General features: G+C 38.4%; 3 protein-coding genes and 2 long non-coding RNA genes across 5 annotated transcripts in view; 3 read left to right on the top strand and 2 right to left on the bottom strand.

The window, feature by feature from the left end:
• LOC124270683 overlaps positions 1-2118 on the top strand; it is a 2340-nt gene extending 222 nt beyond the window's left edge. Inside the window, exons 1-4 of the mRNA XM_046705710.1 lie at positions 1-12; positions 174-321; positions 971-1094; positions 2095-2118. The exon at positions 1-12 is cut by the window's left edge and continues 222 nt beyond it. Coding sequence (XP_046561666.1) covers positions 1-12; positions 174-321; positions 971-1094; positions 2095-2118 — 308 coding nt within the window. The remainder of the gene's footprint in view (positions 13-173; positions 322-970; positions 1095-2094) is intronic.
• Positions 2119-18042: 15924 nt separating this feature from the next.
• On the bottom strand, positions 18043-48630 carry LOC124270686. The gene is made up of 4 exons (XM_046705715.1): positions 48539-48630; positions 18765-18837; positions 18488-18598; positions 18043-18230 (listed from the first exon to the last, which is right to left on the bottom strand). The coding sequence occupies exons 1-4, from the start codon at positions 48611-48613 to the stop codon at positions 18058-18060; spliced, it is 432 nt and encodes a 143-aa protein (XP_046561671.1). The 5' UTR covers positions 48614-48630; the 3' UTR covers positions 18043-18057.
• On the top strand, positions 45735-46486 carry LOC124270687. The gene is made up of 3 exons (XR_006896861.1): positions 45735-45772; positions 46017-46151; positions 46398-46486. It is a non-coding gene; the product is annotated as an uncharacterized LOC124270687 (long non-coding RNA).
• Positions 48631-59223: 10593 nt separating the features above from the next.
• LOC124270680 lies at positions 59224-64425 on the top strand. Its single transcript, XR_006896860.1, has 3 exons — positions 59224-59341; positions 63907-64009; positions 64327-64425. It is a non-coding gene; the product is annotated as an uncharacterized LOC124270680 (long non-coding RNA).
• Positions 64426-67133: 2708 nt separating this feature from the next.
• LOC124270682 (DNA ligase 1-like) lies at positions 67134-68881 on the bottom strand. The gene is made up of 3 exons (XM_046705709.1): positions 68791-68881; positions 67357-67994; positions 67134-67310 (listed from the first exon to the last, which is right to left on the bottom strand). Exons 1-3 carry the CDS (start codon positions 68879-68881, stop codon positions 67134-67136), a joined length of 906 nt encoding a protein of 301 aa, XP_046561665.1.
• Positions 68882-72089: the final 3208 nt, after the last annotated feature.

Genomic DNA, 72089 nt, shown 5'->3' with positions numbered 1-72089 from the left:
CAACAACTACTGGTATGTATGGAACACCTATTAATTATTTTTCATCACAATATCATCCAATTAAAATGTCTATAATATTGATGTCTGTAACATATAGATTATACAGAACCTATTTGACTTTAAAAATCACTGTCTATGTATTATGAAATTGATCAATAGAATTTGTTTTTCAGGCGGCGGTCCTCCACCAACACCACTCAGTCCTGTTACTGCCAATGTCATTGACGTCATTGGGAGAGACAATGAAATCCTAACAGGGATTATTCAGACCATGGACTCCACAATGCTGCAAATCTTGAATATGCAACCAGCTCAACAAGGGTATGTGACATAGGAAATTAAATGTGTCAATACAGAAATGTACAAGTAATATATTCTGATTAAGAAAAGCCAAAATTAAATGAATCAATTTGGATTAAGGATATCAAAAAGTATACACAAATGTATAATGTATTGAAGTAACAGTGAACACTGTAACAAATATTAATATTCATTATTATAATTTCAATATTGATTCGGGATGGGATTGGGTGGTTAACGTGTACATCTACGGATCAAGAGGTATGTGGATCAAATCCTGATTATAGTTGTATCGTACATAATGCCACATCTCTAATGCTAAAATTAAAAGAATTCATAGATCCTTTTTCACTTTGTTTGATAGTTTCAAAATTATTCTGATATTCAAAAGCATGTAAAACAATAATTAGACCCCCCAAAATCCCAAAATTTATTTTTGATAAAAGTGTCCAAAATAAATTCCAATATTTTAATTTATAACAGTGTCTTAAAGAATGTCCAATATTATAATCTATTTCATTGTTCCCTGTCCCATTTGTCAAATAATTTACAATTCAATCAAAATAATTATATTCAGGAGTTTGTGAGACTGAAAAGAGAAGAAAAACATATTTCACTTCATTATTTTATTAATTCTGCATTTCAATTTCACAAACTTTATCCATTGCAGATTTTGTGAACAAGTTTGTGAACCAGCACAGGTCTTTCACATTCCAAGTTCATCACCTCAGCTCTATCAACAGGTCCCACCACAACCCTCAGCTGCCTCATGCTCTGATGAGAGAAAAACTGCAGTAAGAGGTGGAATGTCTTCAGTTAATTAAGCGCTACCTCAAGCAGAAACTTAAATGGAAGGGTGATTAACAATTGGCTTTGATTAAACTTTGAAACTGAACCGATTGTATGTTTTCATTTTAAATGAACTTATTGGTTGCTCAATTTATAAGCAAGATTTAAGAATGTCATGCAGTCTGTGAATTTAGGATTTAGGATCAGCGTATTCATGCCTACAAATTCCTTCAAATGATCTTGTAATTTCATCTCAGTGAAAATTTACAAGGATTCGCTATTATTATATTTAAAATGTAGTCATTTGGTAATTTCTGGAGAAAAAGGGGGACCATATCCACAAAACAGCCCATTTTGCGTATCGTCATGATATATTGCAGTAATGAAACTTTTTGTATATATTTGATTAATAAGAGGAAAAATACTAATTAAAAAGATATTTTTGAAATACTCACAAGGAAAGTTTGTAATTGCGAACTGTTCCCGGTATCGAACTCCCATGATACCCTGTGCAGGCAGAACTAGTTGTCCATGTTGTGGGGGAGAGTTGACCCTGTGGTTGCCATCAAGGTTTGGAAGAGGAATATTCCTGGTTTCGCAAATATTATGCAATACAGCACATGCAGTGATGACCTAAATGGAAACCCAGCTTTATAAAGTTATATATCATATGAATTTCTTGCTCATAAAATTTTCAGATCTTAAATTCACAATTAATGATGTTATCGTTCTTATTACAAATCACATTTACAACATTTTGTGGCATAACACATTTTCACATAAAAACACACATATATATATATATATATATATATATACCTTTCAGATAATACATAACATGTTCTTGATTGAAAAAAACCCTGTATTGACACAAACAGATCCATGGTCATTACTTATATATCTTTTAAAAATGATACATTGAATAAAAGCCAATAAAAGAAAAATATGTAATTACTTTGCTTGCTCTCTCATATCTCCATGAAGGACACTGAACCTTCTTTTCAGCTGACCAAATCCTCTCTCCACTGAACTTCTTGTTACAACAGCAGCTCAACAAGATTTCTTGTCATTTTCAATTTGTAGCAAAACCAACTGCTGCTGTAACTTTGCCAATTTAGTCTGTTCCTGAATGAGAACTCTATTTTCCTTTACCCTTTCCAGTTCTTCTTTCAAAATCAAATCTTCAGTCCTAGCTTTTGATTTTGTTGGGTTAACAATACCAGTATCAATAAATGAAAAATCTAAAAAGGAGGTATCCATCGTTGAATAAATCTGTGTGGCTTCTGGTTTCTCTCCCGGAGCCTCTGTGTCAGAAGTCATAGGAACTGGAAACAGAAAACAATTGTTGTTTGTTATTAGTATATTAGTATGCAAGTACATGTAGATAGATATGTAATGAAATTAGTTGTTCATTAGGCATGTCACATATGAATATAAATAATGGGTATTGTAAAAAATGTTGCAAACCAGCACTAGATGTACTGGAGAATATATTTTATGTATCAAGGCATACTTATGTTCATGTAAACATCTGCTGGGAAATAATGGGTAATGTAAAAATGACTTATGCCATGCACGTTACCAGTTGCAGTCAAATCTGCCCTAGTTGTAGTTCATATATAATATGAACCATTTTATGTTTGTATCTGCGCATACTTATGTACATGTAAGCATCTGCTGGGAAATAATGGGTAATGTAGAAATTATAGACATATCTATGTTGTTACACAGCATTTCTAATTACAGTTGATACATTTTTAAGCAAATGGATTATTATAATAATATTCAGGTAAAAAACAGTTGTCTGCTTGTCTTATAACAAGGGCAAATAAATGAAAAGTGAAATTTGTCTTCAATATAGCCCAGCTATCTGTGTTATTGTAAATACGGTACATTTTGTAGTTCACCTCCTTCTTGTTTGTTGTGCAAGTGTGTTGTCACTTACTGTCTGAGTCAATGCCTCCGGATATGCCACAGAGACTGGGCCTGCCCTCCAGGTTCTGCAGCACAAGCTGCTCAGGGGTTGTAGGAGAGTCTGGGCGGGGTTCACCTCCAGTTGGGGGCCACATGGCATTGCTCCTCTTAGCTTTGGCTGTAATCATTGTCAGATTAGGTTTAATATTATTGTAACGCCAAACAGGGGGAGGGTATGCTATTCGATGCTCAGAGTCACTAAAATATGTACCCTTGTGCATGCGAAAGTACAAGTGTAGAATTTACATAGTCTCATTGATAACTTGGTAGCCCGAGTTTGTTTACAAAACATGTCTAAATTCCGCCCCCTAATTTGCATTACACTAACGAGTTCGCTTGTTACTCCAAGAAAATATATTGCTGATAAGTGATAAATGTGGGGAATACGTGTTAAGATAATTAACTAGTGATATGTAAACTATTGTGTTTAGTGTAATTCGCTTCAAATTAAGACTTCTGTGCTTCGCGTCTAGCTCATAGAAAACGTCAGCAATATTGACATTACAATGTACTTGTTCCTGATTGGTCAGTTCCTGGGGAGGACTGCCCTTTAACCTCTGACCCGATATTCCTTGCATATATAATTAGCTAACTGACGTTAACTAATGGCTAGAATTGGCATTGGTTTCTGAACCCGCGAAACTTATTCTTTCCATAACTCCGAAACTTTTGGAACAACAACTAGAAACTTTGTGTAAAACTGACAAGATGCATTTCAACAACAATAATAATTTATATATAACTTAAAAAGACACCTAGAAAAATACTCTAAATCGGTGCTTCCCAATCGTGACGACCTATAGTACCAACTGACTGCTAATCCTAATTAGAAATTCCCCAAATTCATTATTAATAATTCTTAAAAGTTCTGGTTAACATTTACAAATTACTTATATAAAATATACTGAGTCCTGGTGAATGTTCTGCCATCCTCACCTCTTTACTTTGTTTTGATTCCTGCATATAAATGTATAGCTGCTTGAAGCTTTTAAGAAATGCGTCTGTCACATTGTTTAGTATCAATATCAACAGTTTATCCAAGGTTTTAAAGGATTCAATTGATGGATCACTTTTTGTGGGTGATATTAATATTTCTTGTCGTGGTAAAAATATGCATACTATTGAACGACAACTGCAGTTGTGTTTAAACAAAATAAATAAATGGTGTCTTGAAAACGGCTTAGATTTTCTAAATCCAAAACTAATTGTATACATTTCTTGGGTTTAATTTTTGACTCGCACTTAACGTTTCTGCCACATATTAAAATCCCTTAAAACTAAATGCCTGAAGGCACTTGACTTGTTGAAAGTTGTTTCAAACTCAAAGTGGGGTGGGGATCAAGCTACCCTCCTCCACCTATATCGACCATTGGTCCGCTCGAAACTTGATTATGGCGCCATCGTATATGGTGGAGCCTGCAAAAGCAATCTAAAACTACTTGATTCTGTCCACCACCAAGGTCTAAGACTTTGTCCTGGATCTTTTAGAACTTCTCCTGTTGACAGTCTCTTCGTCGAAGCAGACGAGCCTGCTCTTGCCCAACGCCGTATAAAATTATCTTTACAATATCTTACAAAACTATATTCTAACGAATCGAATCCTGCATTTCACTGTATCTTTAATCCTCTTTATGAGGATTTGTACAACCAGAATTCTTATCTTGTTCCGCCACTGGGGCTCATAATGAAGCCTCGTCTTCTTTCATCTCCTCTTTGGCAGTTGGTTAGGCCACAAGTTGACCCCAATCTGACAAAGTTTAAAATCAGAGACTAATGAATACAATATAAACAAGAGTATAATCAATTAAACACTAAATATAATACATATAAATCCTTATTTACAGATGGGTCCAAGGACGGTGGCGCTGTGGCATGTGCCCCTGTCACTGGATCCAGAACAATATCTTCTAGAATACCGGATAACAGCTCTATATTTACAGGAGAAGCAAACGCCATCTTAACAGCTCTTAAATATATTAAAAGACACCCTAAACATAAACAATATATAATCTTCTCTGACTCTCTTTCTTGCCTTCAGGCTATTAAAAATCTTTCTTGCAAACATCCACTTTTAATTGAAATAATCGAATTATATAATGATCTTGCTACTGGCCAATGCGACATCGTCTTCTGTTGGTTACCCAGCCACGTTGGCATTTCTGGGAACACAATGGCCGATCTTGCTGCCAAGGCAGCACTACACAAATCTGTGACACCACTTCTTATCCCATACTCTGATTGCAAAGCTAGCATTAGAACCTACATCCGTGATCTGATGCAGAAGAAGTGGAACACCCAAGTAGGGATAAATAAATTACATGAAATAAAACCTTATATTGGTTACACCTACTTGGGTTGTCAATCCAGATTTGAAGAAGTCATTATGCGACGATGTCGCATTGGCCACACTAGATATACTCACGAATATTTACTGAAAGGCGAAGATCCTCCGTTTTGCATCCCTTGTGATGAAAGAATCACAGTCAAGCATGTCCTGCTTGACTGTGTTGAATATTCCATCACAAGGGATAAGTATTTCAATGTCAAAGCATTGAAGGATCTTTTTTATAATGTTAATTATCATTTAATAGTTGAACTTTTAAAAGAATTAGATTTGTTGACTGATCTGTTAATAGCTAAATATTTTATTGTTTGTAGTTCAGATTAGTAACTGAGATTGTTAGTGGCTGTACCGTCAAAGGGGGTTGAAATAGCGTAAAATTATTGTCCTCCTGAGAGGGTACGGAAGTCCCAAAACTTTCAAAGTAAAATGTAAATTTACCATATTTTAAACGTAGTATCTTTGTTCTTTTAACTGCCGGCTAAATTTTCCTACAATCGCCAGCGGCTGAAGGGATGGTGTCAATCCAACTAGGGTCCATGCAGGTAGCAAAAGTAATGTAAGTCCCCATGGTTCCTAGTATGGTGATCTACCTTCAGTTGTTGGCAATCTATAGCCCGTGTTTTAGACTGTATTGTCCTCTTTTTGAAATGTTTTAGCTTTCCTCGCTAGTTTTATTCATTATGTGATTCTCTAGTATTGTTACTGTCCATCGTGGACAGGTTTTAATCTTCAAAACGTTTTCTCTTTATTTTGTATAAATTGTTTTCGTCACGATATTGCTGAGATATTGCCGATGTGACGTTAAATATTAACTCACTCACTCCAAGAAATGCAGGCAGATTTACGGTAGCGTCTCCCTTTTATCCTTAATTACAATGACGTCACAATCGAAATGCACCCGCTGCAGTGACCATGCGAGAGATTCGTAAACAAAGATGGCGGCACCCATAAAACAACCTGTCATGCTGTTTGACGATTCTAACAACTATAGGGCTTACGCACATATTGTATTCTGACAGTAAGGTAATAAATGTATTCTCTATATACTTGAAAAATAGTTTAAAGATGTACAATCGCTTCCTAATGGCATCATCTAACCTAGTACTCTACCGGAAGTATGATGGACATTCGATTCGACAGTTACGTTCAGAATGACGTAATGACCAGTACGTTTTAGAATAAGCTAATGATACCCCATTGCGCTTCAACTTTCCCCCTTATTTACACTTGTGAACATTATTTACATCTGGTATATATATATATTTACACAACAATGTACAGTGAAGAATCTATTCTTCGGCTGGCGTCCACCACTCTACTACGGATATGCTAATGTGGCGGACGCCAAGGCCACCAGGGATCTCCTCCTTCCGCTCCTCTTGGCGATCTCTTCTGAGCCCTGGTGGCCAGTTAAAAAGATTATTTGGATCCTTCCTTCTTCTTTCGTCTCTCTCCCGCTCTTTCTCTTCCTTTCTGTCTTCCTTTTTCTCCTCTCTGCTCACCTTTTCACCCTCTTCTTCCACTTTGTTTCCTTCTCTTCCTCTTTCTTTGTCTTCCTTTATCTCCTCTCTGCTCACCTTCTCCCCCTCTTCTTTTCTTTGTTTCCTTCTCTTGCTCTTCTTCATTTTCCTTTTTCTGTCTTTTGAAGTTTCCCGATGAAGAGGAGGAGGAGCTCCTGGTTCGCTTTTCCTCGTCCTCACTCTCGGAAGAAGAAACAAATTCCCTAGACGAGAACTTCTTCGTCGACCGGGGCCTCCCAACAGTAAGATTGCTGTGTACTTCTCTCTTGTGGAGGTTCAGCTCCGAGATCCGGTCAGCCGAGAAGTTGCACTCATTACACCTTGCTTTATCATTGCCATTGGTTATTGAAACGTGGTTAACCAGTCCGCTAATAGTAGCGAAAACTTTGTCACATCTGGTACATTTGATAGTTCTCCCAAGGGCAAACATCTGGAAATGAACAGAACGCAATATAGTTCCAAAAAGTCCTGGTGCATTATTAACATATACTTGTGGTTCCCCTCCCCAATCAGTTCAGTTGGTACTTGGTAACTAGTAATAGAATATAGTCTTCAAGATATTTTGGGCGCTTACGAGTACGCTTAGAACCATAACCACAAACCTCTTCTGCCGGAGAGTGGTCCTCTATTAAAGGTAAGTCCTCTGCAAAAACTGCGCTGATGATTTCCACGGGAAAATTTGGTGCTGGTATGGTATTAACCTTATGTGTTTCCTCACGGGAAATAGCTGGCTTCATACGGTCAACATGTATTATTTGAGGTTTACCTCTCAATCGACATGATAATTGACTTCATTGAGTTTTGCTGTTATTTGAAAGGGTCCTTTCCAAAAACATTGCAGTTTTGGGCATACGCCTAGTTTCCTATGGGGGGAAGTAACCCCAAACTTGACTTCCTACTTTATATGCTGAAGATTTTGTATGTTTGTCGTAATACTTCTGTCTTAATTGATTTTGTTCCAGGTGCTTAAATGCCGACGTGACGTAAAAAATCTCAACCCTAGCCTTGACAAATACATCTTCTAGATGTTCCGTTACATCATTTACCCATTGATGCGGTGAACTGATATCCTGATTTGGAAGTCCTACAAACATATGAACTGGAAGATTGATTTCTCTCCCTAGCATCAATAGATTTGGGGTGAAATTTGTACTTTCGTGAATTGTGGAGCGGTAAGCCATAGTTAGATAAGGTAAATAGAAGTCCCAGTCTCTCTAATTTTCGTTTACAAAAGCACTCAACATACCAGATTAGGGGTATTGCTTGAAATTTGTTTGTGTCTTTACAATAAACCATATTTCAAAATCGAATAAAGATCTGCTGTACCGTCTTCACAAAATGTAACCCAGCCAGAATTAGATAATTTTGTACTATTGATTGTTTTTTTAAGAGGAATGTTCAAGAAAGACAAATTATTGCTCTGGCAATGTTTCACGAATGACGCACATTGAAAAACCGTAGCCGTGTGTAACCATTATTATGTTTACCAGTGGCAATGGTTTGCTGCCTGAACTTGGAATGTCTTCTTGGATTGGCGCTTCAGGTCTACGACTTCTGACATAAATCTTAAGACTGGTGTGGGGTAGGTTTAACTAGAAGGTGTTTGACTTAAGTCAGGAGACAGCATGGCTGCCGTAACGCAGATTTGTCGTTCATTTCACTAAAGAAGGCAAAGTCTCGTTGAATACAACGATGAAGAATTAATTCTGTGATACTGTCTAGAAGGGAATGGTATTAGATCTGTCACCAGTCTAATAGCACCAGACATCATCAGCAACAAAGCAACTACTGCTCACATTCCTCATTGACAACAGTCTACAAGACACCTTCTTTAAGAAAATGTCATCAACATCATCTTCATGAGGACTTATCATAATCATCAAAACAACCATCATCACTGAGGCTGCTATACTCCAGCTGAGGGCTGCTCCTGCTCCTGCCCTGGTGAGTCTGAGATCTGCAGGTCAATATCATGACTTCTAGCCTGGTCCTCTTTTGGCACTGGCCAGGGCACTCTGGCTCTTCTTATCCGTGATTAGTGGTCTCCTCAGTCCACCACTATTCCACTGGTGAATGGCAGGCAATGGATCAAATCTTAAATTAAGATATGATCATTATAGGACTGTCATGTAAAATACTAACTTCAATACAGCTTAGAAAAATTTAATGCTGAGAAGAAATTATGTTGATTTTTTTCTAGCTATCAAAACTGAGGTGTCAAAAGTGATAAAATGACAATTTTTTATCCAAATAGCTTTTGTATTTTGTGTAAATATCAATTGACTCACTCTTCAATGGCAGCAGAATGCATCCTGATCATCATCTGATTGGTGAGAGTGTCTTCAGAAAGACGATACCTGGAATCTGTTTAGAAAGTCTTCATCATGCTGAAGCCGCTCACATTCAGATGAACATCCAGGTGTGGACAAGATCAAGTCCAGAAATCCAGGATGTTGCCAAACCCTGAGTGAAAATATCTATTCAGCTTCTCAAGCGGACATGGTCTGCAAATTCAAATTTCTGAAAATATAATTGATTACAATAAGTGAAGATTTTAATAATAAATAACTGAAATGTATACAAATGAAATACTTCAGTGAATCTTTCTTACCTAGCATAAACTTCACGCTTCAGAGAAGCCCATTCCAAAAGCAGTTCAGTCAGGTGAACCCCAGATGCCACAATTACGTCATTGTAGTGCTTTACTAGCACAGAGATGCTGTCTTCTCCAAAGTCTGTCTTTCTTCCATGATTCCAGAAACTTTCTTGAACCCCTAGTTTCTTCATATCTGAAGAAAAAATAACACAACACCATGTTGAATTTATCATGTTTATTTAGTAAAAATGTCCAAGAACAATTAAAAATAACCATTAAACGATAACATCTTGGCAGTTGCATTTATTTATACAGAAAGCATGAAGTGTTAACATCTTAGCAGTTGTGAATATGTATATAACAGGAAGAGGGTGTACACTTTATCGCATAATTTAAATTTGAATGCTTTGTTTCTGTTGAACATTGTATTTCATTTTACGAAAATATTTGATAATCAATAACATGTTCATAATAAAATATGTTACATAAATGACATGATCGATGAAAAGAACTGAAACAAAATTACTGTGACATTCATTTGCAGAATGTCAACTGTTTCACTGTCTGTAGATCATGTATTAAAGATGTAAAATTGAAAATTGTCAAATTGTTTATCAATTTTCAATCATATACAACTGAGCATAATATTTTTGTAATTTATTTATCATATACTTCTATCAATTTATTATAAGTTATAACTTTATTACACTTGACTCACTAAAATATAGGGCCTACCTTTAGAATACAGCACCACAAACTTTAAAAATACGTCATAATACCCTTTTACGTAATGTAATGTGATTTTGTTTGAAAGCACGTTCTCGAAACAATGTCCTATGACGCCTGCATGGCAACACGGTTGTCTGGCTCAGCGAGTGCGTATAAGCTCCGCTCACTGGTGTTTCATCTCTACGAGCTATGTCATTGCATAAGCCCAACGATGTTGAGAGTTTCCAGTAGTTGTATACCGGCGGATGCGCAATATTTTGCAAGCACCAGTTTGAAATATTGTTCTTTTTTCACTAATACGCTCATATCTATTTGTATTACGGGCTGCTGAGGTGTTATGTTTTGTGTATTTTGTATTTGTTTTAATTTACATATATATTTTTGTCATTCAGTAATTTGCACCATTACGTAGAAAAGTGTCTTATTAGTATTTTATTTTTCGAAGCAGTAATAATGCATTACACTAGACACGTCAGTCGTGTTTGTGCCGGTTCAGTCAATGCATTCTATTTATTAGGATTAATTCAAGGGATAAGGGGTTACGGTTAGGGTTAGAGCTTAGGGTTAGGGTTGGGGACCTAATGCAATATAGTAGGTACATGTCCGGTGGTTCGGTCAATGCATTCTATTCATTAGGATTATTTCAAGGGGTTAGGGTTTGGGGTTTAGGGTTAGGGGCCTAATCCAATATAGCAGGTACATGTCCGGTGTAAAACGTGAGTACCATTTGTTGTTTTTCCTTTTTGCATTTTAATACTTTTTTTACACACAAAAACGGGAAACCAAAAACGTCGAAAGTACATTATGAAATGGGTTAATGTAGAAATTTTGGGCTAATGAAAATTGGCCTGGAATTTGCACTCAAGCTTCTTTCACACGCAACATAAATTTTCTAAAGTAATGATTCGAAGGCTAACTCACCTTCCTGCCGTCACTACACATGCTCATGTCTCCCTCGTTCCTTAGTGCGATCCACATTATCCTTACAGTGTTCCCTACATCACGTTTCTGTCACAAAATCACCGTTTTATATAAAAGCGCGTCATTCATGCATGCACCGTGAAATCTACGTCTGACGCCTGACGTCAACAACCTTTTTCAGTTTTGAGGCATATCGGCTCATTCCACGCCACACGTTAATTTGTAGATTACGAAATGGGACGAGTGTGCCAAATGGCATCGGATCCATTCGGCAATTGTCCGTAGGTTAAAATCACGAGACACCAAGTCTACCCGTAACCTTCGTAATTGTCCGTGACCTATTCGACTCTTTCCGTTACGTCACAGGAATGACTTGATAAATTTGCACAATGTGCAACAGTGTGGACGTAGCTCAGTCGGTTAGCTGTCGGGCTAACAATCCGAAGGTTGCGGGTTCGCGTCCGACGGGTTCTCACAAACTGGTTGCTTGTCTTAATGACACGTGACCTACGGCAGGGATCGTCCTCACGAGAAGTTGTGGTGCTGTATTCTAAAGATGGTCCAAATATAGTTTTAATCAGTCGGTAAAACATTCCATTTGTAAAACAGAAGGCTCGATCTAATACTGAAAGTAACACAAATAGATCGTTTAAAACAGAATAATGTGAACGAAAATAAGAGTTATCACAGTATCAATGTCATAGCCGGTCAGATTTTACAGCGTACACCCTCTACGAACACATCAATCCATCGCAACGCATGAATTCTATCAGTGTTTTTGATGAATGAAAGTCATATTCAAATTATTGCATGCATGTGATTTCACGTTAATATATCTAGATTATAACTTACTTTGCATATTTGCTCTCCGGGGGCTTTGCCGGCTGGCGTTTTTGAGAAATGACCAAGCTTCCGCCATGTTGGGAAAGCGAGCCGTATGAACAAAGACGTTACCTGAATGATACTGTAACCATCTACGCCAATCAAATACAGTTCTTGCATCAGTCGCAACCCGGAAGTAAATATGGCGATATTGTCAACGGCTCGCTTTTTTTCCGATGTTTTAAGGTATTCGCGATTTATTCAAGCAATTGATAAGTGATTAAAACATCTGAAAAAAACCATGTGAATTACATATATTTTATTTGACACGTACAGATAATTCTAGTCGCCCAGAATTTTTTGACGGCGACATTTGTGCATTTTTAAAAAACTTGGTCGCCCCAATGCACAATCATTCTGGCGACCGGTAGTTCCTATTACTGGTTGTTCGACCAGAATGTTGTACCTATCGGAGGTCACGTTCTCGATGACAGTGGTTACCCCTGTAAGAAGTGGCTACTAACCCCCTTCCTAAGACCACAAACAAGCTACGAGAGGTGTGTAAACTTTCGTGTAAAGTTGCCAATTGTGATCAGCAACAGAGAGTGGTGTCCTTGTATTTACCTTGAATAAACGGTCCATGAAGATCCGGGGTAGAATAGGTCTTCAGGAACCCATGCTTGCCACAAAAGACGACTATGCTTGTCGTAAGAGGCGACTAACGGGATCGGGTGGTCAGGCTCGCTGACTTGGTTGACAAATGTCATCGGTTCCCAATATTGCGCAGATCGATGCTCATGTTGTTGATCACCGGATTTTCTGGTTCAGACTCGATTATTTACAGACCGCCGCCATATAGCTGGAATATTGCGGAGTGCCGCGTAAAACTCACTCGAGTTGAGTTGAGTTGAGTTGGGCTTTACGTCACATCGGCATTTTTTCCAGCCATATAGTGACGAGAACAAGTCTGATTTAATTAACATTTCAAATCCAAAATCCAAATGAGTTTTATTTCAAAGACATGTATATTCATCGTTTTGAACCAGGGTGTTGGGAAGCCATATCGTTGGGAATATGGTTCAGTACCCCTTCTCCCCACCCACCATGGAGTGTCAACAGAGACGATCTTATACTGAAGCGGATCTCCAGGCTGCAAAGACCGAGGATAAAGGGGTGTTATACTCCAGCAAAGTTGACACGAAAAGCTGTAGCTGTCTACCAGATCAAAGGTCAGTGATGGTTCCAATCAATTGGAGACGTACAGAAATCGGAGGTCAGCATCACCAGATTGGTCCTTGAGCCATTCACTGCCTTCTGTGCATAGGGCTCTAGACATATTCAAAAGAAGTTTGTATTCTGAAAATCTCAAAAGATGGTTTTATAATATCATTTTTGGAGATAACATGCTATATGCACAGGGCATGGCGTGACCAGCCGATTGATAGAATCGGGCCTATTCTATCACCCGTCTAGGCAAAGTTAGGGTCGAATGGTGTGTTGGATTAAGGAACACTATTGCCAGTACTGTCATCCTCAACCACCAGACTCCCTTCTTCTACCGACACAGGGACGCAACCCACGGCAAACGGGTTGCCCAATTTGGTCGCCTCTTACGACCAGCAATGGGGTGCTGTGGACCTATTCGAGTCCACACGGGAGCTAAGAGTCATTAGCCTTACCCAACACCCACCACGAGGAGGTTGCTCTTCAGGGGTGCCTCACTCACTCGAATAAACATTTGTCAATCGTACTCATTACACATTATGGAACACAAACGTTATTACATTTAGTCTGAATAACCGAAGCGGTTACAAAATACAGTTTTCATAAAATGCGAAATTTATGTATAAAAAATACAGACAGACAATACAAAAGTAAAAAAGAGTTTTTAGACTTTTTATGAGTATGTTGAATATTACTAGACATTATTTTCCTTAAAACATAAGCCACCCAAAGAATATACTGAATTATAAGTTATTTTTTAATTTTCAGAGTTATTAACTGAATGAGTGGCAGTTTCCAATCACAAGACAAACAGTTTTTACTGTGCTGGAGATTTATGTACAGGGCCCCTATTCTCGAAACGTTCGTAGGCCTAAGAACTTCTTGAAACCGTTCTTAGCGCTTACGAACTTTTACTATCCTATTCTCGAAACGTTCTTAGCCTTACGAATTTTTAAATTTAAGAAAAAAACTAAGACAGCTAGTAGGCTGTCGTAACTTGAGATACGCAAATTACAGATGGCTGCGTTGATTGTTTTTATGAATGAGGAAGATTTAAAGGGTAACCGGGAGAGAGTTTACAGAAACCGGAGGAGATATTTGGATTTGTTGGACGATCAAGAGTTAGTTGCGAGGTACAGGATGTCTCGCCGAGCGATAGAACAACTATGTACATTGATCAGGCCCCACCTGGAGAGACAGATGCAGCGTTCTGTGCCCCTTGATGCAGAGTTGCAGGTGCTTGTCACCCTTCGCTATATGGGAAAGGGGGGTTTCCAGTCTGAACTAGCTGACCTGCACGGGGTTTCCCAGCCGACTGTGTCCCGGGCCCCGTTTCACGAAGCTCTCGTAGGCCTAAGATCTCGTAACTTTTCTCGTAGCACAATCTTACGATTTTATGGGCGTTTCACGAAACTCTCGTAGGCTTACGATACCTTAAATTTACAATAAAAATTACGGTAAGTATTTGCTCTCGTAAATGAGCTTCATTCTCGTAAGTCAAAACAAAATGGCGTATTATATGTTGTTAAAAGAAAACTCAGCAAGAAAAGTATTCAAAAACAGCGTGTTTTTCGGGATCGAACATTGCTACTGGACATCGTAAGTGACGACGAACTGTTTATGAACTTTCGAATGGACAGGGCCTCTTATTTTGAGCTAATTAATCTCACTCGTCCATACCTTCAAAGAGACACCAAGCGTTCCGTGCCGATTTACCAGAAACCCAAGTGCTCGCAACACTGCGATTTTTGTCAAAGGGAGGGTTTTATTCAGAGATTGGCCAAATGCATGGTATGAGCATCCCAAGTGTTTCGCGTATCCTGCCACAGATGCCATTTGTGATTCGTTGGACAATATCCACTTCCCGACCTCTGTGAGTGAGCAGCGCGTTGTCAAGGAAGGTTTCCATAATCTGGCTGGTTTCCCCTGAGTTCTCGGATGTATTGACTGCGCGCTCATCCCTATCCAAGCTCCGACTGGTGACGAGGAACCCTCCTACGTGTGCCGGAAAGGATATCATGCAATAAATGCACAGGCTGTGTGCGATGACAAACTCAGGTACAACACTTAGTAGTTTAGTCACTCCACTTCGTTCCCTCCATGTTTTATCAATGTGTCAAAAACGTTAGATCTATCCCCAAACAAACTGGAGTAAGTTCCCCTAGTTGTGTTTCCATTTAAAAATGGATCTCCTAAAATGAAAAAAAAAGATTTAAAAAGAAAAACACAGTAACTGATTAATGTCTTTATGTCATAGTTTTCAGGTCACAGGCCGATAGAACATATTTACATACAATGTACGTAATAACAAACTTAGACTTCTTATATACATTTGCAAATACACAATGAAGCTTCTGATGAAGAAATTAAGCAGGTATCATCACTTGAGTGACTATCATTGCATGGAAAATAAATTTAGAACATTGCATAAGAATGTATCTAGTCACTAGTACATTACAAGTTGATAAAAAGATATAAGCAGAAATGTACTACAGTTATATTTTATGGAAAACAATGACTGACTGACTGACTTGAGTTTGGTTTTACGCCGCTTTTAGCAATATTTCAGCAACATCACGGCGGGGGACACCAGAAATGGGCTTCACACATTGTGCCCATGTGGGAATTCGAACCCGGGTCTTCGGCGTGAAGAGCCAGCGCTTTAACCATTAGGCTACCCCACCGCCTCTGGAAAACAATGAAGTGATGCAAAATAACTAATAAGTATATACATTGACAATATGAAAAAAGTAACTTTTATCTTCATAAATAAATGCTAATAACATAATGATTTAGAGTTGATGATAACATGGAAATTGTTAGTAATTGCGAAGTTACAAAACTGTTTGTAAACAGTCTGAAAAACATAGTGACTTTTCAATGGAAATGTAAAGGACTTTTATATTTATTTTATCAAACTACAACACTGGTCATATCCAATGAACTAACCCACAGATATGTTTAATTTCTAGATTCCTTAATGTGGTAAGTAGATGGCCTGGGGCAACTCATGATGCAACAGTGCTGTCTAGCTCTGCCCTGGGACAACACCTGGAGAAAACCCCTGTAGATGGCTGGCTGCTAGGTGACTCAGGGTTATTAGTGTCAATACAATTTGTTTTACCCGATTGACATGCTTTTACATCCTGGATAGTTGCTATCAGTTTTAGTAATTACTAAAATGGAAGTATCCATTTATGAAAGTAACATCTTAAAGGTTTACTATAACATAGTTTGATTTAAACACTATAAGATATGTTCTTCTTTTGTAAGTAAATACCTAAATATTAAATACTATGTACTTTTCCATGACTGTTCTGTCAGATATCCAAGTCGTTCATGGCTCTTGACGCCCATTCTAGAGGCACACACACGCCCAGAAGAGCGATACAATAGTTGTCACTGCAGAACAAGAAATGTAGTAGAAAGGGCCTTTGGCGTTTTAAAATCAAGATTCAGGTATGAACCTTGCAAGTTTAATGAATGAAGAAAAAAGTAAAATAATGAAATGAAAATTTGATTGCATTGTAATTCCTTCAACAGTTTAAAAAAAATTAAAATACATTTATCTATTTATCATATTGTAATTATTATATGATTATCATATAATGTGATATGTTAAATTTAGATATATTTCTCTCTCTCTCACTCACACATACACACACACACTCACACACATTGTTCTAAATTTGGATTTCCTAATTTCAGATGTCTACACAAGAGCACTGGCTGCCTTCCCTTCACCCCAGCAAAAACCTCCAAAATTATAATGGCCTGCTTCAAGCTGCACAATTTTTGCCTGAGTAGAAATATGCCCTGTCTTGTAGATCATGACCTAGATGAAGATGAGAATGATGATAATCATTTTCCGGATGGTTCAACACAGACTGATGGACAAACTGTTCGCAGAAATATCATTAGAGATAGATTCACATAAAATGTATAAAGAATGTGCATATTTTAAAATTCCGAAATGCATATGTACAGTGTAACAATTCACAGGAAAACAAGAGAATCTTATGATACAATACATAATACAAGTGCTATTTTGGTGTCAAATATTTGAGGAATTATATTCATTGGGATTAAAGTATGTATCTTAATAAGCTGATAAATGGGAAAGCAGCCCAAAATAACCAACATCTTATATTATCAAATTACTGCTATTTTACTTGAAAGGTACATACACATCAAGTGGTGATAATGGTTCTGTTCTCTGGCAATACATATCCATTAATGATCTTTTTAGGCCAGACCAGTTTTACGGTTCAGCTGTTCATTTTTCTTTTCTAGAATGAGAAAAGAAAGTAAATATTAATTTCCCTCTCTAAAAAAAATTATATCATAATGAATTTATTGGCCAAAAATGTAAACTTACCAGAAAATTCTTTTTAGATTCTATTTTTGCCCTATATACACTTTATAAATTGCCAAAAGTAAAATACTTTAAGCATTTAGAAGGAGTATTATTTTTATTTAATTTTATAATTTTTCCCTCCTGCCTTTTAGGTTTTCTGAGGACAAAATCCTGTAAAACAATAAATGAAATTGGTCTTACAATTAGTTACAATTGACAGGCCACCTCCTATAGGGTTCAGTCCATTCAAAATTTGATTACAGGGTCAATACTTAAAACTGAATAAAACTCCATTCTCTTTTCTTTTATTTCCAACTTCTCTCTTTTCAATGACATTCCGTTCCTCCATTGCCTGAGCTATTCTTCTCAACACTTCTAACTTTTCTTTTTCAATTTTGACAATATTCAGAATGTCGTCGTCAGATGGATCATCAGCTACTGTAATTAAGAAATGCCTGGCATCAATTATCAAATCCTAAAATTACCGTTGAAAAACATTTTTCAATAACATTACATAAATTGGATCAGTATGATGAAATTGATGGATGCATGATAATGACTTGCCAGTATGATTTTTCCTTTTTGTCTGCTTGAACGGTGGCTTTACTGCAATGTTGGGAGGTGATATTACACTGTGCAATGATGATATCAAATCTGTTGACAAAATTTAATAGAACATTACATTGCAATTTTGCAATAAAAAGTCAATTGAAAACCTAGCTTCATCCTCACAAGAATGTAACGGCTGTCAACATTTAACATTCAACAATTGTCTATAGAGAGAGAGAGTTGGTTAATGATATCACTATGAAATAGCAGATAAATCATTGAAAACATATATTGCTATTAGGCAAATAACAAGCGTCCTGTTCAGTTTGTTTGGTGTATGATATATATATAGGTGAACAAACCTTCACATGAAGAGCTTCCCACTGGGGTATCAGGGACACACTTGTTGCCGGTGTCCACTGAGACCTCGGTCACTGGTGGAGACTGAGTGGTCACACATGACTCTGTTGGACCTGTAATGACATTAATGACATTAATTACATCTGTTGAAATTTGATATCGGTCTAAAAAATCAAACAATTGCTTTTAATTTATTCTCAAATGGTTTTATTGAATAGAAAAATCTTTTATATCTGAGATATACTGTATTTATGTCAATACTGCTTCTTAAGTTCTTACTTGTTTCAAAGTATTCAGACTCCATTCCACCTTCAATACCCTCTAACTGGCAAGTGGGTATGAGACTTGCTACCTATTAAGAAAAATGTGATGGTTGATACATTATATTGTCTTTTTTGTATTTTCAACAACTAACCAATCTAATTACGAATAATTTACTTCACTCCACCAGGGTATAGATTTAAAATCTTAGTAAGTGTGATTCATAATTTCTTTCTATGAAGAGAAGTTGTCAGAGAATCTATTTTCAGCACATTTTGAGCTAAGTAGTGAATGTTTCTCATACCCTTTCTTCCACATCTGACAATGGTTGAGGGCTTGGACCGCCATCAGTTTTCTTCATGTCCCTCATTTCCTTTTTAACTAAGGACCTGGGAGAATTCAAAATCTTGGATTAAGGTTCACATATTAGCACTTATTTTATTCAGATTGAGTTTTTTGGTAGAACAAGTACAATATTTATCCAGAGGTAAAAAAACAACAGTGTATAAATGATCATGACACATTCCAACAAACTCACATGATATTTCAGACAAATTTAAGAAATTTTGATAATACATTACTGTATTATCAACATACTGTATTATAATAAGAATACATGTATGTTAACTAATTAATATTTATATTTCCTCTTTCAAGGCATATACGTTATACCATTTATATTAGTTTACCCTGTGAAATAACTGGTGGCAAGGTTTTTGTACATTACATATAAATTAATTACTTGTATTTAGTGAGGGAAAAAAGTATGTTACAAATTGTAATGCAGATTAACTAAACTTGTCCTAAAGCTTTGATCAAATTGTTATTGATGTTGAATTTTGTGTTATTGTCAAACAAATTTACTCATGAAAATAATTTACGCTTCCATGGTGAAAATAAATAACTAAAACTTTAGGTTCAGTTTTGAAAAGATCAATGTTTCCTCACCTGAAGTCAGTCCATTTCTTACGGACCTCGTCCCCATCCCTCCTAGAATTAGCATTTGCATTGATCCTATTAACAAAAACATGTTCATAATACAATGAAAGATGATATCTTTTTTGTAATATTAACACAAGTGGTTTGAAATTATGTTGAGCATGTGAAGGTATTTCATATAACAAGATAAATTCTCAAATGTACATAATATACCGACACCATCGCCATTTTGTATCTAAGGACGTTTGTCAAAGTATTACATCATTTGCTTTTATGACACTTGTTACATTAACATTAAGGAGTGTGTTTATTCGTTGTGGTTTTTTTAGCATTGCGTTTAAATTTAATTAAGCTGAAATCAGAAGAAGCCTACGAACGAAAGATCGACTCCATCATCACTTACTTTTCAGCGATCTCATTCCAGAGACGCTTTTTGCCAGCAGCTGTGATGACTGCTGAAAATCTACCAAACAGATAGCTGCTGTTGTGGGCCACTTCGGACGTTAAAATGTCCAATTCAAAGGACGAGAAATTCGTTTTTCTCACCCTTCCCTTTGACTTCAAGTCCTCCATTGTACGGCGGGTTGTCGTCTGTTTACACAAAGGGACGTAACTCGCAATCCATGTTCTTTTCAAGTCTTCTCAGCAAAAGAGTTGGCAATACGATAGCTAAAAGTTACCGTAAGTTTTCTCGTAACAACGAGAGTACTAAGATACTTTCGTGAAACGCCCTTAGCGTGGTATCGTAAGATATACCGTAGGTGTTACGAGATCTTAGGCCTACGAGAGCTTTGTGAAACGGGGCCCAGCACCACAACTTCTCGCGAGGACGATCTCTGCCGTAGGTCACGTCTCATTAAGACAAACAATCAGTTTGTGAGAACCCGTTGGACGCGAACCCTATTGTTAGCTCGACAGCTAATCGCATTTAGCGCTAACCGCTAAATTGTGTTATTGTTGGCGTCGCCATACCACGTGCCTTTGTTCAAAAAACATGACTGAGAGGGTACGTAAGTCCCAAAAACTTTCAAAGCAAATTTAGGCTTGCCACGTTTTTAATCGTAGAATATGTGTGCTTATAATTTATGGCTAGATTTCTCTTCTGTCGCCAATGGCTGAAGGGATGATGTAAATCCAACTAGGGTCCATGCAGGTAGCGAAAGTAATGTAAGTCCCCATGGTTCCTAGTATTAGGCCAGTAGAAAAGGCCCCCAAAATATTTAACCCGGACATTTAACCTAACAACCAAATTTATGTTTTAAATTAATATACTATCATGGAGAATGCATTATAAAAAACCCAGACAAAATCAACCTTGGGGAAACTTTGTTACAGTGTAATAAAGTTTGAGGTGCAAGTCTTAAAATGCATTCACATATAATAACGAGTTGTGCGGAAAGTACAAGCATGTTGCTATGAAAAACAATATGGCAGCCACCATGTCGTCTGCTAGATGTATGAGCCTGCAGCTGTAACTTGTGCAAGCGTGCATCACAGACTTTTAAAAGCCTGACAACAATGGAAAACAGTGAGTATTGAACATTTGCCTTGTTATTATGATGGTAAACCTTGGTTTAGTACAGTAAATACACTTGATATTGTAACAAACTAAGTGGAATATTTCAGTTGACTGCTATGTTATAAAGGTACATTAAATTGCACATTTCTTGTGATTTTGTCAGTAACAAATATTTTTTAAGTATTGATTATTGCTTTCTATGCCATTATGTACTATCAAACTTGAGGAAAAAATCAATTTGCAAAGAGAAAATGCTGTGTTAAAAGGGACTATTTTTTATGGTGTGAAGCAAAGATACTATTCTCCTAAAACCATATTCTAATGATATGAACCTCTGTTTGGATTATCAACTTACATTGTGAAGTAATAAAATATGGCTAAAATTAGAGTGAGTTTACAATGGTTTTAACACCTATGCATGGAGAGTGAGTGAGTTAATATTTAACGTCACATCGGCAATATTTCAGCCATATAGTGACGAGAAATGTTTTATACAAATAATAAATTAAAGTTACTAAAGAATCAGTCAGCGAAGGACTGTAAAATAACTGGAGTATCACAGATGGAGTCTAAAACTAGCATGAACATGTAAAACTATTTTATTTACGAAGACAATACAATATAAAAACGGGCTATAGATCGCCAACAACTGAAGGTAGATCACCATACTAGGAACCATGGGGACTTACATTACGTTTGCTACCTGCATGGACCCTAGTTGGATTTACACCATCCCTTCAGCCATTGGCGACAGAAGAGAAATCTAGCCATAAATTAAAAGCACACATATTCTACGATTAAAAACCTGGTACACTTAAATTGACTTTGAAAGTTTTCGGACTTACGTACCCCCTCAGGATGACAATAATTTTACGGCACCCATGAAGGGCCACCTCCTCGTGGTGGGTGCTGGGTAACGTTAAGAGCCCTTCAACCCCCCGTTTTGAACTTGGGGGATATTTGGTCCACCAACCCGTTTGCCGTGGGTTGCGCCCCTGTGTCGGTGGAGGACGGGAGGCTGGTGGTTGAGGGCACTGGTTCCAGGAACAGTGTTCCTTAGCCCAACACACCACTTTGCCCCTTACTTCACCTAGACGGGTGGTTGAATGGGCCCGGTTCAACCAATCGGCTGGTCATGCCGAGCCCTGAGCACTAAATTTCGTTGCTCTAAAACTATTAGGCTTGGATTTATTTGGCCACAATATTGACATGTTTGGTTTTGTGTATTTATTGTATGAAATATGAAGTGTCCGACCACTCCCATGCAAGGGCACATAGCTTGTCGCCCACTAAAAAAGTGAGGGGTAGAATCCCAATCCTTCCACCTAAAAGATAGTCCATTCCAAAAATATAGTACAGTGGAACTGTAGAGGATTAAGGACCAATTTTAATGAGTTACAGCTATTAGTCCAAGATTTGGCACCATCAGCTTTCTGTCTGCAGGAAACCCATCTGAAGCAGACAGATACTTTTAATTTACGTCAGTTTGCTGCATATAATTATTTTTCACCTCCGGGTGACAGGGCCACTGGGGGGTCTTCAATCCTTGTAAAGCAGGACGTTATCCATAGTCCTGTAACACTCACAACTAGTCTCCAAGCTGTTGCTGTGAGACTAACTCTTCACGTTACCTTTACACTGTGCTCTTTATATATTCCGCCTTCTTCAACACTCCAGCAGTCTGAACTTCAAGCTCTCTATGCCCAACTTCCTAAACCTTGTATTATAATGGGTGATCTCAATGGCCATAACCCGATCTGGGGTGGTACAAACACTAACACTAAAGGTAAAATACTGGAAGATTTTATATCCAATAATGACTTGTGTATATATAATGACGATTCAAGCACTTATCTGCATCTGGCACGTACTCTTCTCTAGATTTGTCTCTTGCAGACTCTAACCTCCTCAATGAATTTGACTGGTCAGTCCACAATGACCTCTGTGAAAGTGACCACTTTCCAACTATCCTTTCAGAAATCTATCCATCTGATTCTACATCTTATACAAGATGGAACTTTTCCAAGGCGGACTGGCTCTTATTTCAAACTTTGTGCACATCTAAACTAAAAACTGAATATTTCAGTGATATATCTGATCCTATTGAGGTTTATTCTGACGTTTTACATGAAATAGCTGATGAGTGTATACCAAAGTCCTCTACAACTCCACATGTACGGAAACCATGGTTTAATACAGATTGTAGGCAAGCCAGAAAAGCGAGGAAAAAGGCAGAGAACTATTTCCGCCATCACCCAAATGTCCATAACTTAAATAAATTTAAAATACTCAATGCGAAGGCACGTCGTACCTTCAAACAAAACAAACGGCAATCTTGGAGGAACTATGTCTCCAAAATCAATTCACGTACGCCACTGTCCAGAGTATGGAACATGGTTCAAAGAATTAAAGGTAAAGGTTCAAAATCTGCTGTTCACCATCTTAAAGATCGCGATAATTTAATAACTGACAAAACTAAAATTGCAGATTAAATTGGCAAAACTCTTGCCAAAAATTCTTCATCGGCAAATTATGTCCCTGAGTTTCAGAGATATCAGAAACAACAGGAAAAGAAAGAAGTTAATTTTGAATCAAATAATGGTGAAGACTATAATGAACTGTTTTCATTACATGAGCTATATACAGCTCTTGAGCAAGCTCATGACACTGCAGCGGGTGATGACAATATACATTATCAGCTACTGAAACACTTACCTGAACCATGTCTGGTCACACTTTTAGATATATTTGACAAAATATGGACGTCTGGAAATTTCCCTCCCTCGTGGCGTAATGCCATTGTAGTCCCCATACCAAAACCTGGCAAGGATCATACTGATCCGACCAATTACAGACCAATATCTCTAACTAGCTGTGTCTGTAAAACCATGGAACGTATGGTGAATAATAGATTAACTTGGTATCTTGAAATCAATAACCTGATAACAAATATTCAATGTGGTTTCAGGAAAAAATCGTAGTACCATTAATCATCTGGTACGTTTAGAATCCTTTGTCAAGAATGCTATAATTAATAAACAACATGCTGTATCAATTTTCTTTGATCTTGAGAAAGCTTATGATACGACCTGGAAGCATGGCATTTTGAAGGATTTACATGATTTCGGTTTGAGAGGCCGTTTGCCTCTCTTTATATCACAGTTTTTAAAAAACAGACAATTTCAAGTCCGAGTGGGTTCAACCCTGTCTGACCATTATAATCAGGATCAGGAGTCCCGCAAGGCAGTATTTTGTCTGTAACACTGTTTAGCATCAAGATTAACAGTTTATCCAAGGTTTTAAACGATTCCATTGATGGATCACTTTTTGTGGATGATTTTAATATTTCTTGTCGTGGTAAGAATATGCATACTATTGAACGGCAAATGCAGTTGTGTTTAAATAAAATACATAAATGGTGTCTTGAAAACGGCTTTAAATTTTCTAAATCCAAAACTAATTGTATACATTTTTGTAGAAAATATAAACCGCATAAAGACCCGGAACTGTTTCTCAATGGCACTCCCATCAAAGTTGTAAAGGAGGCCAAGTTCTTGGGTTTAATTTTTGACTCGCATCTAACGTTTCTTCCCCATATCAAGTCCCTAAAAACTAAATGCTTGAAGGCACTTGACTTGTTGAAAGTCGTTTCCAATTCTAAGTGGGAAGGGGATCAAGCTACCCTCCTACAATTATATCGATCATTGGTACGTTCCAAACTTGATTATGGCTCCATCGTTTATGGTGGAGCCTGCAACAATAATCTAAAACTTTTAGATTCTGTCCACCACCAAGGTCTAAGACTATGTCTTGGTTCCTTTAGAACTTCACCTGTTGACAGCCTCTACGTCGAGGCTGATGAGCCATCTCTTACACAACGCCGTATAAAATTAACTTTACAGTATATTACAAAACTTTATTCCAATGAGTCAAACCCTGCATATAACTGTGTCTTTACTCCACTATATGAAGATCTGTATAACAAGAAGCCTTCTCTTGTTCCGCCTCTTGGTATAAGAGTGAAACCTTTTCTTTCTGCTGCTGGCATTGAGCTAGAACATATAGCTCCTTCCCGTTTTCTTTCTTCTCCGCCTTGGCAATACTCCTTTCTCACGCGTCGGCCATTACTCGCGAAAACGAGGCTCGGTATACACACTGTTTACTTCCGGTATTTCCGCCCCGCGAATCCATCGTCTGCTAGAGAAATGTCATCTTACGGCCCGTCACTGCCACAGTGGACAAGAAGTCTGAAATCTCTACCAGCTGTCGAATCTTCCGACATTGAAGCATGGACGACGAACTGCCGCATTCCAACAGCTCTCCACAAGAAAGCTTACAGCAATTTCGTTGAATCCTACATTCACGATGTTGAAGGTAAACACTGAGAGAATTTTTGACATTTCATGTTTGGTGTACTCGTAACAATAGTAATATGCCTGTTTGAAGTGCAAGTACCGTTTTATTTTTTATCATTTCTGCGAAACCGATGTGGAATATTACATATTGATTATACATAAGGATATACTTTGAAAGGCCTAATTATGATAAACAATATTTACATGGATAAATGATAGTGCAGTTCAAATTATTGTCATATTAAATTCATGTGACAGCTCGATGACATGTAATCTTTTATTTAACTCATATATTGTTAAATATCCTGAATATATAAATTTAATGAAACATCTTCTTTACGGGAAATTATCATAATTTGTGATTTTTCATGAAACACTTCATTTATCATAGTGCCATAGTAAGAGTGATATGAGAGGTAGCCTATTACATGTATACATGTATTATACTAAACCGAACAGTTATGTTCCCTCGACCGGGCAGGTAGCCTGGCATGCGGAAGCCATACTCAATTTTTGTATATTGATGATGGTAGATCTACAAAAAAATAATTAAACTCTCTGAACAGTTATGTTCCATCAACCGGCATGCGGAAGCTATGCTCAATTTTTTCATTTATCATATAAAAATATCTACCATTAAATACCTAAACCGAACAATCAGCTTTACTCAAGCTGTGCTAAATTCATCAAGATGTTAAGATGATTATCCAGTGATTCAAAAAGCTATGTTGTAATTTTCACTCGACAAATAAATTGTATTAGATTAATTAACTAACTCTTCTTATTAATTGCAGTGCGGACAGCATGTGATGGAAGCTTCATTAGAGCAAAGTGTTTCAAATCAACGAAGAAGAATGATTTCCCTCATACACTGAATATTAAGATTACCCAGCATGAAGATTGTGATGGTATTACTATTAGTAACTGTTCATGTTCATGTAAGGCTGGTGCAGGTGACTGCAACCACATACTTGGTTTGTTATATCTTCTTCACCATTACAATATGTGTGGATTCAAGACTGTCCCCTCAATAATCAGCAAAACATCTTTACCTCAAGCCTGGCATGTTCCAAGAACTAAAGGTATTATGCCGAAGAAAATAAGTGACATAAAGATCAATAAAGTTAAATTTCCAACATCAAAACCAGCCAAGGTGAGAAGAATTCAAGGAGTACATTCCACATTTTATAATCCTATCATGTCACCATTACCATGTCAAGAATTTACTTCAACACTTTCTCAAAATTTGGAAAATGTGAACTCATCAGCTCAAATTAGATCATGTTTAGCATCTGCAGAGATACAAATGGTTGACAGTGAACTTGGTCCAGTTCCTAAGGGATGTGTTCTGTCATACCAACGTCCTGTAAAAATCAACATGGAATCTGACATTTTTTCCAATCACCCACACATTAAGGATGCTCCTACTTTCACATTGCCAGATATTGTATGTAATATATCAACAGTTTTGACACATGGTCAGCAAGATGTTTTTGATGGATTGAACATTTCAAAGGAAGATTCAGTTGAAATAGAAGTTGGAACAAGGTCTCAATCTGACAGTGACATGTGGCATGATTTGCACTCAGATAGATTGACATCTTCACATTTCAAACCTGTTTATTCCAGAAAAGGTGACTATCACAAACTTGCTGAGGAGACTTTGTCCAAAAAAAGTGTCAAACGAAGAGGAAAAATATTGTGACAGATGCTATGAAGTATGGAATTGAACAAGAGCAAACCGCAGCAAAGTGTTATGCTGAAAGGACTAACAATAATGTTTTCAAATGTGGTTTTGTTATAAATCCAAGTTTGCCCCATTTAGGCACATCACCAGACCGTAGAGTCTATGATCCAACATCCCTTCCAGCATTTGGTTTGCTTGAAATAAAATGTCCATCAAGTGTTGACTCTATCACAGAACTGAAGTACTTACATCTGGTGAATGGAGTGTACAAACTCAGATTATCAGACAAATATTACTGTCAAGTCATGGGACAGATGGCACTAACTGGTTCTAAGTGGTGTGACTTTTTTGTCATGTGTAAAAGTGACTTTCATCTTGAGAGAATATATTTCTCTCAACGGAAGTGGGAAGATATCAAAATAAAATTAGACATATTCTACTTCAATCATTACCTGCCACATCTTTGTAAAACATACCTTAGAGTCTAACAGGTGTTAGTTTTGTAAATTATCAAAACACATTCTCTGTTGGACCGGCGGCGTCAACCCAATGTGCGTTGACGTCGCGCATACAACACAAATAATAAAAATTGTTGTGGGTTAATGGTCATGAGCGTGGCGGTTCTTGGAGGGGCCCTAACTTAATAACTATCGAAGAAGGGTTAAAACGGGCGACTACAGAGTAGAAACCAGCAGCAGGATATAGCATTGGCAAACGAAGTTGCAGCAGCAGCAAAATGATAGGTAAAGATATACGTCTGCTGAGAAGCAGGAATTTATTAATATGCCAAAATAGTCCCAACCACTGATAAGTGGAGGGAAAATAAGATCCAACTGAAAAGTAGGACCCCTAAATTTAGAACATTGTTATAATATGTTTAAGCCCCCAAGAATCCCGCCAAAGCACGCATGTGCCGAGCCACACAAATGACCATTAACACACCCGGTTGTTTCCCACCATAGCTTGCCTTAACAAGGTACCTGTGTTTAAGGGGATTTCACAGCAGCACAATTAATGTTTTCGACAAAAACTTGCAGCCCACGCGGGGAAAGGTGGACGCCGTCCCATGAAAACATGGAACTGTCAGCACTTTCAATGTCATGCCTTATTTGCACTCCCCCCAGCTCCCTCACGCGGTTCCCAAACCGCCTGTTGAGGGTCTTGCGGGCCCCCTCGATGGCCGAAAACGAGGCGGCACCGCTCCAGTAACGACGGGGTAGCATGTTGGACAAGATCCTCGTGTTGGGCATCAGTAGCTGCACCCACAGCAGCGACTCAAAGATGTCAAGGTACAGCAGGCTGGTCTTGGTCTGTACCATATCATTAGATCCGAGGTGGATTACGAGCATCGCGGGATGGGGTCGAACGACGCATTCCCTCTCGATGATTGGGACCAGTTCCCTCCATCTCATCCCCCCTCGAACGAACCAGGTACCACGTCGAAGCGCCCCAGACGAACGTTGAGCTCTGGCCATATAGGATGACCCAATCAGCCACACTGAAAAGAGTGAGACAAGTGAAAGGAAATATATCTGTTAGATTGTGCTAAATGATTACTGGCAAACGAATGTAGGATTCATATGCATCGGACCCCCATCTACCATATTTTTTAATTATGTGTGGGCTAACGCTGTTTGTTGCAGCCCCAATCCTAAAAGAATGGGAAGAAAACACTGAGGTGTCTACATTGCTGTGCGCTAATGCCTTTTTAAGCACGACCTCGAACTGATATCTTGTGAGAGGGGAGTGGTCAAAGTGGATAAAGGCTTGCTGTGGACCACTTGGGTGAATGTTAAGGTAAGAATGGACAGCTGTCACGGGACACAAGGGGTTGGAGGGGATGGAGGAAATGGCAACAAGCACGCCTTTGTTCAGCCTACCAGTTTTGGAGCGTCTCAAAGTAGATTGTACTCGCCCGGCAGATTTGTCCAGCTTCACGTCATTGGTGGCAATGCCTGGCTAATCAACCGAGGTCTGTACGAGCTCCCCTACCCTGAAAAATCGAAAGAATGCGGCACAGAAAACAGCTTTGAAAAGACATTGCGCATATACGTTGCTGCACACCGCTGGAAGATTACGGATTATTAACTTTAACAAATCAACAGTTAATGTTTTACGTGTGTCACGTCGCGACTGGTCACGTGACATGCCAGCAAGTAACTTAGAAACCAAGAAGTGATGGGTGCAATCCTGCCACCCATTTAACTTATGAAAGGATGATAGTGCAGAGATGTGTTTTAGCTGTACTGCTGGAGTAATGGTTAACAGACAGATACGAAATGAAATGCACAACCTGATCAATCGGGGCCGGCCAAAGTGGTGACAGCTCATGGGCTCGTCTGAAGGTGTGGAAAGTCTGCAAGCTCGTGTGGTATGTCGACCAGGTGTTTGACGACATAGACTTGTGTAGCAGTCGCTGGACCTCCCAATCTAGAGGTCCCAGATCCCGTCCGGTAGGGGTGTTGGTGTCAGTCCGCTGCTGGCGCACATTTGCTGAACTGGTCCCACTGAAATCTCGACAGAGAGTCAGCTATAACATTGTCATGGGTACTAATGTATACAGCTTTGAATGTGACATTGTACTGCAAGCAATATAGAACTAAGCGTCTCACAAAAACATAGTACGAGGGACGCGGCAAGACTGCTTATTGATGATATGAACGACCGCTTGATTGTCGCAATTAAACAGAATTCGTCTGTTGGCCAACGACTCGCCCCAAATTTGGACAGACAATACAATAGGGAACAATTCCAACAGCATCATATCCCTCGTCACGCCCTCTCGCACCCATTTGCCTTGGTTGTAAGCACCAAAACCTGCACCGCCTACTGCGTCAGTAAAGAGCTGAATGACTGTGTTTGACGTCCACGCAGGACTCTGAAAAACTGATATGCCATTAAAATGTTCTAGAAATTGTAACCACAATACCAAGTCATCCTTGATGCACACCTTTAGAGTCTCTATAAAAGACATATGTAAGCTAAATGAGTTTTGTGCTGTGGTTTTTGAAGAGAAGTGGATAAAGTACACCCCCCTGTTGTATGGGTTGAACTGGATGAATAGAACCAAATTCAACTAAGTTCAAACATCTGTAGAATTGAGAAATTGGATGAACAAGGAATGGGATGCACACCTTTAGAGTTCCAATGAAACACACGTAGAAGCTCAATCAATTCTGTTGAGCAGCTTTTGTGGAGAAGTGGATAGACTTCACCCCCTACAACACTAAAATTGGAAAAATAAATAAAATACAAAATCAAAATATGAGATGCACGCCTTTAGAGTCCCTATAAAGCACATGTGTAATCTAAATAAATTCCATAAAGTAGTTTTTGAGAAGTGGATAACGTACACCCCCTGTTGGATGGAACGAACACTGGCTGAATAGAACAAAATTCAACTAAGTTCAAACATCTGTAAAAGTGACAAAATTAAGAAATTGCATAAAACATTATGACATGCACACCGTTAGAGTCCCTACAAAAGACATGAAGAAGTTCATTCAATTCTGTTGAGCAGTTTTTGAGGAGAAGTGGATAGACTTCATCCCCTATTACACTATCATCATAGAGAAATTCAGCAAAATGTACCTAAGTTCAAATGTCTCTAAACTTCCAAAAATAAATAAATAAATAAATAAATGAAACATGAATGCACACCATGAGAGTCCCAAGAAAGCCCATGTATATATAAGTTCATTGAATTCCACAGAGCGGTTATGGTGGAGAAGTGGATAGAATACATTCCCTGTTTCGTACGACGGACGGACACCGAGGGTAACCCTATATGCCCCAGCCATACCCACATGATGATTTGGAAGCGGTTCCTCGACATGGTTGCCCTGAAGGAAGGTGTTGATGCCAGCTAGTTCTTATCCCCCTCATTCCAGTAGGATGAGATGGTTGGCTTCCTGGCGACACCCATGCCCAACAAGAGTCCCGGTCAACGGGTCTCCAAACCCGAGCCCTGTTCTGCGGTGATATAGTGCAGACCTGCAGGTACTGCTCTGCATACCTGTTTGTCTCCCTGACAAGCAGATCGACCAAATCAACACCTCAATCCCCTCCTCCCAGTTGCTGATCAACATATTGGATAGGAGGGGCATCTTCACCTGAAAAATAGATCATTGTTAGTATCTATACATGTATCAGTATTACAAAACTAAGATTGATCATATCTTTGCATTTTGCATACCATCAAAATCTTCATAAACATTCATACAGACCTATATCTTTGATAGATACAGGCATAATATCAATAGTATTCAACTGATATCCACATTCATACCTAAACTACTAAATTATTTCTTGTGAATTGTATTGCCTATGTTCATTATTGAATTCATTCATTTTATGATAAATCATGTATCTTAGAATGTCATTTATTTATTTAAATGTTGACATGGCTACCTGGAGGGTTGACAGGGCCGCAGTCCCCGGCAAAGTCAATGCTATTGCCGAGGTCAAAGCCGTCTGTGTCCAGCACTGGCAGCCAGGGGCCACGAACCATTGGCCTGGCCCCTCTTTCTTCACCTGAAAGTTGTGATAATTATTTGGGTTGCCACAGATGACGAAAGTTCAAATTCCCTGACCAATTTGATTTTTCACGGATCAAAATTAGAAGAAAACAAATAAAACTTCGGCCTCCAAACTCCCCTACAGCCGACCTTTCCATCCATTTTACTAAAGACAAAGGGAAATCTTAAAACAATCCATCTAACATCAAGATGAAGTATATGCCACAGAAATATTCATACTAATACTGTTGTGAGTTTAAAATAAACTGCTTGCTTTTCTCTGTGTCTGCTTTTCACTTATAATATATTTTCACACCCAAATATAAAAAGTTCAGGAGAGAACTTGAGATTGCATATGTGGTCACATGTCTGTGTCAACCATCCATGGAAGTTATTCCAAAATATGTCTACAAATGGACACTGCCAAAACAATTAAATCAAAGTTCATAATACCAATCTCTATACAAAAACACATTAAATACAGACACGGAACTCAAAATCATACAATTGTTGCCTCTGTGAAGTCTGAAAAGAACTAGTTTTCCCTGACCAAAGGCAATTTTCCCTGACTTCTATGTATTAACAATGTTAGAGTATTATGTAAATTAATTACAAAAATACTTATATAAAGCTGGTATGTTCAGAATCGAATTAATTAGTATGCAGTAATTGTACATCCTCCTGTATTATTCCAGATTTCTTGCTCAAAACAAGTATAAACTATTCTAACTTCAGTTGTATCTTTAATTACATTCATTTATCTACTTTTCAACGTCAGCGATTGAAACATACAACTTTATTGATTTGACTCGAGCAGCGGTAACCTCTGTGACGTGGCATGTCAAAGGTCGCGTGACACGGTATTTTGTTCCAGACGAACAATCGCAAATGAAGCGCTCCCATGATCTCGCCGATATGAAAGCGGTGCGCGGTGGAAACCACAGAGTGTTGATAGAAACAGATACACATATATCCTTGAAATAACTCTAAATAACACCCAAGCATTTAACAAAAACTTATAGCCAGTATGAGTGTAGTTTTTTAGCATTGAAACAAAAACAACAATACATGACAAGCTTGTTTTAGTCAGTGACTTAGCAACTGTGCGACAACTTACGATGTATATATCATCACGAAGCAAATATATTCACTCCGTCGTAGTTCACATTTACACTACTGTCCTTCGTTGACAGGGTTTTATATATTATATGTATGTATTATAAATTTAGAACTAGTTTTAGTCACGATATGGCTGTGACTTTAAATCTTAACTCGCTCACTCACATTTACATGATCATAATAACTCAGGCATGAAGCTCGTGATGAAATGAGAAATAAGCAATGAACTCAGCATAATCATAAATGTTATTTGTATTTATTGCATGTAAGAAGTGTTGTTACCAGTGTCTTTTTTTCAACGTCTTTTCAGAAAATTATACATCTCAAACATACGGAAATTTTACTAACACACTATCGTTCCGAAGACATAAACAACACAGCCCCCCACTAGAGGATGTCACAGGCAATCTTGTCTGCATTTCTTTGGTCAACAGAGAACCTTAGGTGCGGCTTTATCTTCTCGTGGAAAGTAGTGTTAGCGACCTTCAACTTCGGTCGCCATTTTGTGTAAACTTCCGGCGAAAGGTTTCGGTACCCTTTCTGTATTTTTCCTAAATATGACGTTTGAGGGGACATAATGGAATATCTGAGTATACACAACATTATGAAATGTGGCAGCGTTCCACACAGGTTGTTTTTAACAGATGTCAATGGGTATGTATTACTGTCTGAATGACTTAAATTATACGTTGAGTGGCGAAGTGAAAAACGATGCCTTGCATAAAAACACTGAAGAGAAACATCCCGCACATTACACCATCGATATACAAGGTATTAGTTGGTTCCAGAAGTTTATTCTTACATTGAAAAGTAGAAATTTGATGCTTTTCCAACTTTTAAGCAGTAATTTCTGTCAGGGTTTTAACTGTGAATGACAACGAATGTTGTTTTTTTCAATCAGATGGTCCAATATGCTCCAAATCCAAAATATTCCAATGGCGTCAAGTTTTATCGTTAGTGAAGACAAGGTGATTTTGACTACCTCGATATGCAATATGTATGTACATTAGAGTTATAAAAATGATGCATACTTGTTGAAAATTTACTATCCTTTCAAATGTGGCCTTGTTTTGAACTTGGGGTTGTCTATTTTTCTAATAATTTCAATTCCCTTACCATGTTGTTACAAAAGGACATATATGTCCCTCTGGCGCAGCAACTGCGTTTTGTGTAAGGACATGTATGTCCAAATGGCATCAAGGGGGTTAAGACAAAAAATGATCTCAGTCTTAACTTTTAAGACTAAAATGTACGTGATCCCCGATTTAAGACATTTTTTATCCCCCGCAACGCGTTTTGCGGGGGGTATTAAAATGGACTCCGTCCATCCGTCCGTGCACATTTGTCTTTTCCGGAGCAGAACTCTAAAACCGTTCAATATTACTTCGCCAAACTTGGCACATACATAGATCTGGTGGTGTACTGGTGCCTTTTGGTAGTTTTGAATTCTGAATTAAATATTTTTGGCGTTTCCATGGCAACAAGTTCGACTTTGACTTAAATTGGTGGTTGTGCTCTTTTCCGGAGCAGAACTCTAAAACCGTTCACTATTTCATCACCAAACTTGGCACATAGATAGATCTGGTGGTGTACAGGAGCTGTTTGGTAGTTTTGGAATTCTGAATAAAATATTTTTGGCGTTTCCATGGCAACAAGTTTGACTTAGACTGAAATTGGTGATAGTGCTCCTTTCTGGAGCAGAACTTTCAAAACCTTTCAATACTCTCCTTCCACTTTTCTATATACACACCTAAATATTTGACATAATCATAACTCGTAGACATAATCATGAAGAGTATTTTGCCATTGCGGGGGATATTGATGACTTTGTCTTCTTGTTGGACTTAAGATCAAAATGACAGATTTAACCCCCTTGATGGCCGAGGTTTTTTTCAGGCGCACAAGTGAACGTTGTGCGAGAATTGTGCTCGCGTGGTCCTGGATCTACGTACGGCTATAAAATTACACAGAAATGTAGAATATTAAATTTCCTATCCGTTAGTATAAATATAAGTGCAACTATCTTGGCGGTTTTAGAAATAGACACTGCTTAATGTTGTCGAAAGTTTGTTATGCGTTAAAAAACAGTAAATTTATCCGCTTTTTATCGCGCACCGATAAAAGCACTGTGCTACGATTTTTTTAATGTGGCATCTTTACGGAAAGTGTCAGTGAAGAAAATACAGCCTGATATCTGAACGACATAAGTGTATATGAATTGGGTTTATGTGCTTGTGCATAACGTTATACACTCAACATTAAAAATGACTCGCAATAAATGTCAAAAATGGATTTTCTTCTATGACGTCAAACGACGACAGAGGTCATACACATATAATGATAAGGAGGCATAACTCCGTTATGCGTAACACTAGGTCAGTGTAACTCAGATCACTTGGAGAGAATTTGTTGTAGACACGGACGCTATATTTTCGTTATTTTATGTTCATGGTGAACCAAACCAAACTATTCCAATTGAAAGTTACCAAATGTGAGCGGATGCAGTTTGGTATTTTCACAATTTATAAGAAAAATGACAACGTATTACATTTGAAAGCACGTAATAGCGATTTGGATGGCCCTATCCGATATATAAGTTAGTTCTTAGATTCCCATATTCTCCTGTTTGTGTGGATGTAATTTGACTAATTTTGCATTGTTATTACCAGAATACTAGCCATATCTTCAAATGTAATGAAATTGCTGAAAATAATACAACATTTTAGCTGACGTCATTGCTTGTTTAATGCATTTTGCGACGTCGGAAAAAGACGACATTGGTATGCTGATTAGTATATATCTCACCTAATTTCCATTAATTATAAAAGGTCTCGGCTTCTACGTCAGAATTTAACACTCTTTAAACAAAACATAAAATGACTGCTTTTCCATTTAAATAGTGTCCTGAATATATCAACAATTAGACAGCGTATCTTATTGTGAACAACACGCGCAACTGTTTGGCATCAATTTATAGTAAATAAAAATAATATTTCACAACACCCAAATATTTTGTTTGGGATAAGAATTTTGTTTGTTTATGATGATGTAGCTACGGATATGCTAATGTGGCGGACGCCAAGGCCACCAGGGATCTCCTCCTTCCGCTCCTCTTGGCGATCTCTTCTGACCCCTGGTGGCCAGTTAAAAAGATTATTTGGATCCTTCCTTCTTCTTTCGTCTCTCTCCCGCTCTTTCTCTTCCTTTTTCTCCTCTCTGCTCACCCTCTTCTTCCACTTTGTTTCCTTCTCTTCCTCTTTCTTTGTCTTCCTTTATCTCCTCTCTGCTCACCTTCTCCCCCTCTTCTTTTCTTTGTTTCCTTCTCTTGCTCTTCTTCATTTTCCTTTTTCTGTCTTTTGAAGTTTCCCGATGAAGAGGAGGAGGAGCTCCTGGTTCGCTTTTCCTCGTCCTCACTCTCGGAAGAAGAAACAAATTCCCTAGACGGGAACTTCTTCGTCGACCGGGGCCTCCCAACAGTAAGATTGCTGTGTACTTCTCTCTTGTGGAGGTTCAGCTCCGAGATCCGGTCAGCCGAGAAGTTGCACTCATTACACCTTGCTTTATCATTGCCATTGGTTATTGAAACGTGGTTAACCAGTCCGCTAATAGTAGCGAAAACTTTGTCACATCTGGTACATTTGATAGTTCTCCCAAGGGCAAACATCTGGAAATGAACAGAACGCAATATAGTTCCAAAAAGTCCTGGTGCATAATTAACATATACTTGTGGTTCCCTCCCCAATCAGTTCAGTTGGTACTTGGTAACTAGTTATAGAATATAGTCTTCAAGATATTTTGGGCGCTTACGAGTACGCTTAGAACCATAACCACAAACCTCTTCTGCCGGAGAGTGGTCCTCTATTAAAGGTAAGTCCTCTGCAAAAACTGCGCTGATGATTTCCACGGGAAAATTTGGTGCTGGTATGGTATTAACCTTATGTGTTTCCTCACGGGAAATAGCTGGCTTCATACGGTCAACATGTATAATTTGAGGTTTACCTCTCAATCGACATGATAATTGACTTCATTGAGTTTTGCTGTTATTTGAAAGGGTCCTTTCCAAAAACATTGCAGTTTTGGGCATATGCCTAGTTTCCTATGGGGGAAGTAACCCCAAACTTGACTTCCTACTTTATATGCTGAAGATTTTGTATGTTTGTCGTAATACTTCTGTCTTAATTGATTTTGTTCCAGGTGCTTAAATGCCGACGTGACGTAAAGCCCAACTCAACCCTAGCCTTGACAAATACATCTTCTAGATGTTCCGTTACATCATTTACCCATTGATGCGGTGAACTGATATCCTGATTTGGAAGTCCTACAAACATATGAACTGGAAGATTGATTTCTCTCCCTAGCATCAATAGATTTGGGGTGAAATTTGTACTTTCGTGAATTGTGGAGCGGTAAGCCATAGTTAGATAAGGTAAATAGAAGTCCCAGTCTCTCTAATTTTCGTTTACAAAAGCACTCAACATACCAGATTAGGGATATTGCTTGAAATTTGTTTGTGTCTTTACAATAAACCATATTTCAAAATCGAATAAAGATCTGCTGTACAGTCTTCACAAAATGTAACCCAGCCAGAATTAGATAATTTTGTACTATTGATTGTTTTTTTAAGAGGAATGTTCAAGAAAGACAAATTATTGCTCTGGCAATGTTTCACGAATGACGCACATTGAAAAACCGTAGCCGTGTGTAACCATTATTATGTTTACCAGTGGCAATGGTTTGCTGCCTGAACTTGGAATGTCTTCTTGGATTGGCGCTTCAGGTCTACGACTTCTGACATAAATCTTAAGACTGGTGTGGGGTAGGTTTAACTAGAAGGTGTTTGACTTAAGTCAGGAGACAGCATGGCTGCCGTAACGCAGATTTGTCGTTCATTTCACTAAAGAAGGCAAAGTCTCGTTGAATACAACGATGAAGAATTAATTCTGTGATACTGTCTAGAAGGGAATGGTATTAGATTCGTCACCAGTCTAATAGCACCAGACATCATCAGCAACAAAGCAACTACTGCTCACATTCCTCATTGACAACAGTCTACAAGACACCTTCTTTAAGAAAATGTCATCAACATCATCTTCATGAGGACTTATCATAATCATCAAAACAACCATCATCACTGAGGCTGCTATACTCCAGCTGAGGCTGCTCCTGCTCCTGCCCTGGTGAGTCTGAGATCTGCAGGTCAATATCATGACTTCTAGCCTGGTCCTCTTTGGCACTGGCCAGGGCACTCTGGCCCTTCTTATCCGTGATTAGTGGTCTCCTCAGTCCACCACTATTCCACTGGTGAATGGCAGGCAATGGATCAAATCTTAAATTAAGATATGATCATTATAGGACTGTCATGTAAAATACTAACTTCAATACAGCTTAGAAAAATTTAATGCTGAGAAGAAGTTATGTTGATTTTTTTCTAGCTATCAAAACTGAGGTGTCAAAAGTGATAAAATGACAATTTTTTATCCAAATAGCTTTTGTATTTTGTGTAAATATCAATTGACTCACTCTTCAATGGCAGCAGAATGCATCCTGATCATCATCTGATTGGTGAGAGTGTCTTCAGAAAGACGAGACCTGGAATCTGTTTTGAAAGTCTTCATCATGCTGAAGCCGCTCACATTCAGATGAACATCCAGGTATGGACAAGATCAAGTCCAGAAGATCCAGGATGTTGCCAAACCCTGAGTGAAAATATCTATTCAGCTTCTCAAGCGGACATGGTCTGCAAATTCAAATTTCTGAAAATATAATTGATTACAATAAGTCAAGATTTTAATAATAAATAACTGAAATGTATACAAATGAAATACTTCAGTGAATCTTTCTTACCTAGCATAAACTTCACGCTTCAGAGAAGCCCATTCCAAAAGCAGTTCAGTCAGGTGAACCCCAGATGACACAATTACGTCATTGTAGTGCTTTACTAGCACAGAGATGCTGTCTTCTCCAAAGTCTGTCTTTCTTCCATGATTCCAGAAACTTTCTTGAACCCCTAGTTTCTTCATATCTGAAGAAAAAATAACACAACACCATGTTGAATTTATCATGTTTACTTAGTAAAAATGTCCAAGAACAATTAAAAATAACCATTAAACGATAACATCTTGGCAGTTGCATTTATTTATACAGAAAGCATGAAGTGGTAACATCTTAGCAGTTGTGAATATATATATAACAGGAAGAGGGTGTACACTTTAAGGCATAATTTAAATTTGAATGCTTTGTTTCTGTTGAACATTGTATTTCATTTTACGAAAATATTTGATAATCAATAACAAGTTCATAATAAAATATGTTACATAAATGACATGATCGATGAAAAGAACTGAAACAAAATTATTGTGCATTCATTTGCAGAATGTCAACTGTTTCACTGTCTGTGGAATCAGTTTAGATCATGTGTTAAAGATGTAAAATTGAAAATTGTCAAATTGTTTATCAATTTTCAATCATATACAACTGATCATAATATTTTTGTAATTTATTTATCATATACTTCTATCAATTTATTATAAGTTATAACTTTATTACACTTGACTCACTAAAATATAGGGCCTACCTTTAGAATACAGCACCACAAACTTTAAAAATACGTCATAATACCCTTTTACGTAATGTAATGTGATTTTGTTCGAAAGCATGTTCTCGAAACAATGCCCTATGACGCCTGCATGGCAACACGGTTGTCTGGCTCAGCGAGTGCGTATAAGCTCCGCTCACTGGTGTTTCATCTCTACGAGCTATGTCATTGCATAAGCCCAACAATGTTGAGAGTTTGCAGTAGTTGTATACCGGCGGATGCGCAATATTTTGCAAGCACCAGTTTGAAATATTTTTCTTTTTTCACTAATACACTCATATTTATTTGTATTACGGGGTGCTGAGGTGTTATGTTTTGTGTATTTTGTATTTGTTTTAATTTACATATATATTTTTGTCATTCAGTAATTTGCTACATTACGAAGAAAAGTGTCTTATTAGTATTTTATTTTTCGAAGCAGTAATAATGCATTTCACTAGACACGTCAGTCGTGTTAGTGCCGGTTCGGTCAATGCATTCGATTTATTAGGATTAATTCAAGGGATTGGGGTTAGGGCTAGGGTTAGGGTTAGAGTTTAGGGTTAGGGTTGGGGTCCTAATGCAATATAGTAGGTACATGTCCGGTGGTTCGGTCAATGCATTCTATTTATTAGGATTATCTCAAGGGGTTAGGGTTAGGGCTGAGGGTTTGGGGGTTAGGGTTAGGGTTAGGGTCCTAATGCAATATAGTAGGTACATGTCCGGTGGTTCGGTCAATGCATTCTATTTATTAGGATTATTTCAAGGGGTTAGGGTTAGGGCTGAGGGTTTGGGGTTAGGGGTTAGGGTTAGGGACCTAATCCAATATAGCAGGTACATGTCCGGTGTAAAACTTGAGTACCATTTGTTGTTTTTCCTTTTTGCATTTTAATAAAAAAAAATCACACAAAAACCGGAAACCAAAAACGTCGAAAGTACATTATGAAATGGGTTAATGTAGAAATTTTGGGCAAATGAAAATTGGCCTGGAATTTGCACTCAAGCTTCTTTCACACGCAACATAAATTTTCTAAAGTAATGATTCGAAGGCTAACTCACCCTCGTGCCGTCACTACACATGCTCATGTCTCCCTCGTTCCTCAGTGCGATCCACATTATCCTTACAGTGTTCCCTACATCACGTTTCTGTCACAAAATCGGCCTGGAATTTGCACTCAAGCTTCTTTCACACGCGCACATAAATTTTCTAAAGTAATGATTCGAAGGCTAACTCACCCTCGTGCCGTCACTACACATGCTCATGTCTCCCTCGTTCCTCAGTGCGATCCACATTATCCTTACAGTGTTCCCTACATCACGTTTCTGTCACAAAATCACCGTTTTTATATAAAGCGTCATTCATGCATGCACCGCGGAAATCTACGCCTGACGCCAACAACCCTTTTCAGTTTGAGGCATATCGCTCATTCCACGCCACACGTTAATTTGTAGATTACGGAATGGGGACGAAAGGTGCCAAATGGCATCGGATCCATTCGACAATTGTCTGTAGATTAAAATCACGAGACACCAAGTCTACCTGTAACCTTAACCGTAATTGTCCGTGACCTATTCGACTCTTTCCGTTCATTTCCGTGACGTCACAGGAATGACTTGATAAATTTGCACAATGTGCAACAGTGTGGACGTAGCTCAGTCGGTTAGCTGTTAGCTGTCGGGCTGACAATCGAAGGTGGCGGGTTCGCGTCCGACGGGTTCTCACAAACTGGTTGCTTGTCTTCATGACACGCGACCCTCACGGCAGGGATCGTCCTCCACGAGAAGTTGTGGTGCTGTATTCTAAAGGTGGTCCAAATATAGTTTTTATCAGTCGGTAAAACATTCCATTTGTATAACAGAAGGCTCGATCTGATACTGAAAGTAACACAAATAAATCGTTTAAAACAGAATAATGTGAACGAAAATAAGAGTTATCACAGTATCAATGTCATAGCCGGTCAGATTTTACAGTGTACACCCTCTACGAACGCATCAATCCATCGCAACGCATGAATTCTATCAGTGTTTTGATGAATGAAAGTCATATTCAAATTATTGCATGCATGTGATTTCACGTTAATATATCTAGATTATAACTTACTTTGCATATTTGCTCTCCGGGGGCTTTGCATCAGTGGCAACCCGGAAGTAAATATGGCGATATTGTCAACAGCTCGCTTTTGTTCCGATGTTTTAAGGTATTCGCGATTTATTCAAAGAATTGATAAGTGATTAAAACATCTGAAAAAAACCATGTGAATTACATATATTTTATTTGACACGTACAGATAATTCTAGTCGCCCAGAATTTTTTTGACGGCGACATTTGTGCATTTTTAAAAAACTTGGTCGCCCCAATGCACAATCATTCTGGCGACCGATAGTTCCTATTACTGGTTGTTGGACCAGAATGTTGTACCTATCGGAGGTCACGTTCTCGGTGACAGTGGTTACCCCTGTAAGAAGTGGCTAATAACCCCTTCCTAAGACCACAAACAAGCTACGGAAGGTGTGTAAACTTTTACGTTAATAAAGTTGCCAGTTGTGATCATCAACAGAGAGTGGTGTCCTTGTATTAACCTTGAATAAACGGTCCATGAAGATCCGGGGTAGAATATGTCTTCAGGAACCCATGCTTGCCACAAAGGCCACTATGCTTGTCGTAGAAGAGGCGATAACGGGATCGGGTGGTCAGGCTCGCTGACTTGGTTGACAAATGTCATCGGTTCCCAATATTGGCGCAGATCGATGCTGATGTTGTTGATCAACGGCTTTTCTGGTTCAGACTTCGATTATTTACAGACCGCCCGCCATATAGCTGGAATATTGCGGAGTGCTGCGTAAAACTCACTCGAGTTGAGTTGAGTTGAGTTGGGCTTTACGTCACATCGGCATTTTTTCCAGCCATATAGTGACGAGAACAAGTCTGATTTAATTAACATTTCAAATCCAAAATCCAAATGAGTTATATTTCAAAGACATGTATATTCATCGTTTTGAACCAGGGTGTTGGGAAGCAATGTCGTTGGGAATATGGTTCAGTACCCCTTCTCCCCACCCACCATGGAGTATCAACAGAGACAATCTTATACTGAAGCGGATCTCCAGGCTGCAAAGACCGAGGATAAAGGGGTGTTATACTCCAGCGAAGTTGACACGAAAAGCTGTAGCTGTCTACCAGATCAAAGGTCAGTGATGGTTCCAATCAATTGGAGACGTACAGAAATCGGAGGTCAGCATCATCAGATTGGTCCTTGAGCTATTCACTGCCTTCTGTGCATAGGGCTCTAGACATATTCATAAGAAGTTTGTATTCTGAAAATCTCAAAAAATGGTTTTATAATATCATTTTTGGAGATAACATGCTATATGCACAGGGCATGGCGTGACCAGCCGATTGATAGAATCGGGCCTATTCTATCACCCGTCTAGGCAAAGTTAGGGTCGAATGGCGTGTTGGATTAAGGAACACTATTGCCAGTACTGTCATCCTCAACCACCAGACTCCCTTCTTCTACCGACACAGGGACGCAACCCACGGCAAACGGGTTGCCCAATTTGGTCGCCTCTTACGACCAGCAATGGGGTGCTGTGGACCTATTCGAGTCCACACGGGAGCTAAGAGCCTTACCCACCACCCACCACGAGGAGGTTGCTCTTCAGGGGTGCCTCACTCACTCGAATAAACATTTGTCAATCGTACTCATTACACATTATGGAACACAAACGTTATTACATTTAGTCTGAATAACCGAAGCGGTTACAAAATACAGTTTTCATAAAATGCGAAATTTATGTATAAAAAATACAGACAGACAATACGAAAGTAAAAAAGAGTTTTTAGACTTTTTATGAGTATGTTGAATATTACTAGATATTATTTTCCTTAAAACATAAGCCACCCAAATAATATACTGAATTATTAGTTATTTTTTAATTTTCAGAGTTATTTACTGAATGAGTGGCAGTTTACAATCACAAGACAAACAGTTTTTACTGTACTGGAGATTTATGTACAGGGCCCCTATTCTCGAAACGTTCTGTGGGCCTAAGAACTTCTAAAACCGTTCTTAGCTTACGAACTTTTTATATCCTATTCTCTAAACGTTCTTAGCCTTACGAATTTTTAATTTAAGAAAACTGAGACAGCTAGTAGGCTGTCAGAATCTTGAGATACGCATATTACAGATGGCTGCGTTGATTGTTTTATGAATGAGCAAGATTTAAAGGGTAACCGGGAGAGTTTACAGAAACCGGAGGAGATATTTGGATTTGTTGGACCGATCAAGAGTTAGTTGCGAGGTACAGGATGTCTCACGCCCGAGCGATAGAGCAACTATGTACATTGATCAGGCCCCACCTGGAGAGACAGACGCAGCCGCTCTGTGCCCCTTGATGCAGAGTTGCAGGTGCTTGTCACCCTTCGCTATCTGGGAAAGGGGCTTTTTCAGTCTGAACTAGCTGACCTGCACGGGTTTCCAGCCCGGTGGTGTCCCTGGCCCCGTTTCACGGCTAAGCGTAGGCCTAAGATCTCCTGGAACTTTTCTCGTAGCACATCTTACGATTTTTATGGGCGTTTCACGAAACTCTCGTGACGCAACTACGATACCTTAAATTTACAATAAAAATTACGGTAAGTATTTGCTCTCGCAAATAAGCTTCATTCTCGTAAGTCAAAAACAAAATGGCGTATTATATGTTGTTAAAAGAAAAACTCAGCAAGAAAAGTATTCAAAAACAGCGTGTTTTCCGGGATCGAACATTGCTACTGGACATCGTAAGTGACGACGAACTGTTTATGAACTATCGATTGGACAGGGCTAATTAATCTCACTCGTCCCTACCTTCAAAGAGACACCAAGTGTTCCGTGCCGATTTACCAGAAACCCAAGTGCTCGCTCGTCCCTACCTTCAAAGAGACACCAAGTGTTCCGTGCCGATTTACCAGAAACCCAAGTGCTCGCAACACTGCGATTTTTGTCAAAGGGAGGGTTTTATTCAGAGATTGGCCAAATGCAATGTTTTAGCATCCCAAGTGTTTCGCATATCCTGCATCCTACCACAGATGCCATTTGTCATTCGTTGGACAATATCCACTTCCCGACCTCTGTGAGTGAGCAGCTCGTTGTCAAGGAAGGTCTCATAAACTGGCTGGTTCCCCCTGAGTTCTCGGATGTATTGACGGCACGCTCATCCCTATCCAAGCTCCGACTGGTGACGAGGAACCCTCCTACGTGTGCCGGAAAGGATATCATGCAATAAATGCACAGGCTGTGTGCTATGACAAACTCAGGTACAACACTTAGAAGTTTAGTCACTCCACTTCGTCTCCCATGTTTTATCAATGTGTCAATAACGTTAGATCTATCCCCAAACAAACTGGAGTAAGTTCCCCTAGTTGTGTTTCATTTAAAAAATGGATCTCCTAAAATGAAAAAAGATTTAAAAGAAAAACACAGTAACTGATTAATGTCCTTATGTCATAGTTTCAGGTCACAGGCCCATAGAACATATTTACATACAATGTACGTAAAAACAAACTTAGACTTCCTATATACATTTGCAAATACACAATGAAGCTTCTGATGAAGAAATTAAGCAGTCATCACTTGAGTGACTGTCATTGCATGGAAAATAAATTTAGAACATTGCATAAGAATGTATCTAGTCACCAGTACATTACAAGTTGATAAAAAAGATATAAGCAGAAATGTATTTACAGTTATATTTTATGGAAAACAATGACTGACTGACTGAGTTTGGTTTTACGCCGCTTTTAGCAATATTCCAGCAACATCACGGCGGGGGACACCAGAAATGGGCTTCACACATTGTGCCCATGTGGGGATTCGAACCCGGGTCTTCGGCGTGAAGAGCCAGCGCTTTAACCATTAGGCTACCCCACCGCCCCTGGAAAACAATGAAGTGATGCAAAATAACTAATAAGTATATACATTGAAATATGAAAAAGTAACTTTTATCTTCATAAATAAATGCTAATAACATAATGATTTAGAGTTGATGATAACATGGAAATTGTTAGTAATTGTGAAGTTACAAAACTGTTTGTAAACAGTCTGAAAAATAAAGTGACTTTTAAATGGAAATGTAAAGGACTTTTTATATTTATTTTATCAAACTACAACACTGGTCATATCCAATGAACTAACCCACAGATATGTTTAATTTCTAGATTCCTTAATGTGGTTAGTAGATGGCCTGGGGCAACTCATGATGCAACAGTGCTGTCTAGCTCTGCCGTGGGACAACTCCTGGAGAAAACCCCTGTAGATGGCTGGCTGCTAGGTGACTCAGGGTTATTAGTGTCAATACAATTTGTTTTACTCAATTGACATGCTTTCACATCCTGGATAGTTGCTATCAGTTTTAGTAATTACTAAAATGTAAGTATCCATAAGCAATTCTTCATTTATGAAAGTAACATCTCAAAGGTTTACTATAACATAGTTTGATTTAAACACTATAAAGATATGTTCTTCTTTTGTAAGTAAATACCTAAATATTAAATACTGTGTACTTTTCCATGACTGTTCTGTCAGATATCCAAGTCGTTCATGGCTCTTGACGCCCATTCTAGAGGCACACACACGCCCAGAAGAGCGATACAATAGTTGTCACTGCAGAACAAGAAATGTAGTAGAAAGGGCCTTTGGCGTTTTAAAATCAAGATTCAGGTATGAACCTTGCAAGTTTAATGAATGAACAAAAAAGTAAAATAATGAAATGAAAATTTGATTGCATTGTAATTCCTTCAACAGTTTAAAAAAAATAAAATACATTTATCTATTTATCATATTGTAATTATTATATGATTATCATATAATGTGATATGTTAAATTTAGATATATTTCTCTCTCTCTCTCTCTCACTCACACACACACACACACACATTGTTCTAAATTTGGATTTCCTAATTCCAGATGTCTACACAAGAGCACTGGCTGCCTTCCCTTCACCCCAGCAAAAAGCTCCAAAATTATAATGGCCTGCTTCAAGCTGCACAATTTTTGCCTGAGTAGAAATATGCCCTGTCTTGTAGATCATGACCTAGATGAAGATGAGAATGATGATAATCATTTTCCGGATGGTTCACCACAGACTGATGGACAAACTGTTCGCAGAAATATCATTAGACATAGATTCACATAAAATGTATAAAGAATGTGCATATTTTAAAATTCCGAAATGCATATGTACAGTGTAACAATTCACAGGAAAAACAAGAGAATCTTATGATACAATACATAATACAAGTGCTATTTTGGTGTAAAATATTAGAGGAATTATATTCATTGGGATTAAAGGATGTATCTTAATAAGCTGACAAATGGGAAATCAGCCCAAAATAACCAACATCTTATATTATCAAATTACTGCTATTTTACTTGAAAGGTACATACACATCAAGTGGTGATAATGGTTCTGTTCTCTGGCAATACATATCCATTAATGATCTTTTAGGCCTGACCAGTTTTACTTCTTGTTTTACGGTTCAGCTGTTCATTTTTTTTTTCTAGAATGAGAAAAGAAAGTAAATATTAATTTCCCTCTCTCAAAAAAATTATATCATATTGAATTTATTGGCCAAAAATGTAAACTTACCAGAAAATTCTTTTTAGATTCTATTTTGCCCTATATACACTTTATAAATTGCCAAAAGTAAAATACTTTAAGCATGTAGAAGGAGTATTATTTTTATTTAATTTTATAATTTTTCCCTCCTGCCTTTAGGTTTTCTGAGGACAAAAATCCGTAAAACAATAAATGAAATTGGTCTGGTCTTACAATTAGTTACCATTGACAGGCCACCTAGTATAGGGTTCAGTCCATTCAAAATTTGATTACAGGGTCAATACTTAAAACTGAATCAAACTCCATTCTCCTTTTCTTTATTTCCAACTTCTCTCTTTCAATGACGTTCCGTTCCTCCATTGCCTGAGCTATTCTTCTCAACGCTTCTAACTTTTCTTTTTCAATTTTGACAATATTCAGAATGTCGTCGTCAGATGGATCATCAGCCACTGTAATTAAGAAATGCCTGGCATCAATTATCAAATCCTAAAATTACCGTTGAAAAACATTTTCAATAACATTGCATCAATTGGATCAGTATGATGAAATTGATGGATGCATGATAATGACTTGCCAGTATGATGTTTCCTTTTTGTCTGCTTGAACGGTGGCTTTACTGCAATGTTGGGAGGTGATATTACACTGTGCAATGATGATATCAAATCTGTTGACAAAATTTAATAGAACATTACATTGCAATTTTGCAATAAAAAGTCAATTGAAAACCTAGCTTCATCCTCACAAGAATGTAACAGCTGTCAACATTTAACATTCAACAATTGTCTATAGAGAGAGAGAGAGTTGGTTAATGATATCACTATGAAATAGCAGATAAATCATTGAAAACATATATTGCTATTAGGCAAATAACAAGCGTCCTGTTCAGTTTGTTTCGTGTATGATATATATATAGGTGAACAAACCTTCACATGAAGAGCTTCCCGCTAGGGTATCAGGGACACACTTGTTGCCGGTGTCCACTGAGACCTCGGTCACTGGTGGAGACTGAGTGGTCACACATGACTCTGTTGGACCTGTAATGACATTAATTACATTAATTACATCTGTTGAAATTTTAGTATCGGTCTAAAAATCAAACAATTGCTTTTAATTTATTCTCAAATGGTTTTATTGAATAGAAAAAAATCTTTTTATATCTGAGATATACTGTATTTATGTTAATACTGCTTCTTAAGTTCTTACTTGTTTCAAAGTATTCAGACTCCATTCCACCTTCAATACCCTCTAACAGGCAAGTGGGTATGAGACTTGCTACCTATTAAGAAAAATGTGATGTTTGAAACATTATATTGTCTGTTTTGTATTTTCAACAATTAACCAATCTAATTACGAATAATTTACTTCACACCACCAGGGTATAGATTTAAAATCTTAGTAAGCGTGATTCATAATTTCTTTCTATGAAGAGAAGTTGTCAGAGAATCTATTTTCAGCACATTTTGAGCTAAGTAGTGAATGTTTCTCATACCCTTTCTTCCACATCTGACAATGGTTGAGGGCTTGGACCGCCATCAGTTTTCTTCATCTCCCTCCTTCTCATCATTTCCTTTTTGTAACTAAGGACCTGGGAGAATTCAAAATCTTGGATTAAGGTTCACATATTAGCTTTTAATTTATTCAGATTGAGTTTTTGGGTAGAACAAGTACAATATTTATCCAGAGGTAAAAACAACAGTGTGTAAATGATCATGACACATTCCAACAAACTCACATGATATTTCAGACAAATTTATGAAATTTTGATAATACATTACTGTATTATCAACATACTGTATTCTAATAAGAATACATGTATGTTAACTACTTAATATTTATATTTCCTCTTTCAAGGCATATACGTTATACCATGTATATTAGTTTACCCTGTGAAATAACTGGTAGCAAGGTTTTTGTACATAACATATAAATTAATTACTTGTATTTAGTGAGGGAAAAAAGTATGTTACAAATTGTAATGCAGATTAACTAAACTTGTCCTAAAGCTTTGATCAAATTGTTATTGATGTTGAATTTTGTGTTATTGGCAAACAAATTTACTCATAAAAAATAATTTACGCTTCCATGGTGAAAATAAATAACTAAAACTTTAGGTTCAGTTTTGAAAGATCAATGTTTCCTCACCTGAAGTCAGTCCGTTTCTTAGGGACCTCGTCCCCATCCCTCCTAGAATTAGCATTTGCATTGATCCTATTAACAAAAACATGTTCATAATACAATGAAAGATGATATCTTTTTTGTAATATTAACACAAGTGGTTTGAAATTATGTTGATAAATTCTCAAATGTACATAATATACCGACACCATCCCCATTTTGTATCTAAGGACGTTTGTCAAAGTATTACATCATTTGCTTTTATGACACTTGTTACACATAAACATTAAGGAGTGTGTTTATTCGTTGTGGTTTTTTTAGCATTGCGTTTAAATTTAATTAAGCTGAAATCAGAAGAAGCCTACGAACGAAAGATCGACTCCATCATCACTTACTTTTCAGCGATCTCATTCCAGAGACGCTTTTTGCCAGCAGCTGTGATGACTGCTGAAAATCTACCAAACCGATAGCTGCTGTTGTGGGCCACTTCGGACGTTAAAATGTCCAATTCAAAGGACGAGAAATTCGTTTTTCTCACCCTTCCCTTTGACTTCAAGTACTCCATTGTACGGCGGGTTGTCGTCTGTTTACACAAAGGGACGTAACTCGCAATCCATGTTCTTTTCATGTCTTCTCAGCAAAAGAGTTGGCAATACGATAGCTAAAAGTTACCGTAAGTGTTCTCGTAACAACGAGAGTACTAAGATACTTTCGTGAAACTCCCTTAGCGTGGTATCGTAAGATATATCGTAGGTGTTATGAGATCTTAGGCCTACGAGAGCTTTGTGAAACGGGGCCCAGCACCACAACTTCTCGTGAGGACGATCTCTGCCGTAGGTCACGTCTCATTAAAACAACCAGTTTGTGAGAACCCGTTGGACGCGAACCCTATTGTTAGCTCGACAGCTAATCGCATTTAGCGCTAACCGCTAAATTGTGTTATTGTTGGCGTCGCCATACCACGTGCCTTTGTTTATAAACATGACTGAGAGGGTACGTAAGTCCCAAAAACTTTCAAAGCAAATATAGGCTTGCCACATTTTTAATCGTAGAATATGTGTGCTTTTAATTTATGGCTAGATTTCTCTTCTGTCGCCAATGGCTGAAGGGATGATGTAAATCCAACTAGGGTCCATGCAGGTAGCGAAAGTAATGTAAGTCCCCATGGTTCCTAGTATGGTGATCTATCTTCAGTTGTTGGCGATCTATAGCCCGTTTTTATATTGTATTGTCTTCTTTAATTGGAATGTTTTAGCTTTGTTCACTAGTTTTATATTCATATCTGTGATTATCTAGTATTTTTGCTGTCCTTCGTCGGCAGGTTTTTATAATATCTATATATATTCTATTTCAATGTCAAATGTTCTCGTCACGATATGGCTGAAATATTGCCGATGTGACGTTAAATAATAACTAACTAACTCACTATAAACATGACCTTGGCACGCGCAGCTGCAAACATTACGTCAACACATGACGTCATCAGTTGCTACGTCATCCCACCACGCGACAGATAGCGATTGAGTTACCTCACTTTTTAGCGTCACCACCGAACTCGCGGTCTCCAACATTTTAGGGGCGCGTTTAGCCTACAACTAGACGGGCCCATTTGCCTAGACCAGCTTCTGCAATTCATAGGCTACATGTCAATTCAAGGTAAATCACCTCGTACTGTAAGGGCCTACATTTTAGCCTTATCCACCTGGCATAAACTAAATAACTTTATCAATCACTGTGAACATGTCTTGGTTAGAAAAGCCATCATCGGAATGCACAAGATTAAAGTTAAACGGGACATACGAAAGCCCATCATTTTTCCAATTCTTCAGCGAATCGTCAATGCTTCGGCTGTTATCTGCAGCTCTTTTGACGAAGCTCAGATGCATTTATCTAACCCTTTTTGGTTTCCTTAGGGTCAGCGAGTTTGTTTGCAGTTCACAGGCCTATGATTCAAAAACTTCACTGCAAATTAATGATGTTTCACTTTCCGACCGGGGATTAACATTGCACATAAGGTTTTCGAAAACTGACCAGTTCGAATTCAGTAGAGGAACAGTGCTTTCAATTTCTCAGAACTATGCCCTGTTAGCGCGCTCGCTGGGTATCTCACGTCCAGACCATGCACTACCTCACAGCTTTTTGTCCATTTTGATGGCTCCTCATTAAAGCGCTATCAATTTCAGGCAATTCTCACTAAATTAAGCTATCACATGTCGGTTATGACGTGACCCAGTATACCTCACATTCTTTCAGAATAGGCGCTGCTACAACTGTGACGATTTATAGTTTGGATGAAAGTATAATTCAGCATTATGGTAGATGGTCATCATACCAAGGCTATATTAGGTTCTTATAAAATACTCACAAATAATTAACTTAATCTAGTTAATATTTACTAGCTTGGCTTAGCTTAGCAATTTTTTCTGCTGTCCGATCTATGTTACAGATGTGGCCTGGGTAATTGGCGACAGCTACATGGCCAGAGCGAGGGAAGCTTGGAGCAACATTTTACAGCGTCTTGGCTACGATGGCATGTCCGAGGCGGGAGGCGATGGCGCCACTTCCGATCTTCCCTTAACAATCTCTTGGCTTCTGCGGGTAACACCATTCCCAAATGGCTCGTGATCAATTTAGGTTTAAACGACATGTGCCAAATGTCCGCCAGGTGCATGTACGACGACATCCTATACGATTTGCTGTATGCCAAGCTACGTCTGCCGGACACCAGGTTGGTGTGGTCGTTCATGTTGCCACGTGTTGTGTGGCCGTCGGCTGGGAACATTAAAAAGCTTGAACTTTCTTGCAAAAAGCTAAAGCGAAGACTGGCTAACAGAATTGAAGAGCTATATGAGATCAGCGTCCGCCACGATCAGACTGATCCAGTTAAATGTAGCTGGGAACATTATTTGGCTGACGTGGTGCACCTGTCACTCAGTGCAATGCACTCTTTCGTGCACAATAGTATCAATGCCTTTACTGCCAACTAACTCAGATAATGCTAAAATAACGGCAATAAGTGAGCACACGCTTTTCATAATTTTTGCGCTAATTTTGGGTTGTTTCTGCTGTTTGTTCTACCCACTGTTTTTTAATACCTATATCGTGCTGTGGCCGGCGATTTGTATCGCGGTGGCCTGTTTGAGGTGAGAAGTTCTCAATCACTATGCTGCTGGTTGTCCGCTTTCACTCTCGCGAAACCAATAATCATAATTCCAGCCTGCTTTATAGTAGGTGGAATTCATTCGCTCGCAGTGCTCACCTCGTCTGCTTGGTCACAACGGAGAGGTGATTGTGTAATATGCTCTCGCTGCTACTTCGCCTCACCCCTGTATAGACATCCACACATATTGGCCACCACTTCCCAAAACAAATATCTTCCTTTTCATTTATAACGCTAGTACAGCAATAATCGCATTTAGCGTTAACCGCTAAATTATTGTTATTGTTGGCGTCGCCATACCACGTCCCTTTGTTTATAAACATGACCTTGGCACGCGCAGCTGCAAACATTACGTCATCACACCACGCGACAGATACCGGTGGAGTTACCTCACTTCTCGCGTCACCACCGAACCACCTGTCGCGTACAGCTATTAATCCGCCCTCCCTCCCTTGCTCCCGTTATCTGATTGAGTGTACATTGCAGTCTAGGAATTTAATATGTATACATTGTACCTTTTATTCACTGTTCATGAATTAAAACGTCATGGTGTGTATGGCCTGTTTGAGGTGAAGTTTTCAATCGCTATGCTGCTGGTTGTCCCCTTTCACAGCGGAAACCCATAATCATAATTCCAGCCTGCTTTACAGTAGGTGGAATTCATTAAGCTCACTATGCTCACCTCGTCTGCTTGGTCACAGCGAGAGGTGATTGTGTAATATGCTCTCGCTGCTACTTCTCACCTGTATAGCCATCAACACATATTGGCCACTACTTCCCAAAACAAATATCTTCCTTTTCATTTATAACGCTAGTCCAGCAATAACGCACTGAGCTACGTCCACACTGTTGCACAATGTGCAAATTTATCGAGTCATTCCTGTGACGTCACGGAAATGAACGGAAAGAGTCGAATAGGTCACGGACAATTACGGGTAGACTTGGTCTCTTGTGAATTTAATCTACGGACAATTTCCGAATGGATCCGAAGCCATTTGGTACACTCGTCCCATTCCGTAATCTACAAGTTAACTTGTGGTGTGGAATGAGCCGATATGCCTCAAACTGAAAAGTGTTGTTGCATTTCACGGTGCATGCATGAATGACGCGCTTTTATATAAATCGGTGATTTTGTGACAGAAAAGTGATGTAGGGAACACTGTAAGGATAATGTGGATCGCACTAAGGAACGAGGGAGACATGAGCATGTGTAGTGACGGCACGAGGGTGAGTTAACCTTCCAATCATTACTGAACAAAATTTATGTTGCGTGTGAAAGAGGCTTGAGAGTGCAAATTCCAGGCCAATTTCCATTAGCCCAAAATTTCTACATTAAACCATATCATAGTGTACTTTTTTTGGTTCCCGTTTTGTGTTAAAAAGCATTAAAATGCAAAAGGAAAAACAACAAATGGTACTCACACCAGACATGTACTTACTAAATATTGGATTAGGTCCCGAACCTCTAAACCCCAATCCCTAACCTTAACCCCTTGAAATAATCCTAATAAATAGAATGCATTGACCGAACCGGCAGTATTAAAATGCAAAGGAAAAACAACAAATGGTACTCAGGTATTACACCGGACATGTACCTACTATATTGGATTAGGTCCCTAACCCTAACCCCTCAGCCTAACGTACCGAACCCCTTGAAATAATTATAATAAATGCATTGACCGAACAGGCACAAACATGACTGACGTGTCCAGTGTAATGCATTATTACCGCTTCGAAAAATAAAATACTAATACAAAACTTGTCTATGTAATGGTTACAAATTACTGAATGAAAAATATATATGTATGTCACTTCACATTGGTAAATAATTTAGACTTAATAGTTACGTAGAAACCGAAATATATAATATATTTACATAATTTAAATAATTACATTGGCCAAAATTGCGAATAATCGAATATATATATATAATATAGACCGGTGTAACGCATTCTCGCTAAATCTAAAACCCCAAAGTACAATAATACACAAAACATAACACCTCAGCACCCCGTAATACAAATAAATATCAGCGTATTAGTGAAAAAAGAAAAATATTTCAAACTAGTGCTTGCAAAAAATTGCGCATCCGCCGGTAGACAACTACTTGAAACTCTCAACATCGTTGGGCTTATGCAATGACATAGCTAGTAGAGATGAAACACCAGTGAGCGGAGCTTATACGCACTCGCTGAGCTAGACCACCGTGTTGCCATGCAGGCGTCAAAGGGCATTGTTTCGAGAACGTGCTTTCGAACAAAATCACATTACATTACGTAAAGGGTATTATGACGTATTTTTAAAGTTCGTGGTGCTGTGGTATTCTAAAGGTGGGCCAAAACGCAAAATAGAAACTTAGACACTTGGCTTTTTCTGTAAATCCGATCCATATTTACATGTACTATTACATTTCAAGTATATATATGTGTGGGTATATATATGTGTGGTTGTCCTTCTCGCTGACAACTTATCCGGACTGAAGCGTAATAACAGCCGATACACGACAACGAAATCAAAATAAAAACTACACCGATATGTAATGTAACCAGCCTTGTGATTGGTCAACACAAAAATATATGAACCAATCAGGAAATAGATTACAGCTACTTAGAATGAAGTAAGAAGAGCTTTTCGATGACATTCACGACTCATTGCCATATTATAGAATTTGTTTTTAAATTTATAAATTGAGAGTCCATGGAGGTGGCAAGTATTGGATTCTTCTGTCCGGCAAACGAATAAATCCACAAGTGCTCATTCTGTTTTGATTATTACATTAGAACAATTCGCCCAACTAGATACGCAGTACATTTCATAAAATCAGTTAGCTGAGGAATAAAATTTATCAGCAGAAATATTTTATTTCAGTTAGGTTGAAATATTGCATATTATATTTGTGATCGAATCTATATCGCTATACAAGCAATTAATCTCAACTTACGAGTTCACAATCGTCGCAACGTCTTCCCATGCACTTATTTCTTCCTTGTTTGTCCTACTGGACCCATCCAGCTTTCCGAAGAGGAGACTCTCCCTCTTGGTCACCTCTTCGATGAGGATCGTCTCCTCTGGACGAGTCCAGTTGGAACTTCTCCTCGGTATTTGAACCTAGCTGTTACTCCGCCATACTGACTGAGCGACTTTAGCAGACGATAGCCCAGCACGTGTTTGCGTTGACAAACAAACCATTACGTAACTTCCGGTGACTGTTGAGTTCCCGTCATACCGTAAAGACACTAAAATTCACCGCTGCAGGGATGACTTGACTTGTTTGGAACCTTTCAACAGGTGCCTGCTACTAAACCTTTTTCCTCAGTTAAGGAAGAGTGACCGGTCATGATTACAACATTCTAAACTTGCAATGGCAACTGTCTTAGTCTTAGTCTTAGCTAAGATTTTGCTGAGACGGTTTCATGATCCAGTCTTATCTAAAATCTTAGCTAAGCAAAATGTTTTAGACTTAAGATTTTTAGTGCTAAGCAAATTTTAGACTTAAAGGATTTTTAAATAGGTCACTTCACATTTTTTTATTTTCGCTCTTAATGAACCCCTGGGTATATATAATATTCACAAAATACAGTTAAAAACGGTAATATTTCATTATACAGCTTGTATTAGGAATCTAAAACGCACCTCCCTCGAAAGCATTTCGCGATTACACAAGATAATGAGGTAGATGGTCGCGTGACGTCATACCCGAGAGTCGCTACATCAACACAAGGGAAAATACAGTGGTACCGAGCCTGTTCGCTTACTGAGGTCTGCATCTACACTCATCATGTGCCATATTAAAGTTCACAAAATGGCCGCTGTGATTCTTGCCAGCAGTAGCTGGTTCTTTTAATGAAAGTGTATTTCATCTTAGCAATAGTTATAGGGTATGAAATTTTAGGGGGTACAAATTTGCCTTAACACCTGTTTCATTTTGTAAACAAAAGAGGGGAATAACTCTCAAGTGCTTAGTATGACGTCTGCTCAAAGTGTCATGGCATCTCGAGGGAAAGATCTTACTGCCTATCAGAAAAAGCTCATATTAAGTTTGAATTCAGAAGGCAAGAGTGGAAGTGTAAATAGGTTTACTGTCTGTAAATGTTTGAAGAGGTTTTCTCAAGGAGGAAATATAGAAACTTGTCAGAGAAGTGGCAGGAGAAGAAAATCAACTGACAGAGATACTAGGGCTTTATTGAAGATTGTTAAGTGTAATAGGAGGAAGTCTCTTCAGGATATATCTTCACTTTGGAACCAGACATCTCAAGTAAGACTATCCAGGAGGACAATACAAAGGGGCGTCTTCATAAAAATGGTTTTCATAGAAGAGTTGTGAAGAAGAAATCCACCATATCCTCTCAAAACAGGTTCAAGAGAAGAGCCTTTGCCAGAACACATTTGAGATGGAATGTAAATTGAGATTGGTCTAGGGTAATATTTTCAGATGAGACTCAAGTTGTTGTAGTCAGAACGTTTATGTTTTGAGGACTAATGAGGAAAAGTGGAAACCCCGGTGCCTTGGTGTGTATAGGGATAAAAATGCCCCACGTCTCAGTGTGATGTTCTGGGGGGTGTATTTGTTTTGAAGGTGTTGGAACCCTTGTCGATGTAGATGGTCATATCAACTCTACAAAGTATATAGATATACTGGACATCAACCTTTGGCCGGTAATAGCCAAAGTTCCAGCATATCGGGGCTATATATTTCAAGAGGACAATTGTCCTGTCCATGTTTCTAGACAGACAATTCAGAGGACGTGACAATGACATTCAGACAATGAATTGGCCTCCTCAGTCCCCAGACTGTAATATCATTGAAAATGTATGGAGAACTCTGAAAATCAGACTACAAAGACAGTTACATGAAATAAAAACCAAGCAGGATCTGATAGATCACGTTCAAGGTATCTGGACATCACTTACTCCAGAGTACATAAAATCACTGTATTCTACTCTACCTAAGTGAATGAGGGCTGTACTTGCAGTAAATGGCTGTATTACTAAATACTGAAAATATCAGGTAGGTGGCTTCAGGCATTATTTGGAAATCAAACTTTATTTACATCTCATCACAGTTAGCGAAAATTACATGACGGCCATTTTGTGAACTTTAATATGGCACATGAGGGTAGTTTAGCAAATAAATCAATCCACGAAGTCAAACCTGGATTTGGATGGCATACTAGATACAGATAATATCACATACATACAACCTTTTCAATTTGAAAGTATTTCTAGCGGCAAGACCGACAGGAATATTGACGACGAATCCACCAGTTGACAACATACAGCCGTGGAACGATCCCGATCCCGACTATGTTTTGAATAGACCTACTGCAGACTGGTATGCAAGTCACTTGCCTATCACATGTTCATGGAAAACTGATTAGATACTGAATTAATTTTTCCGCGGTCACGGTAAAATTTGCAGTCATGATAACGGCAATGTTCGATCAATGTGTTGAGCCTGTCTTTCGGTATACATCGGTATGGGAAGGTAAACACTGAAATAGTTACGTTCGAGGTTCATGATTTTTTTAAGGTTATTAACCCAGTTAACACAAAACATTTTCATAATGTTTCAAAATGGTTTTTCAAAAACATTTTCGTCAAAATGTTTTGAAACGTTATAAAATGTTTCACAACAAATCATAATGTTATTGAAATGTTTTCAAAATGTTATTCAAAACGTCATGCTATAACATGAGTGAAACTATTTCATAACATGTCATTGAAATATTTTTTAAAACGTTGCAGAAATATTGTGCACGAACATCTTTAATGAAATATTGTCATCACGTTTTAAAAACATTGTGCACACATTTATGCCATATCATACAAATAATGTCTAAATTTCTAAAAATACTGAAAATGGTTTTGAAATGTTTTCAAATGTTGTCCAAAACGTCATGCTATAACGTGTGTGAAACCATTTCACAACATTTTAGTGAGATGTTTTAAAACGCTGCAGGAATATTATGCAAGAACATGTTTAATGAAATATTGTCATTACGTTTTAAAAACATTGTGCACACATTTATGTCATATCATACAAACAGTGTGCAGAAATAGCCACTGGCCCGGTAGCCCATGGCTAGTTAAAATCCAGTCGGGCCAGCAAATCTCCAGAGTCCCTGGCCCGACTGGCAAGTGAATTTTCATGGGATCATTTTGTAAATATATCACTCTCTCCGACTTGTTAATTTATAATACACTTTTAAATCAGGACTGATGAAAATGTTCATCATATTTGCAGCAATGATGAAAGCCGTGACATATCATACAAATAATTTGTAAATCTCTCAAGAATACTGAAAATGTTTTTGAAATGTTTTCAAAATGTTATTCAAAACAATGAAACTATTTCACAACATATTAGTGAAATTGTTTAAAACGCTGCAGATTATGCAAGAACATAATCATACAAATAATGTGTGAATATCTCAAAATACTGAAAATGTTTAATTTTGAAATTTTTCTAAATGTTGTTCAGAAACGTCATGCTGTAACATGGGTGAAACTATTTCATAACATATGATTGAAATGTTTTTAAAACATTGCAGAAATGTTGTGCAAGAACATGTTTAATGAAATATTGTCATCACGTTTTAAAACACTTTTTCTGTTGTAACGTTGGTGTGACATAAACAGTACATACACTGCAATCACAAACAATGATCTCACTCAGCCACGTTCTAATGTATAACTTGTCATTAATGTGCCTTAAAACGTTCCTGAAATGTTTTAGCCGGATCTGTCATCACATTTATAATGTGTTTTATTATTATGACTTGTTCTTTAAAGGTTTTTGAAATGATATCACACCTACACGTTTTGCTAACATTTTTTAAATGTTGCGACACAATGCCTTATTGTTACCGCGGGAAATGACGTCGGAATGACGTCACCCTTCACGTCATAATTTTGCACCCGCCATCTTAGCTGAAGTTTATTCAGGACCCTACCACCTTGTCATTCGACTCATGGTGCAACAACTGGAACTGGATCATCGATGTGACCTCGGTTGCGGTGAGTTAATTTTACAGTCACTATTTTCATGTTTATATACATTTTGATATTCACTCAAATAAAATACTGTGTTACTCAAAAGTAGCGGGGTTTTGAGAAACGTGATTCAGTGTTATTAGGCTGCCAACAGAGAATCCCGGTGACCCGGTGAAACGTAATTATATTTTACTAACCTTGAGTGAAAAGGGATATATTTATCTATTTCACACAAAAAATATCAAGTGTTTCCTACAAAAATAGCGTTGATGATATCATATCGGCGAAACTGTTGCTGATCTCCACATCTGGGATTTGTATACTTTTCGCTCCGCCATGCTAGTGAGTGTTGTGATCACGTGGCTTCCTGTTTATATCTGGTATATTGCTTGTCACCAGCAGACGACAGATCTTACAGATTTTTGCTATATTTGGTTATATCGGCAATTGATTTGCATCTGAAGTGGTATTAACGATCTCGGGTAAAAAATATTGATATTTTTTGCATCCGCCCTACCAGTGAAACTGTTTGTGCACTCCGATCGCGCACGTACTCCCCCCGATATAGCGCGAGCAATGTAATCGTCGAAATCACCAGAACATCGAATTCAGCTCGCTTTGGATATATATTATATCGTTGTGAAGAATGTCTAAGAGAGTTTGCACCTAATTAATTTTATGTTACATAAAAGGATAATTAGGCTATGAAGGGCGAGCAATCTGTGTTCAAGCAGAGTTCAGTAAGGCGGTTAATGCCGCTATTACGTTCGGTTTTCGATCGTAAACGTATGCGCAAGCCAGTGGCCCTTATCGTTGTTAATTTCTTCCATGTTATTTCTGAAAGATATTTTATTAATTTAACATTGCAGCTAATTTTCAATTTTTTTAAACTATGACAATTTTGCTCGTTTAAGTCGTTGGAAAGTTGCGTCTATTTTATAGAACCACGAAAATGGGGAATCGAAATATTTTCGAAATTAGTTTCTGATCCACTTGACTGGGGGATAGTTACTGGCTGTCCTAGTGTGTGTATGTTATAGATGTAATAAACTATTTCTTTAATTAAATGACAGACGCATTCTTGTTAATTAACACTGACTAAACTAAGTGTTAAATGACAATCTGCTGGGTTGTCGGATTGTTGTTTGTCCACTATTACCGCATGTTTTCAAGTGCTATACTAAAGCAGAGACGATATAATAAATAATATTTATTATATGGTCTCTTATTAAAGGTACTCTGTTAACACTGTGTATTCTTAAATTTTCCCAAGACAAATTAATTGATCGGTTTTGGATAGATGTATTTCCCTTCTAGACAAGAGCCAGAAATAAACTTGTGGTCTACACTATAACGGGGCGTTGGCGATGACTAGTCCTCGGCTATGAGTTGTCACTGTATGGCCACTTGCTATACCACAGTGTATGGCCACAGACTATCACAATATATTGTCAGTGAGGTGATCAATGTTTGGTGATGATTTACATAAAAATATTGATCTAATTGCTTTTGCAGAAAGGATATATAAACAATGTCGAGGTTTGACACCAGTATATAAGTGACATCGTTTGAAACCGTGTTGATTAGGGTTTTTCTTGATTTTTCATGGTACAGTATTCCATAGTGAAAATGGCGTGGTCTCAGTTTAGTAAATGTTGGACCAAATAAAGTTGTTACAATTCTTGGTGAAATGATGTTTCGGTGAAACCGAAAACATCGTGATCGAAAACTGAAGAATCTGGTTACAATGCTCGCAACGAAATCGTACTGCAGCTGCAACCGGTCCGCGTTTAAAGGTCACATAAACCCTAGGGGGTAAAAATACATAAATCACTAACTGGCATCGTTATAAATGCAACCCCGTCATTAAAACTACTCATTTCGACCTTTAATTGACTTAAATCGACCTTTTTGACAACAGTGCACAATTCTCACCCGCGAACGAAATTTCAACCAATCAGAGCGGCGCGACTCTGTGACGTCATATGAGGAATAGCTTTGAGGGCCGATGCAGAATTCATCTACATTTTAGGGGGTAAATTATCTTGTTTACAGGCTTGTATAAACCTGAAATCGTGACAATTGTTGTGGAAAATGAAAGCTATATGTTCTCACAATCTACTGTCATTTAATTTTGTCTCCTGCTTTGCCTAGTTTCCGAGTTACAACTTGTTTTCATAGACGCTTCTGTCACAATTGATTGGTGTCGTTAGGCCCTATTTGTATAATGACTGATCCAAATTGATCCCATTTCTGTGTTTTTTTATCTCGATATTTAATCATGTCATGTAAAAATCTGTTTGTATTCTCAAAACAGTGTCGGCCCATAAGTTTTCACATACAATACAGCAATTAATACTCCCTTTGTTGTAACCCGTGTTAGGTGGTATAAACCTACACATGTTATTTGTCATCATTCACTTGATGGTCAGTTAATGAATTTATAACAGGTATAATTAGTGGTAACACACTTAGATTACCCGACAAAGGTTCCCATTTGGCATTTCTTGTGTCTGGAGTAAATATTCTACATTATGAACATCGATCAAAGGATTAACCGATAACGCGCTGATTGATTAATTACTTTTATCTTACACAGCGGATTTGTCAAAAGGTAGTGTTTATGTATGTAGATTTACTAATCTATACTGAATACACTCTGCCGTGTCGGTGTCTAGCGTAAAAACAACGTCCTTCTTTCAAAGGATTAACCGGCAATACATTGATTGATTGCCCATTATTGGCTAACTACATTACTGTTTTTAATGAAAGGCGGACATTATGCAATTAGTTGCCAGGTGTGCTATCTTGGGTGACCAATGAGACTATACACCAATACCTGAAAGATTTATCACTTTTCGTATATTAAACTGTTAAAAGACACATCATTTGGAACAGTTTGTGGATATTGATGGATACATTCCTCAAAACAAGGTAATGGCCTGATATTGTTCCTATAACTTTAATCTGTTTTAATTTTAATATTTGCATTTTGTTTTTTAATCATTTGTCGTAGCATTCAACAGAATCATTGTTTTCGTCCTGAAGTGTAATGAGACAGACAACATACACTAGGGTGTGTGTGCGAATTATGATTCACATTGGCAAACTATAAAATGTCTAGATATTACAGTTCTGTCATAAATTCACTATAAGTATCAGCAGATCGTCAGCTTTATATTTAGTTTCAAAATGCATAAAAGTATGATAAAAAACTAATTAGGATTATAAGACCAAATATAAAGACGCACATTGACTAGTATCTACATACTGGTGAGTGGACATTAACCATGTGAATGTAGCAAAAGAAATTTATCGCGCAGATATTGTGACTTCGACCCCCACCTCTGGCTTCCGTGGAAGAAATCGTTATGTTATAAGTTGTGTCATGCAAAACCCTTTGGTTATGATTCCAATACATATTTAACTACTGAGTAGAAAGTAGTTTTGATTTTCTAACTTGATGAAAACAAACTATAATCTCATTAATTCTAACAGACTTCTGATTTTCAAAATGGCGAGCCCTGTCGGAACATCCAGCCAGTCTGTGGATAAATGCTATTTAGGTTTGTTTTCACGCGAAGATTCCCAAAATCAAAACTACTTTCTGCTAATAATAAAATATGTATTTTATTGATGGCCAATAAGATTTTGCATGACATAGCGTATAACATGACAATTTCTCTCCTGGCAGCCAGGTGGGTGTCAATATATAATACTACTTACAATATTATTGTTACTTCGACCACAACCTCACTTCCGAGGAAGAAATCGTTATGTTACAAGTTGTGTTATGGAAAATCTTTATGGTCATCAATCATATACATATTTTACTATAACTAGTAAGTAGTTTTGATTCTTTAACTTCCGTGAAGCGATCTGAACACAAGTAAGATATCGTTTCAGGCTTCCACAGCGCTTCGCCACCGCTCACAAACATAACCCATTTAGCGAACTGCGGGATCCTGTGGAAATCTGTGCATGGTGACACCATCACCCGACCCTAGGAGCAATTGACGACAAAGCAACGATTCCAGCGTAATAAATGCGTTCATGTCGAGAAATCATCAAAATGATGAGCGTGCTACACACTTTCTATACAACTAACTGAAAATCGTTCCTCATATGACGTCACTGCAGTGCTCTGGCGACAGAGTTACGTAACCTGTCTGTGGTTTCGTTGGCGGGCGAGAGGGAAGCAGGCGACTTTTTGGCCACTTTAATCGCTCGGTATTAATTAACCACAAGTTTTTAAAGAATAAATTTGGTGTTCCGCATAAGACTAACCACAAATCTTTCATATGTAATGGTTAAAAGAGTAACAAAAAACAAAGTTTAGTGGTTCTTTAAGGCTTGAATCATGTAGCTAGTTACAATAGATGTGTAATAAATCAATTCCAGTTTGGATTCTGGGCTAGAAACGCTCGCCAGTAATCCAAGTTTGTTGTAAATGGGCACCCACCAAAAGCTTGAGGCAATTACATAGTATGTTTCAGCTTTAGACTAACTGGAGCTACTTTATATGCTTTATGGAAAACGGTTCAATTTATAACTTGTGATAATGTGTAACATTGTTATGTTCATTGCAGCAAGGGCGAATATGAGACAAGCATTCCAGGATATACAAACACACTGTTACACATGATGGATTTATGGAGGAACACATCAAATATTCCAGGAGCAGTGAATTATGTAAGTGCAGCTGTTAAATACCATTGTCTATAAACATGTTGATATATTTTGGGCTTTTTATTGCAAGATTTGATTTGTACTTGTACCCAGCCTCTGACCAGTAAGTGATATTCTGTGCTTGCTACATCTTTGGTATTCAGCACGATTCTGGATATTATCATATCAGTCATTACATTCCAATAGTGTGTTCATGTCCACAAACACTGTCTGTACAAACGTGATAGAAGACTGAGTCTCCTGGTTAGTGTCACTTGGTTTGAGTAAATATCACATTTCAAGTACCTGCTTAAGATTATTGAAAGTTTTCTATATTTCAGAAATATGGATGACTGCAAAAGCAAAGAAGAAGATAATGAAACAAACTGAAAAAGTGTACACGTTTCCAAAATTATTAATAAAATTGTTGATTACAAGTCTGCCATTCTTTTATCTGTTTTTGGTGTCCTTGTAAAGATTAACTATATATGTCCATAGGGACATGTGTCGCTTAGAAACAACGTTAGAAAGACATATAGAGGTATAGACCCAACCCTATTATATAGTAAAAGGGTTGAGTCTAGACATCTATATGTCTTTCTAACGCTGTTTCTAAGTGAGACACGCCCCTATGTATATGTCTAACTATTTGCCACAGACATAAACTCTGTCAAAAAAGAAACGCAACCCCTGTATTTTAGAGATTTTGATCTGAAGTTTTAAGACGACACAGCATTTTTATTATTTAAGACAGAAGTCTGAAATTTGGCAGAATAATAACCAAGATGGGCATGTTTAAAATTGTCATTTCAAAAGTCATCTCACAGACACCAGTTTGTCACCAGGGGGGCGTCTTTCTCAGTATCTCGTATGAGCACCACGAGCTGCAATCACTGCACGGCATCTCCTTGGACAAGAACGGATAAGACGCCGGATTCTTTCCTGGGGAATGGCTCTCCACTCCTCCTGCAGTGCAACGCCGAGCTGTTGCAGCGTCTGTGGCGGCGGCTGACGTTGACGTACGCGTCGACCCAGAGTATCCCACAGGTGTTCAATAGGGTTGAGGTCTGGTGATTTAGAGGGCTATGGCAAGACATTGACGTTGGAATTCTGCAGAAAGTTCATTGTTGCACGTGCAGTATGAGGCCGGGCGTTGTCTGGTTGAAAAATCTGTGTCTGTTGGTCAATAATCGGGAGAAGGTGAGGCTGTAATACGTGGTTGATGTAACGTTGGGCTGTCAGGTTCCCTTCAACGATCACCAAGTCTGATTTCTGGTTGTATGAGATGGATCCCCAAACCATAACGCTTTCTCCGCCAAATCTGTCCCCCTGTCGGACGCAGATGGGCGCAAAACGTTCATGACGTCTCCTATACACACGTTTTCTTCCGTCGTGATGTTGCAAAAGAAAACGGGATTCATCAGAAAACCAGATGCGCCTCCAGTTTTGTAAAGTCCATATCCTTACGTTGTTGCACCACCTGAGTCGTCGGCGTCGATGTAGGGGGCGTAGTACAGGTCCAACAACTGGTCTACAGGCACGTAAACCCGCTTCTTTCAGACGGTTCCTAATCGTTTGAGCTGACACTCTCCTCAAACCTGGTATTTGTGTGGCAGTCACGGTTGGTAGGGCATGCCGATTACGCAGGTGATGGACCCGGATGTACCGATCTTGAAGGGGGGTCGTGATTCTTGGCCTTCCACTTCTCGGGCGATCGTTGGTCAAATTGAAGTTGTTGTAGCGGCTCCAAAGTCGGGATATCGTTGTTTTGTGAACATTTAGGTGCCGTGCAACAGTTCCAAAACTTTCTCCGGCTTGAACACGACCAATGGCGATATTTCGGTCGGCAGCACTCAATCGTGGCATTTTTCACACAGCTTTTCATGCGACAAATGAATGAATATAATACGAAAGCACATGGGCTTTTATACACCCCTACATTAACTGCCATTTTCATGATTTGCATGTGTTTTTTTGTGCGAAGTCACCATGAGGGTCATTTCATGCGTTGTGACGGAATAAGCAATAAAATACACTTATGCGTACAAATGCAGTTGTTTGGATGGTAATCTTCATTAATTACGTGTATAATTTCAATACATTCGAATAACATTTAGTTTGGAAGCAATAACTTCATTCAAACGAATTTTTCATATCTGAGGACAGGGGTTGCGTTTCTTTTTTGACAGAGTTTATTATGTACATTGTTAACTGTTAGTGTTCTACGTTTTGTTCCAGTGGTTTACGTTTTAAACAAAAAACCACCTAATTGTTATCAGGGCTATTCTATATGCTTGAAAAGTTAAAACTATATGTTCGAAGGAAATGTTATTAAAACGTTTCCAGTAGGGGTGTCGCGATACGCGAATGTATCGATGCATCGATACATTTTTACTGACGATACGATACGCGATACATGCTTGCGTGTATCGATTCCTATTTTAAAACTTTATCGATTCAAATTTTTATGCTATATCCATCTCCTTCTAAGTCTTGATGGTAAAATTATACGAGATCGCTCCGATAAATAGATGTAGCTAGCTTTACTTAAAAAATAGGTTGGAAACTAACAGCTTTTGTGATTGGCTAGAGTATTTTGATGGACCAATCAGCGAGCGAGTACGTTGCCTGTAAGGTAATGCTATGAAAAGGCGCGAAAATTATGTATCGCGATACGTATCGTATCGTGACCTTAAAATCGTGATACGTATCGTATCGTGAGATTGGTGTATCGTGACACCCCTAGTTTCCAGAACCATACAAAATCGCATCTATAAAACGTTTTCAGAAAACCTTTATGGAATATATTCACTGAATGTTGGAGAAAACATTGCTGAAACGTTTCTGGAACCATACAAAATCACGTGAATAAAACATTTTTTAAAACATTTCCAAAACATCTCGAAAAAACATTTCAGGAAAACATTTTAAAAACCTTATAGTTAAACGTTTTTGAAAATGTTTCTAAAACATTTCTGGAACCATACAAAATCACGTGAATAAAACATTTTAAAAAATGTTTCTGGAACATTTCACGAAATGTTTTGGGGATATTTTTAAAACATTTCCGTGTTAGCTGGGGCCATGGCAACCAGGGATTTCCTCCTTCCGCTCCTCTTGGCAATGTCTTCTGACCCCTGGTGGTCAGTTAAATTTGGATTTTTCCTTCTTCTTTCGTCTCTCTCTGTCGTCTTATCTTGTCCTCTTTCTCCTTTTCCCTCCGCTCCTTCTCTTCTTTCTCCTTTTCCCTCCGCTCCTTGTCCTCTTTCTCCTTTTCCTTCCGCTCCTCTTCTTTCTCCTTTTCCCTCCGCTCCTTGTCTTCTTTCTCCTTTTCCCTCCGCTCCTTGTCCTCTTTCTCCTTTTCCTTCCGCCTCCTCTTCTTTCTCCTTTTCCCTCCGCTCCTTGTCTTCTTTCTCCTTTTCCCTCCGCTCCTTCTCTTCTTTCTCCTTTTCCCTCCGCTCCTTGTCTTCTTTCTCCTTTTCCCTCCGCTCCTTCTCTTCTTTCTCCTTTTCCCTCCGCTCCTTGTCCTCTTTCTCCTTTTCCTTCCGCTCCTTCTCTTCTTTCTCCTTTTCCCTCCGCTCCTTGTCCTCTTTCTCCTTTTCCCTCCGCTCCTTGTCCTCTTTCTCCTTTTCCCTCCTCTCCTTGTCTTCTTTCTCCTTTTCCCTCCGCTCCTTGTCTTCTTTCTCCTTTTCCCTCCGCTCCTTGTCTTCTTTCTCCTTTTCCCTCCGCTCCTTGTCCTCTTCCCTCAGCTCCTTGTCTTCTTTCTCCTTTTCCCTCCGGCTCCTTGTCCTCTTTCTCCTTTTCCCTCCGCTCCTTGTCCTCTTTCTCCTTTTCCCTCCGGCTCCTTGTCCTCTTTCTCCTTTTCCCTCCACTCCTTGTCTTCTTTCTCCTTTTCCCTCCGCTCCTTGTCTTCTTTCTCCTTTTCCTTCCGCTCCTTGTCCTCTTTCTCCTTTTCCCTCCGCTCCTTGTCTTCTTTCTCCTTTTCCCTCCGCTCCTTGTCCTCTTTCTCCTGGCACCCATGAAGGGCCACCTCCTCGTGGTGGGTGCTGGGTCACGCTAAGCGCCCTTCAACCCCGTTGTGGACCCGGGGGGATATTTGGTCCACCAACCCGTTTGCCGTGGGTTGCGCCCCTGTGTCGGTGGAGGACGGGAGGCTGGTGGTTGAGGGCACTGGTTCCAGGAACAGTGTTCCTTTGCCCAACACACCACTTCGCCCCTTACTTCACCTAGACGGGTGGTAGAACTGGCCCGGTTCTATCAATCGGCTGGTCACGTCAAGCCCTGTGCTACAACTGTAAAATGTTGCACAAAATTTGGGAATTATTATGTGATATATTTAAGTCTTGGCAATTTTGAACTTTGAATTTTTAAATTTCAACTGAACAATTTCATGTATGTATTTGTCTAGAGTAGTATGCCCAGAAGGCGGTGGCTCATGGGCCAATCTGGTGGAATCATTTATCTTTAATTTTTCTGCTGGAGTATATCATCCGGGTATCCTTGGTGCTGCAAGTTGGAGGACCACTTGTTTTTAGCATTGTCCTTGTGATACTCCGTGGTGGGTGGGGAGCCCGGATGATGAATTCTATACAATAACTATGGCTTACGAAAACCCCCAAAAGACAAAGCGTCAACTTGAAACAGATCCTACTGATACTGACCTCGGACTGCCCAAACCTATCGATTACTGGCCACGTTTTCTAGTTGTTGAGACTGAAGATCACACACCGTTGAAGTTAAACCCTTTTGCCGTGTCCAAGGGTATCCAAGGCATTGCTGGGGATGTGAAGAATATCAAAGATTACGCTCTGGTGCACTGTTAATTGAGTGTGCCAGAAAGCAACAGTCAAACAACCTGTTGAACACCAAGAACTTTGTTGGCATTCCAGTGACCATCACGGCCCACAAAACACTCAACACGAGTAAAGGGTATCGTGAGAGACCGTGACCGATTACTCGCTGACATGTCAGAATGGATATCGTCTCTGAGATGAGAGATCAGGGTGTTCTCTATGTCAAACGTTTTCTGCTCGTAGAAATAATGAAACCTTCAGCACCAATACTTATCTGTTTTCCTTTTCTCTACCTTCAGCTCCAAGATCACTTAAGGCAGGCTATTGTAATCTGACTGTTGAAACATACATTCGAATCCTCTCAGGTGCTTCAAATGCCAAAAGTTCGGCCATGGTGTGAATTCTTGCACATTGTCTGTTGTGTGTGCTCACTGTGGTGAAAAGACACACACAACAGAAGATTAATGATAGTACTGTTAAAAGATGCACTAACTGCTCAGGGAATCACCCTTCTTATTCTAAAGACTGTCCTGTTTGGAGACAACAAATGGCAATTAACAAACTTAAGTTCACACAAAACATCAGCTTTGCAGATGCAAAAAGACAAGTCTTAAGCTCAGAACAAACTGAAAGTTATTCTTCCATTGCCAGAAAAATGCCTGAAACAAAACCTAGAGTCGTTACAGTCTCCTCATGCTGCCAGACAACCTTGACTTGGGTGAAAACGGATTCCCCTACCATTTTGTCACCTACTACCTCTACTCAAACAGGTGAGTCACAACCTACTACCTCTACTCAAACAGTAGAGTTACAGCCTGGTACATCTCATATACAATCAGAGACATCCCATGATCATGAACCATCTTCACAGACGTCAACAAAGTCGCAACAAGGTCTCACTAAATCCAAAAATAGAAAGCTTGATTCATTGAAAAAAACTTAGTGGCAGAGCCCCCAAAGGGTCAGAAAATAAAATTCAATTGTACAACAAATATGGATCTCTTGAGGATATGGACGTGTCCGAAAACGTCCGTTCTAGGGCACACAGCTTGTCGCCCACCAGAAAAGTGCGGGGTAGATCCCCAATTAATCCCCCTAAAAGATAGGTTATCAGAATAATATTATACAGTGGAATTGCAGAGGATTAAGGACTAATTTCAATGAATTACAGCTTTTAGTCCAGGATTTAACACCATCAGCGTTCTGTCTGCAGGAGACCTATTTAAAACAGACAGATGCTTTTGTCCTGCGTTCTTTCAATGCATATCATTGTTTTTCACCTCCGGGTGACAGGGCTACGGGAGGAACTTCCATCCTGGTCAAACAGAACGTTATCCATAGCCCAGTTTCACTAACTTCTAATCTGCAGGCTGTTGCAGTGCGAATTACTTTGCATGTTGCGTTAACATTATGTTCTGTATATATCTCTCCGTCTTCAACGTTTCACAAAACTGATCTTCAAGCTCTATTTGACCAGCTGCCGAAACCTTGTATTATCATGGGAGATTTCAATGGCCACAATCCACTCTGGGGTGGTGCAACTACAAACGCTAAAGGTAAACTGCTGGAAGAGTTTTGTTCAGATAATGATTTATGTATTTGTAATGATGGTTCCCACACATATTTACACCCTGGAACAGGAACCTATTCTGCCCTCGACTTGTCAGTCACAGATTCAGAGCTACTAAATGAATTTGAATGGTCAGTCCATGATGACCTCTGTGGAAGTGACCATTTTCCCACTATACTAAAACCTGTAACTCCATCTGATGTTCCTCCCTCATCACGGCGGAATTTTAAAAAGGCTAATTGGGCTCTATATCAAACACTGTGTGCTGCAAACCTTAAACCTGAACATTTTATTGACGTTCCTGATTCTATCAAATGTTTTTCCGATGAATTGAACATCATAGCTGATGAGTGCATACCAAAGTCCTCTGCAATTCCACATATTCGAAAACCTTGGTTCAACAACGAGTGCAAACAAGCTAGGAAGGCAAGGAAAAAAGCAGAACGTTATTTCCGTTGCCACCCTATGGTGCATAATTTAGATAAATTTAAAATTTTAAATGCTAAAGCGCGGCGTACCTTTAAACAGAATAAACGCCAATCTTGGCAAAACTATGTATCTAAATTAAATTCTCGAACGCCCATGTCCAAAGTATGGAACATGGTACAGAAAATTAAAGGTAAAGGTACTAAATCTAGCGTCCATCATCTAAAACATGGAGATCAATTACTTACTGATCAATCTGATATTGCGAATAAACTTGGTGAAACTCTTGCTAAACACTCTTCCTCTTCTAATTATGTGCCTAAATTCCAACAATATCAAAAACAACAAGAAAAGAAACCTATTAATTTCAATTCAGATAATGGGGAAGATTATAATGAAACATTTTCTATTCATGAACTCCATACTGCTCTTGAGCAAGCTCACGATACTGCTACAGGTGCTGATAACATACATTATCAACTCCTGAAGCACTTACCAGAACCCTGCCTAGAAACTCTTTTAAATATTTTTGATGAAATTTGGACATCAGGTAAATTTCCTCCCTCATGGTGTGATGCTATAGTAGTACCAATACCTAAACCTGGACGTGATCATACAGATCCGTCCAATTATCGACCTATTTCACTAACTAGCTGTGTTTGCAAAACCATGGAACGAATGATCAATAATCGACTTGTTTGGTACTTGGAAACAAATAACCTCATAACAGATATACAATGTGGTTTCCGTAAAAACAGAAGTACTGTCGATCACTTAGTGCGTTTGGAATCGTTTGCTAAAAACGCTCTAATTAATAAACAACACGCTGTGTCTATCTTTTTGATCTTGAGAAGGCATATGACACAACGTGGAAATATGGCATTTTAAAGAGATTTACATGATTTTTGGATTACGAGGCCGTTTGCCTCAATTTATATCAACTTTTTAAATGATAGACAATTTCAAGTCCGAGTGGGTTCAACCCTGTCTGATCATTATAATCAGGATCAGGGTGTCCCGCAAGGCAGTATTTTGTCTGTCACCCTGTTTAGTATTAAGATCAACAGTTTATCAAGGTTTTAAACAATTCAATTGATGGATCATTATTTGTGGATGATTTTAATATTTCTTGTCGTGGGAAAAATATGCATACTATTGAACGGCAACTGCAGTTGTGTTTAAACAAAATAGATAAATGGTGTCTTGAAAACGGATTTAAATTCTCTAAATCCAAAACTAATTGTATTCATTTCTGTCGTAAATACAAACCTCATAAAGACCCAGAACTATCTTTGGATGGCACTCCCATCAAAGT

Source organism: Haliotis rubra, unplaced genomic scaffold (genome assembly GCF_003918875.1).
Source record: "Haliotis rubra isolate DU_JTF1 unplaced genomic scaffold, ASM391887v1 Scf1537, whole genome shotgun sequence".
Taxonomy (NCBI): domain Eukaryota; kingdom Metazoa; phylum Mollusca; class Gastropoda; order Lepetellida; family Haliotidae; genus Haliotis; species Haliotis rubra.
The sequence above is the reverse complement of the archived record's forward strand: the minus strand, read 5'-3'. Positions and strand labels throughout refer to the sequence as shown.

Excerpts from the sequence above, each read along its gene's own strand:
- LOC124270686 (XM_046705715.1), bottom strand. The coding sequence starts at position 48,613 with ATGATGAGAAGGAGGGAGATGAAGAAAACTGATGGCGGTCCAAGCCCT. Across the intron at positions 18,838-48,538 it reads TGTCAGATGTGGAAGAAAGG|GTAGCAAGTCTCATACCCAC; the intron begins GTATGAGAAACA and ends TTTTCTTAATAG. Across the intron at positions 18,231-18,487 it reads GGGAAGCTCTTCATGTGAAG|ATTTGATATCATCATTGCAC; the intron begins GTTTGTTCACCT and ends TTTTGTCAACAG.
- LOC124270682 (XM_046705709.1), bottom strand. The coding sequence starts at position 68,881 with ATGGTCACTGGAATGCCAACAAAGTTCTTGGTGTTCAACAGGTTGTTT. Across the intron at positions 67,995-68,790 it reads AATTAACAGTGCACCAGAGC|GAGAAAGAGGACAAGGAGCG; the intron begins GTAATCTTTGAT and ends CATGGGTGCCAG. Across the intron at positions 67,311-67,356 it reads AAAAGGAGAAAGAAGAGGAG|AAAGAAGACAAGGAGCGGAG; the intron begins GCGGAAGGAAAA and ends AGGGAAAAGGAG.